Raw genomic sequence first — 72,089 nt, forward strand, 5'->3', positions numbered from 1 at the left:
GAACACCTGCAGACAATCGGCTGATTGCTGGGCCTGCAGGTATTTAAGAAGCTGGCTTGCTGCTGGGACACAGTTAGTCTACATCCTGAATCCAGCCCAGCAGCACCTGCAGTTGGTTTGTTACTTTGTTGCCCATTTCGGTCCTTTATTAGGTCCTGGCACAATAGGTGCCAGGCTTTATTGTTTTAGTTTAACCTGGCAGTTTTGGTAGTTGTTTTTCGTTCTTAGTTTTAGTTTAGTTATTCTAAATTATTCTTTGAACGTTTTTCAATTGTTAGTTTAAGGAGAGGGGCTGGCTTCGACGGCCCTATATGGGCCAGCCCAGACCCCTCTCCCTTTTGTTTATTTCGGCCAAACTGTCAGGTTATTTTGTTTTATGGTTTTGGGCCTTTTCTTAAATACTTTGGGGGAAAGGAAAATAAAAACCCTATTATTTTGATTCTTGTGTGGTGTCCTTTATGTTATGGTTTCCACTTGAGCCTTATTTTCTGTTATATGTGTGGAGGCCGTAACATAATGGGGGCTCGTCCGGGATTCTCCTGGTGCAGACTGGGGCTGACCTCCTGCTGCTCAGACAAAACCTCTTCTTTACTGACATACAGCTTCTTGAGGTTTAGGACTTGCACAGTGATAAGAGTGAATGGGAACTCGGTGAGATCAGCCTCCTGCGGCCCTTGAAGCTGCTCTCCCTCCTGACTGGTACCGACTTCCTCCTGTTCCTCTTTAATATGTGGGGGCTCTGGGTCCTCCTGTTCCTCTTTAATATGTGGGGGCTCTGGGTCCTCCTGTTCCTCTTTAATATGTGGGGGCTCTGGGTCCTCCTGTTCCTCTTTAATATGTGGGGTCTCTGGGTCCTCCTGTTCCTCTTTAATATCATATGTGGGGGCTCTGGGTCCTCCTGTTCCTCTTTAATATGTGGGGGCTCTGGGTCCTCCTGTTCCTCTTTAATATGTGGGGGCTCTGGGTCCTCCTGTTCCTCTTGAATGTGTGGGGGCTCTGGGTCCTCCTGGTGCAGACTGGAGCTCCAATCCTGCTGCTCAGAGGGAACCTCTTCTTTATAGACCAACAGCTGCTGGACATCTGGATGCTTTCGCTTTCGTCCGTCTTGCGCCGGTCCAAGAATTTCACCTCTAGCGGCACAATACGAATGCCCCCGGCCGTCCCTCTTAATCATCGCCCCAGTTCAGAGAAGAAAACCCACAAAATAGAACCGGAGTCGTAAGTCTGCTCTGTGTAAGGGCACTTTAGGATTTAAAAGAGCATCCAGCAGCTTTCGTTGTCGGTCGTTCTCCTTTTTTAAAGCAGAAGCCTCCTCCTCGTACTCTGCTATTGTTCTTTCAATCAGTCCAGATATCTCTTCAGCAGCTGCAGTTAGTCGCTGCTTCACCGCTGCTCTCAGCTTCTGGACTTTAGACATGTTCACACAAGTGACAGGAAGTGAGTCCATAAGATCCAGCCTCTTCTTCTTCTTCCTCGTCTCCATCTTTAGCAAACGCTTGTTGTCGGACGAGATGTTGCATTTGGTTCCGGTTAACTTCGGTTGACGTTCGGAGTGGGACTTTTCCACATGATGGGTTAACAGTGGTTAACATTGAAAGAAGGTTAGCAGTAGTTAACATTCGGAGTGGGACTTTTCCACATGATGGGTTAAAATGTCTTAAATTTACGCTTACAGTCAACAAGCACTTGACAGTGTGGCAGATTCAGTGTGGCATATTCAGTGTGGCAGATTCAGTGTGGCATATTCACAGTGTGGCATATTCACGGCTGGACACAGTGTGGCATATTCACGACTGGACACAGTGTGGCATATTGACGGCTGGCTGTTACTCATTCAAACAGCCCATGTGTTTTATTGATGATAGGAGTGTGGTAGCCTTTGTTTCACCAAGCTGTCCATGTTAAAGATCACCTTTTCCTTCAGGCCTTCAATTTGGAAGTGAGACATGTCCGTGGAAAAGATAATGTCCTGGCCGACACTTTGTCGCACTCTTTTTCTGATGGCTGAATGACCTCACGTTGCACTCCCGGTATTCACCATCATAGGGTGGGGGTGTTGCGTGTGGCCATGGATGGTGCATGATCAGCTTCACACACGGTATGTATCATGCTATACATTCATGCGTTTAACATACTGTGTGTGAAGCTGCTTAATTGATCTCCTCTGCTCCCCGTACCTCAGGCTGAACACCTGCAGACAATCGGCTGATTGCTGGGCCTGCAGGTATTTAAGAAGCTGGTTTGCTGCTGGGACACAGTTAGTCTACATCCTGAATCCAGCCCAGCAGCACCTGCAGTTGGTTTGTTACTTTGTTGCCCATTTCGTTCCTTTATTAGGTCCTGGCACAATAGGTGCCAGGCTTTATTGTTTTAGTTTAACCTGGCAGTTTTGGTAGTTGTTTTTCGTTCTTAGTTTTAGTTTAGTTATTCTAAATTATTCTTTGAACGTTTTTCAATTGTTAGTTTAAGGAGAGGGGCTGGCTTCGACGGCCCTATATGGGCCAGCCCAGACCCCTCTCCCTTTTGTTTATTTCGGCCAAACTGTCAGGTTATTTTGTTTTATGGTTTTGGGCCTTTTCTTAAATACTTTGGGGGGAAAGGAAAATAAAAACCCTTATTATTTTGATTCTTGTGTGGTGTCCTTTATGTTGTAGTTTCCACTTGAGCCTTATTTTCTGTTATGTGTGGAGGCCGTAACAGCAATAAAATGAAAGGAATATACATATTTATTTTATTTTACCATAACTTGAACCAGAACCCCCTTTGAGAGGACGGCCTCTTTTTCTTTCACCCTGATTGCTTTGAAGGCAGCACAGACCATGAAGGCAGTGAGGATCCCACTACTAACGTTACTGTACTTCCTGACACAAAGCCAACGCTGCTGCCTCTGATTGCCTTGCCCTGATATTCTTACCCTAACCTTAACCAACCCAGTCATGTCTTTACTACTGTTTATTTGTCTGATAAAACAAAACCCAGAAGAACCCAGATTTGTTCACAGCAAAAGTATAACATTGAATGTATTGGGTGTCAATAAACTCAATTGAAAGGCATATTTTTGCTGGCATGTTTTTTTTGTAGGCTATTTGATTTAATATATCACACATGTACATTGTCAATTGAACATTTTTTTTTTTACAAAGTAGTTTGAACTACTTTTTCTGCGTAGCTTGTAGTAGTTCCCTAAACTACATTTCTCCCAGGGTAGCTTTGCTGTAGTTTCAACTATACTTCCATGGTGAAGTAGTCGGTAGCTTCCCAAGCTATGCTTTCAAAGTCGTTTCCCCAACACTGCCTCATAAGGGGCCGCCGGTGTCCCGCAGGGCCTCCTCCTAGGCTGCCTTCCGCGTCTCGCGCTTCACACATTTCCAGTAGCCGGAGATGCCGTGCCAAGGCTGCACCTTCAGACCTCGCCATACTCTGTCTTCCATCACGCCCAGGAACTCCTTGTGGCTCAGGCAGCCGTCTCCATCCAGGTCAAAGATCTTAAACACAGTGTCCAGCACGTTCTCCGACAGGTCGTGGCCCGTGGCGATCCTCGCGGCTCGCTTAAACTGGGCCATTCCGATGGGACGGTTGGATTCAATGATCATTTTCACTGAAAGGGCAAAGTCCTCCAGATTGTTGGTGAAGAGGCAGAAGGCTTTGAACTCGTCAAACGAGATGTTCTGGCCAGCGGGGATCCTCTTCCTGATGTTCTCCCAGTAGGCCTCGTTGTCTGCCTGGTTGGTGTAGTGCAGCAGCCACTCGGCGAAGTGTTCCCTGCGCATGGTGTACATCCCCTTGGAGAACTGCAGGAACTCCACCTCCTGGACCTCCGCCTGCAGGTCCTCCATGAACTTGCGGAAGTCATTAAACTGCAACTTGTCTTCTCCATTCTCGCCGAAAAAGAAGGCTTGCAGCGTGGTGTTAACACCGTCCCCCTCCTCGGCCGGCCTCTCCGTGTTGTCCTTAGGAACTTTGTCTTTTCTTGTTCCTATTATTTTCTTGAGCTTGAGGAACTCCTTCTTGTCGACATGCTCATTGCCATCAACGTCAAGCATTTTGAAAGCGATATGAAATCCTGTGCGTGGTTTGGTCAGGATAGACAGCAGGAACAGATACTCTGTGTAGGATATCAAACCACTGTCTCCAAAGTTCCGGAACATCTCATTGCCAGCCTGTGCTTTTGAGGCGGCGGTCAGCATCTTATTAACCTCCTCTTCGGTTAAAACCTTCTTCTGCAGCTTTCGGTCAACACTCTGCAGCATCACGGAGAACAGGAAGTTGCTGGGGGTCATGTAACGCTCGCCTTTGTAGACCATGGAGGAAAACTGGTTGAAGCGACTCCTCCTGGCAGACAGGTGAGGTGCTGCAGGCTCTTCCTGCTCCTCAGCATGGATGGCGAAGGGCAGCTGTGGGCTGTTCGCATGATACTGGTAAAAACAAATACCCCCGGTTCCGACCAGAGAGCCCAAAACACCCAGACCGACGACACGCCGCAGTCCCGCACCTCGCAGAGCCCGACGAGGCCTTCTCAAAAAGCTCCTCAACACAGCAGCAACCCTTCCCCAGCTGACAGCCATTTTCAGGAAGCGATAACCACGATACTATACTACGATACAATACTATTTTATTTGGATTTTGTTTATATTATATAGATTTAGCACGCACAATTCTAGTATAGAATTGCACTTGGTGGATGGACCATGTTGTTGCCACAGGTTCTTGATTGGCTGGGTTGTGAGCAAGAGTCATCCAATTTATAACATCAGCAGGGAAGGATTTATGACATCACTGATGATGTCACTGATGATGTCACAATGTCTATGCATAAGTGACACCATGTCAACTTGCGGCTCTCGTCCTGCAGCAAGAGTTTCCGCATCACTTCCATTTCCATTGTGGCTATGCCGTTAAGGTGAAACACTATAGGTCAATAGGGTACATTTTTTAACTAATAGATATCACCATGAAACTTCCCCCAGTTGATTACTTACATTAAGACAAGATTTGTTTTTGTATTACAAGTTTCCTGACATTTTATATTTAAATATGCAAATATGTGCTAATTTGCATACATTTCCAGAACAGAAATCTGAACTTTGTATGAAGCCAGGTTCAAAATTATTGTTTCATTTTGTTGACATATTAGAGTCAACGGTTTTTACAGGGGGAATTTTTTGATCACTCCATAAATCAGAAAATACAGTCAACAGTCATAAAAAATAACATTTTTGCCATATTTTTAGGAATAGAATGTTATATAGCTCAAGCTATGACTGATATATGGAGTAAAAAAAAACGTCATAATATAGAGAAGAATAAAATTGGAAAGTTTGGTGTAAGTGCTACTGAAGTGGAGATTTCTGGCTCAGAGTATGAGAAGGAGAAAAAGACCTTAATTTACTATTTTCACTTGCCATCTTGCCATCTTGAAGCTCTTTAGTAAAGTGAAAGGAAACTAATCAAACAACAGAACAACATGAAGGTCCAGGCCCGACACACTAGAGAGGCAGGGAAGCTTCACCAGTTTCGACAAGAGGAAGAAAACAGGATTGAATGAGGAAGAGGAGCAGGAGTCAGAGTCAGATGAAGGAGAAGATTGAGGGTCTGAGCAGAGATAGTAGCAGCTCTTTCTGACAGTCAGAGCCACAGAGAAGGAGCTGAGAGCGGATGATGTCTCGTCATACAGAACTACAAGGCTAGTTAGTGGTGGAAAGACAAAAGATTCCAGCGCCCCCTGCTGGATAATCCACAGCTGGTCTCAGGAGCTCTGATAGACGAGGCCAAACACCTGGGCAACCGAGAAGGGGGCAACCTGAGCTTGAGTCTGGGACAACATGAAGCCGATGGTCTCCTACACTCCTGTGATTCTGGACCCCAACACTTCCCCATCCAAAACGGATCCTTTGTGATCAACTAAAGCAGTGGTTCTCAAATATTTTCACATGAAGGAAGCCTAAACTGAGAAAAATGAGACCATGGACCCCCAAGTGATAGGATTTTGTCCCACGGCCCCCCATATGATAATAAGATTGATGCTTTTACAGTAGATGTTTTATTACAGAAAGTGTATAAAATCCATGACCAAAATAGTCATTGTGTTACTTATGAATGGAATTACAGCAAAAATAAATCACCCCCCTTTTGGCTGGGGACCCCCTGGAACCCCCTCAAGGACCCCTGTGGGTCCCCAGACCCCCACTTGAGAACCACTGAACTAAAGATTGCACAGGTGGCCACGCCGTTATTAAAACTGTCCTGTTGTATTATATATCAAATAGAAGTTCTGCCTTCTTATAGACATTGTGACATCACCAGTGATGTCATAAATGCTTCCCTGCAAAGGCTGTAAGTAAGACTGCCAGCAACTGTGGGTCGCGGCACCACCAGGCCACCGGAACGCTGTGGCGTGGCCCCCAAGATCTATTCTGATTACTGCCTTGCCTGAGTGAGTGAGTGAAATTGAAACGTTGCTTGCTAATTGCAAAGCTGTTCCAGCTATACACCGCCTCCCTCATCAACACCACCATTCATGCGCTTCCATGGTTCTCAGCACGCCGCTGCTCGCCCACCTGACGCCGGTGACATCATGACTTCTGATGCTCAAGGGACTCAACCTGTAGCAATAGCTCACGTACACTTCAGTGGGCCAGGTTGTATCCACCCCTGTGCCCTCCGAGCCAGCAACTGCTATGCCTGTTACTAGCAACAGCAGGATTCAGTGCACAGAGCAGTCAACTCAGATTGCTCAGCCAACCCTTCACCTCCTACTACACCCCCCTCATGTTTCTCCTGTTGTTGCACCTCACACAGCCGTTACAGCAGTGCCCTCTACTTTCAGCTCTCTCTCTCTCTCTCTCTCTCTCTCTCTCTCTCTCTCTCTATCTCCCCTCTTTCTCTCTCTCTCTCTCTCTCTCTCTATCTCCCCTCTTTCTCTCTCTCTCCCTCCATTTTATTGTACAACTACCAGGCATTGTCAATGTTTGAACACACAAAGTACAACATTATGTCAACAATCTGTGAACATTCCCATAGGCCTACACAAAAGTAAAGAAACAACCAATAATAATAACTACTACTAGTCCTATTACTACCACTAGTTACTACTCTACTGCTATACTCTACTACTACTAGTACTACTACTAATATATTATTAGTATTATATTGTTGTAGCAAGTTGTAGCAAAATAAAGAGATGACACCACATGAAATACATCTTTGCAACAACTCAGTGATTCACTTCTACAGTTATGTAGCTTTAGTAATTCTAGCCAAGAAGAAAATTCATGACTTACTACATTTACATTACATTACATTTGTTATCGGGTGTCAAATAAATAAATAAATAAATAAATAAATAAATAAACAGATACAAGTGCACTTCTCTTGTCTTATTTGGAATAGGATCTACAAGTTAACAGTCATGCATTTATCCGATTTATAGTTTGTTTATGTTTTTCCCCCTTTTTTTTCTTTCTTCTAATTAAAAGTTCTTCTTGGAGAGGGCACATTATCTCATGCCTTCTGGTTCTGCCCTTCACTAAACAGGATTCTGGGCCAAGTCGCACTTAAGTCTCACTCACAGTGACTTGAGACTTGACTTGAGACTTGTCCTCAAAGACTTGAGACTTGACTTGGACTTGAGTTTTGGGACTTGTGAACAATCTTTATTTTTTTTTATTTTTTTTTTGGTGCATTAACATCTATAAATCTAATTCTATACTGACAAATCTATACTAATGTCATCCAATCAATGCTGATACTGTATGCTAATAGATAAGGAGGAGTGAGGATAATACAGTACATGTTTTGAATTCCTTAGTTTGAGCTATGCAGTGTTCTAAGCAGACCAGATGGCATCCAGCAGATGATAGAACGCTCATCCATAAAAGACTTAAGACACTTATAACAAGTGGCTTATTTTACAATACGTGAAGGACTGCATGGCGTTAAAATGCATAGAGCTTGTTCCGTCGACTTAACGGCCTCTTTCGATTTTGCTATATTGTATATAATTGTGTATTGTATATTATATATATATATTATATATTATTGTATATATATATTGTGTATTGTATAGTACTAGTCATGGTTTTCATTTGAGTCTGATTATTTCTCATCTCAAAGCTATGCTGATTTGTGTTCTCTGTCTGAGCTACTTCCCATTTAAATGTGTCATTATTATACTGTACCATCTACGGACTTAATACGACCACCTCTTTTTCTCTCATGGTACTGTCTTTTTCAACCATGAATAAAAAAAACACTTATCTTGAAAACCATTTGTGTCTGAATTGTGTCTGATTGTAGCTCACTCAGGTAGATGGTGTGTTTACATTTACAGACCATGTTGAATATAGGCTGCTTTATTCCAGGGCCCATTTCATCATTGACTAGCAGGGCTAAGCAGGCCTGTCACCATCACATCATCTGCCCACAGATGGCAGTGAGCCTACAAAAGAACCCTACAGCCGGAGGCAGAACTCGCCATCTTCTCAAGACTCATTCTGAAGGAATGGAAGTCCTCCTCTTCACCTTCTTTTCAGGTGTGGCGGATGGACATGATCTCTGTTGTACAGATGGAGAAACTTAGGTCCCTGAGAACCAACACGCTTGGGAGGTTCTCAACTATCTGGGACCTGTTTCTGGCCTACTTCGACGAGGTTAAGATTATGACCAGTAACTGAGGTTAGGGGTGACGGTTGGCTCGCCCAGCTGGTATCTTATGGACCCTTTGCGCGGGACCCCATGCACTTTTTATATATATAAGCACATATAAACACGATTTCACGATAAACACGATTTCAGACGGACAAGCCCGTCTTTATTGTCACACGATTACACATCAACACATGCACGGACGGCCACAAACACACACATGCTGACGGTGGCCGGTGAAATTTGTCCTCTGCATTTAACCCATCCTGGCTTGTCCTTTCCTCCGGGGGGCAGGCCAGGAGCAGTGGTCGCTTTTCTCGTACAGCGCCCGGGGACCAACTTTGGATGTTGTCGTCACTGGTCGGATGACGATGATGATCTGATCTTCTGCATGTTTTTAATGGGGGGGGGGGGGGGGGTTATATACGGAGGAACCCCCCTGGGGGAGCACGGGGAGAACATGCAAACTCCACACAGACAGAAAGGCCCTTACGACGAGATACCCCACCTGGGCAGTAGGCACTGAAGATATGGGGGGGAACACAACCACAGCGCTCACAGTGTCCCAGGCGAGAATCGAACTCAGGACCTTCTGACTGCGAGGCGACAGCTCTACCACTGAGCACCTTATGCGGCTGATAGCGCCATGTTGCAATGTTGATGTGTGATAGTAAATTATTGATTGAGTGCTTATTGATAAGCACTCAATCAATAATTTACTATCACAGATGTATGATTTTTTTCCCCTTTCCTGTGTCTGAGCCTGTTTGTCTTGTTTGTATATTGTTCTAAAAAAAAAAAAAAAAAAAAAAAAAAAAAAATTGTTGTTGGAATTGTTGCTACTATGAAACATCTCTTATTTGCTTTACATGACGCACTGGAATACAATCCCTCCCAGACTCCCACAACTAATTTATAATCCAATTTGAATATGGAAAAGTGTGTTTTATCACGAAGCTTTTGGAAATCAATATACATTATCATGGGCATGTCAGTGCAAGAAGTTAAGAAATTCTGCTTCCTGGTTTTTCCAACACATTCTTGAATGAAATGCCACAATGAATGAATCAGGTGAAAGGGTGAAACGACGGATACGTGAGTTTACGTCACGTGCGTGCGTCATGACGTCATGACGCAGTGTGCGTGACGTGACAGATGGAGACAGTCAGTAAACTAGAGGAAAACAACTGAACTGAAGTTTGAGAATCACCCCCCACACGGGTAGCTATATCACGTATTAACCTGAACATGTGCAGATCACGAAAATGAGCAGTTTAGTTAAAGACAGTGAGCTTCTGAAATAAATGCTGTACAATAAGATCGGAGTCGGCGGTCTGGTATGCGGTTAGCCAGCCTGGCACATCGAGCAAAAACAAATCTGACTGGTGGTAGCGAGGACATGACTAACGTTAACTAACATAATTGTTTACTCGCCGGGTCAGAAGGCTGGTTTTGGAGCTTCTGTGGTGCCTTCAATGGTAAGTGTTTATTTTCAGCTATTTTCCTTGTAGCCCATTTGCATTAAGCTAATCGTAAACCTCTCAAAGTTAGGAGTGTGTAATAACGGGGGAGTTGGCCAAGGGTGAACGTGAACGTCACTGGTGGCTAAATAACTGTTAGCTTGCGCTGCAAAAGTGGATAGACAGACAGCACATCACGGTAGGAATGTGATGATCCATTTGCCACCTTGGTAGGCTGGCATGTTGTTTTCAGCATTACTAGCTCAAAGGTGGCCATCGATTCCCCCTGCTAAAGCTAATGTTGACGTTTCAGCAGTGTCTGGATAGCTGCTGGGCTTAACGTTGATCACCATGGACCATGGAACTTCACACAGAAAACAACACAACATTGACTTTAAGAGGAAATCGCTTAAATGTGCGCAGGTAAACCTAATCGTTTTTTATAAGTGCACTGTGCAAATGGTTTCTGCTTTGTAATACAGAGATTATAATGCTGATTTGGCACTAAATCTGGCCTGTTAAATCTGAAATTAATTGAATCGACATCTAACAATTTTTTTTATCACAAGTTAGACAGTCTTTGATTCTTACTTTGGTCTATTCAGGTGAGCTACATTACAGTTGTAGTGTCATTCAGAGCCAACCCTTCTGCTTCATTGGATTTATACAGTGATAATAAATAGCTTCTAAATATTTATTGAGCGAACAATGGCGTTTTTATTAGAAGATGTCTACCAAAGGTTGTCTCTACAGCAAAGTGAAGTTTGTCTTTGTTTTCTGTTTGAGTTCTGTTTTGAGTGTATTCAGTGTGTACCATTTTTCTGGCCTTGTTGTTGGTAATTGTAAATGTGACTTCTATCTGCTTTGTTGTCTTGTTCTTGCCCTCTTGAGCTACAGTAAAGATCCATTGGGTGTTGACTGACAGCTGTCAGTCTTGGTGAGTGTGAGCAGACTGAATTGACCAAATCAAACATGTTGGGGGGGGAAATCTGTCTTTATGAGCCCTGACTGGTCCAGAGTTACCGCTCATCCAAAGTGTTGAACAGTTGTTCACACTAGAGGGTATTCTGACTGACTGGTGTTGGTTCTGACCAGCCCAGACTCACCTTAGGCCTAGATCACAGATCCCCAATGTGTGTGTTTGGACACACATTGGTCTTTTTTTGTTGGTGGGCTCGCCCGTCCAGCAGCTCGCCAAGCTGGCCCTGCAGCTCGCATTTGCAGCTCGGCCGCTGCGCGGCCTTTCCCGTAGCTCGCCCGCTGCGCGGGTTTGCCCGAAGCTCAGCTGCTGTGTGGTCTTGCCTGCCCTATTGGGGCGCGTCTCCCTCAGTCTCTCTCCCTCTCGCTCTCTCCCTCTCCTCCTCTCCCTCTCCCCTCTCTCCCTCTCCCTCAGTCTCTCTCCCCCTCTCTCTCCCTCTCCCTCAGTCTCTCTCGTGAGCCTCCTCAGTTGCCACTTTCACACACAGATCGCGCATTATTGCCGTTCAGAAGGCCCACAACGCCAGCAGCCTTGCCACAGAAATTGCTTTCACACAGGACCATGCAGCCCTGCCATATTTCCACCTCGGAGTGCGTTTTCCAGATAGCATCCATCCACCCCTCCCAGATTGAAATGAGGGTGAACCATGGGCGCTGAGTTTCATTATTATAATTAATCAAAGTCCGACAAATTAAAATGATGCTGGTCACCAAGTCCGGTGAAAATATATTTATATATTATATTATAATGTAATTATATTATTATTATTATTATTATTATTATTATTATTATTATTATTATTATTATTATTATTATTATTATTATTATATAATTATATTATATCTAAATATTTTCATGTACAGGTTATAGTGTAGGCTACTGTATGAGGAACGAAAACAACCAAAACATCGCCATGTAGCCTACATGCAGCAGCTCTCAACAGCTCGTTAAGATCAAAGAGAAAAGACACAGCTCACCCAAATATGCGACAATTATTCACCACCCCGCTTTCGATACTTTCACACCGGAGGCGTGGCTTACTCTTCCACAACATTTACGCTTTCAGAGGCTTAAGCCTGGACTATGCTTGACGCTTTGGCCAGCCGCACGGAAATGAGAGACACGGAATCCTGACGAGGAAACGTGTGGAGCTTTTATACTCTGTGTGGGTTTCTGCTCGCGGAATTGAGCGCGAATCTCGAAAACTCCACTTTGTCCGCCCAGCCGCGTCCGCGTAGTTACAAAATTCGGGGTGCGCACGGCCAGGCGAAAACCGTCCGCACGGAGCCTTGCGGAGGGGCGTGTCTGCTGATTTGACATCACTTTTCCGCGCTGACACTCGCGTTCCTCGCTGATGCGGAAAGCATAATGAGCCCTTTACACAGCCTCTGAAAGCGCCTCTGAAAGCGGCTAGTCTCTCCTGTGAGCCTCAGACTGATGACATCACTGATGACATCATCACTGATGACATCGAATGTATGACGTCACCATCACTGAACTATAGCCTTGTGTGTGTGAGTGAATTGATGACATCACTGATGATGTCATCAGTGTGTGAGTGAATTTATGACATCACTGATGATGTCATCAGTGGGACAGAGAAACAGACAGACAGAGCTCTAGCTCCCATTTATATATTGATGATGATGATGATGATAGATAGATAGGTAGATGACTTATTGATCATTGTAGCTAGTATAAGTCTAACCTCGCCCTCTTTTTGAATCAGCTTACTTGCAGGCAAACAAAGTATACCGGTATCCCTGATAGATTAATCCAATCGCTCAACCCCAGCCTAAACTGGATGCCCCAGTTAGACTGCTTTTTGTTGTGGGACAGGGCTATTGTCCCTCTATTCTCTGATGGTACTGCTTGGAGCCTTGTGGACAACAATGTCTTGATGTGGATATAGGCTAGTAGGCACAGACATGAAGTAACCAATAAGCTGCTGTAGTTCATTTCACTAATTAGGGTAAATTAATGTCTGAAGTTGATCAGGACAAAATGTCTTGACATTTGCCGTTTGGGTAATGTGGGCCTGCCAATAGACTAAGTGGCCGTTCACACCACACGCCGAAGCAACGCTCAACCTAAGCTCAACCTAAGCTCAACCGACGCTGAACCCACGAGTTTCATTTAGGCGTCCTGGTTAACAGGTGAGGCCGTTTGCACCACCCGCGTGCGTGTCACGCTGAAGCCACGCTGAAGCCACGCTCACGCCTTGCTCAAGAGATCGTTCAGGATTCAGTCCTATTTTCCAAGCGTGACACGTGAAGCTTGAAGCTGCCATGCATGAAGTGAATAGAGGGAGGAGGGGGCCGGCGGAGCAGCTCTAAACCTGGCGGCTGATGAGGAAAGGAGAGTGTCTGGTGTGAACGGTTAGGCCTGAGCTCACGTTCAGCGTGAGTCAAGCATCAGTTCTGCCTCTGTTGTGAGCAAAGGCTAAAGGTGTGCCACCAAACATGTTTGGACTGGTCTAACCAAACTCTGTTCATTTGGTTGGTTTGTCAGGTGAGAACACTCACCTTAGAACTTGGGTGCGCACCAACATGGCAGAGAGACTGCATGAGAAAGCCCGTCTTGATGCTCTTCAAGCGGCCTGTGGTGTGCTTCATTAGAAGTGAGAACTTGAGTGGGAACAGTGATAGATGGGCAGAAGGTACTCATGCATGGCAAACTGCCATATTCATTCAGCTCTTCCTTTGTGTGCTTTATCTGTTGTGAAGACTCGACATGGTAACAACTCCTGGCAAAGAGCCCACGTCCAAAGTTACAGGAACTGCATTTGGATTTGTTTTGAGTACTACTGCTGCATGGCCTCCAAAGTATTTGATTTTGTGGTATTACAGGTGACCAAAACCTGGCCAGTGTGAACCCAAATAAACGAACCAAAAACCAATATAGCTGCATAGCGGCAATGCACCAGGGTTCACTAGGTGAGGACAAAAGATGGGAATGACGTGGTTGCTAATCCTCTCTGCTGACCAGATGATGCTGGTCCTCTCTGCTGACCAGATGATGCTGGTCCTCTCTGCTGACCAGATGATACTGGTCCTCTCTGGTCCTCTCTGCTGACCAGATGATGCTGGTCCTCTCTGCTGACCAGATGATGCTGGTCCTCTCTGGTCCTCTCTGCTGACCAGATGATGCTGGTCCTCTCTGCTGACCAGATGATGCTGGTCCTCTCTGCTGACCAGATGATGCTGGTCCTCTCTGCTGACCAGATGATGCTGGTCCTCTCTGCTGACCAGATGATGCTGGTCCTCTCTGGTCCTCTCTGCTGACCAGATGATACTGGTCCTCTCTGCTGACCAGATGATGCTGGTCCTCTCTGGTCCTCTCTGCTGACCAGATGATGCTGGTCCTCTCTGGTCCTCTCTGCTGACCAGATGATGCTGGTCCTCTCTGGTCCTCTCTAGTGTTGGCCCACGCTTTGTCAATAGACGGATAGACCTCGATGCTACCATGGCTAAAAATTGAAGCTAAAACTGTGTTCATGTGACCTTGGTAAACCAGGTCTGAGGGGGGAGGGAAGAATAACACTGTGCTCTTTGAACACACTAGCATATTATTGTTTGTCTGTTGAGTTTCAGTGGGGAATTATTGGGTTAACAACCTCTTGCTATTGAGCTGTTTGTATTTCAGCTCAGCTCTTCACCCAAAGATAGAGTTTACTGCTGTATGCAGTGGCAGATGTCAGTGGGGTGAAGGGCACAAAGCCACTGTCATCTAGTTGTTGCTTCTTCTTACTTTATTACCTACAATTTTCTTTCCCTTTTTTACCATACAAATCTATAACTGTATGTTATATATAGATATACCCTCTCCACACCAAAATGAGCACGCATACAGGGTTTTTACTGCATAGAGCAATTTTTGGCACCGCAGAAAAAAAAGGTTTTAGCCACGCCCCCAAAGGGCGAAGGCCAAAATATATATACATTATATTGATATTGGCTGATATATTTGAGTTGAGTTTAGGACAACTGACTGCATATTGCCTCAAAATCAAGCATGTTCGTTCATGTTTACTGTATCATTTTAGAGAATTTCAGAATGAAAGTCCCACGTTTGTCCCTTCAAATGGCCTCCTTTCTAAAACTTGAGGTGCTGTAAAAACACATTGCTCCTTGAGTTCTGACTATACTAGCTGTGTTTCCATTACAGTTTTTCGCAAAATAATTGCGATATTTCTACAACTTCGACAATGTACAATTGCGACTTGTAGGCGTTTCCATTGAAGTTGAGTTTGGTCTGATGGCGCGCACACCTGAACGCAATTCCCCATTACCAGCAGCTGCCACAGTGATTACGCACGGGGATCTGCCCATATCCCGTCCCCTGCATGCTCAAATCTAACCAATGGTCAATGCAAATCACAACATGAAGTTACAACGCATATAAACGAGCCTGATTATCAATTCAAAAGAAAAGGAGTCGCAAAATGTTGCTGGCTGCGGTGAATGCGAGCGCGACAGACAGAGGAAAAAAGGTAGCCTAATAGCCTACAACTGGTCCGATTTAGAGATGGAGGGGGGAAAAGGCTGATTTGGTTCAATAATCAGAATGTTGTGTATTATAACATTGCACCTGAAACGTGTGTAATGTATTACTCACAGTCACTGTATTCACTTCAGTCAGCAGCACCGCACCGGTGTGTGCTTTTCATCAGCTCTCGCCGCTGTGCCAAATGTGCGCACACAGGCAGCCTGCCGTCACCATGGACCCATTTCTGCCATTAAACATGATCTATTTACCCCGGCTCTGCTTTTGCACAACACTCGTCTTTCTGCTAGGTAGCGTTGCTTCAAAGTTTTCCACTTGCTGCGCAGGTTTTGCCACGGCGTATCGAACCGTTTCTCCCTCATTTTCCGCTGCTTTTCCAAAGGAGAAGACGGGTCACATGACATGCAAATGCGGAAAAAGTGTTTCCATTACACTTTTGCGATAAACTGCTATATCGACACTAGGGCTGTGAATCTTCACTGGCCTCACGATTCGATTCGATTACGATTCATCTGTCAACGATTCGATTCGATTCGATTAAACGATGCATCACGATGCATCGCGATGCATCTTAAATCGATGCATCACTTTTTCCGCAATACATGATTTATTTTTTCTCACTTTCTTTTTTCTCACTGTGTGGCTACTTTTAAAATAAAAGTGCATTTGGAATTGCATTGTATTATGATCCATAATTAAAATAAACAACTGCATGTACTTACATTCTATTTTATTTGATTATAATTTTTTTTTTTTTTTTTTTTTTTTTCTTTTTAATAATCGATTTTTGATATTTGTTAATCGATGCAGAATCGTGCACGTCTGCATCGCGATGCATCTTATACCGTAAATTTCGGACTATAAGCCGCGGCTTTTTCCCCGTTTTTTGGCCCTGCGGCTTATATAACGGTGCGGCTTATCTATGGATTTTTTCTGGGAAAAAAAAAAAAAAACGGAATTCTCTCTTCTTTAGCACTCTTTCTAACTATAAATCCACTTCTGTTTTAATTTCCTCTCTTGCCCTCTTTTCACCACACCGCGGACACTGTGTGCACTGTAAAAAAAAACACAGGTGGTGTTGTGTTATGTTGTTTTGTTGAAATGTTAATAAATGGGAGCTTCCTCAAACAGCCATCTCTTTCCCGACAATCCCCTCTGTGCATGAACCCTTACATATGGTAATTAAAAAAAAAAAAAAAAAAAAAAAACATTAAAACACCTGCGGCTTATAGTCCGGTGCGGCTTATATATGTAACAAACAGGCAATTTTGCTGCTGCGGCTTATACTCCAGTGCGGCTTATAGTGCGGAAATTACGGTAATCGATTATTTTTGACACCCCTAATCGACACGTCTGAAAAACCACCTCATGAGAGCGCAAAAACTTTTTGCGATATTTGGGAGGTTTTTCTAAATTTACGTGTTTCCATTACCCAATTTCTATTGCGATATTTAGATTTTGCGCATTTCTGAGGGTAATGGAAACACGACTACTGATAGTTCTATTTGAGATAAGCATGAATGGATACAGATACTGTATATTTGAGACAGTCAGCATGATCAGTCCAATCAGCAACTTACTCTCATGCTTAGTAGTCAACCCCCCCAAAGGCCTATTCTGAGCCAGGAAAAAACAGGAAAACAAAGAGAGAGCTGCGGGCAGGGCGGCGAGGCCGCGCAGCGGGCGAGCCTAGGAATCAGTAGTAGCGCTCAGAGGCGCAGCTTGTGAACAAGCAATGCAGGCAATTGCTTGGGGCCCCAGGCCATTAGGGGGCCCCCGATGGCTGAGAGACTTTACTCCACAGCAGTGACCGCAAGTCCCTCCCCACAAACAATCAATGGACAATTTGCAATGACATTGAAACGTCCCTAAAGAGGCCCCTTGTCATTCCCGTCATACTGTATGATTCATGTACATTCTCTTGAATTGAAAGTGAAACACACATTCAAGAGAATGTACAGTATGTGAATCATGCACGTTTGACAGGAATGATTCACAGTCATTCACTTTCAATTCAAGAGAACGTGAATCATTCCTATTTAACTTGCATGATTTCATGTACTTTCTCTTGAATTGAAAGTGAAAGAACGCTGGTTGGAAGGGGCCCCTTGGAATTTTTGCCTAGGGCCCCAACACACTCTTGAATCACCACTGGCTAGCGCTCGAGATGCCTCGTTGAAGATAATAGCCTCCTAGCAGCAATGTGCCCCCAAGATTTTGAGGGAACCAATCACTGGCCAGGATTCCGACACCAGTTTGGAGCTAGAAGTGTACTGTACCAAACCCAGAGAGAGAGATCTGCAGCATGCAGTCATGTAAGTCAGTTAGTGTGTCAGCGTAAGAACTCTCATGTGTCTGGCGCTGAGACGAGGTGCCCATGCCCCTCAGGAATAATAAAGAGAACCTTGAACCTTGGTCTTAATGTCTTCTACCAGCTGTGTGTTGGTATTCTAAGATCCCTTCTGGAACACAAGACAGCCAGAGATCATGTGTTACCCAGGGTCACTGACTGACACATGTTGCTACTCTTCATGACATGTGGGCCAGTAGAAGTGAACATGTGAACCGTTTGAGGTTGTGATATGTTTAGTGATATGATCTCCTCCTTAGAACTGTTAATTCGCCTATTCTGTAACAAGTCTTCATCGCGGCGAGTATAACGTGATGTTAGAACGTCTACCTCCTTTATTCTCCACGAGGAAAGAAATGGGCCAAGTCAACATTGTTCTTGTTGCCAGCCCTGCACAGTGTGATTGGTTTGTGTTGGCTATGGGCCTATAGAGCATCACTTTCAGGGTCAGGTGGTTAGGCTCCATGAGTGGGCTTATGGACACTCACTCAAGCTACTTTAGCAGCCATGGGTGAAAGGTCATACTGAATGGACTTTTTGATGGTCGCACAGCGAGTAGCACACACACACACACACACACACACACACACACACACACACACACACACACACACACACACACACACACACACACCAAAACCACACACACACACACACACACACACACACCAAAACCACAGGCACGCGCACACACACACACACACAGAAAACAGGACAGAATGCATCGGATCACTCCTTGTTTTGAGAGAAACTCATTTTTCCCACAACTGTTACATTGTACTGAAGGTTCAAAGGTTAACCTGAACTGTTACATTGTACTGAAGGTTCAAAGGTTAACCTGAACTGTTACATTGTACTGAAGGTTCAAAGGTTAACCTGAACTGTTACATTGTACTGAAGGTTCAAAGGTTAACCTGAACTGTTACATTGTACTGAAGGTTCAAAGGTTGACCTGAACTGTTATATTGTAGTGAAGGTTCAAAGGTTAACCTGAACTGTTACATTGTACTGAAGGTTCAAAGGTTGACCTGAAGTGTTACATTGTACTGAAGGTTCAAAGGTTAACCTGAACTGTTACATTGTACTGAAGGTTCAAAGGTTGACCTGAAGTGTTACATTGTACTGAAGGTTCAAAGGTTAACCTGAAGTGTTACATTGTACTGAAGGTTCAAAGGTTAACCTGAACTGTTACATTGTACTGAAGGTTCAAAGGTTGACCTGAAGTGTTACATTGTACTGAAGGTTCAAAGGTTAACCTGAAGTGTTACATTGTACTGAAGGTTCAAAGGTTAACCTGAACTGTTACATTGTACTGAAGGTTCAAAGGTTAACCTGAACTGTTACATTGTACTGAAGGTTCAAAGGTTGACCTGAACTGTTACATTGTACTGAAGGTTCAAAGGTTGAGGCAAAGCAAGGAAGCAAGGAGCTTGTTTATTTGAATTAGGACCTTGTTTATTTGAATTGAATGCTTCTTGCCATATTCAAAGTCACTGAAGATTCTCAAGAGATAGCAGTGCTTACAGCTCCAGGTAGCCAGGTGTGCTCTTGTAACCTGTGTGTGCTTCACAGTCCGCACTGGGAATCAAACTCGAGCACTGTTAGTCGCTGGGAGGGAAGTTTCCTCACTGCACAGCACGCCCGCTGGCTACCGTTACACTGGAGTCATTGAATTAACACACGAGAGCTTGTTTGGACCGTGGAAAGTTGAGATGGCTGCTGTGGCAATAAACAAGAAAATGCATCAGTTCAAAAAACATCTAAATGAGCAATGTCAAAATGTTATTTTAGTCAGTGAGCATTATGATAGCTCAATGTTTTTCCACAAGTACGGCTGCGGGCCAGATAGCTAACTGACTCCTCTCCAGTCAGATAGCTAACTGACTCCTCTCCAGTCAGATAGCTAGCTGACTCCTCTCCAGTCAGATAGCTATACTGACTCCTCTCCAGTCAGATAGCTTACTGACTCCTCTCCAGTCAGATAGCTAACTGACTCCTCTCCAGTCAGATAGCTATACTGACTCCTCTCCAGTCAGATAGCTAACTGACTCCTCTCCAGTCAGATAGCTATACTGACTCCTCTCCAGTCAGATAGCTATACTGACTCCTCTCCAGTCAGATAGCTAACTGACTCCTCTCCAGTCAGATAGCTATACTGACTCCTCTCCAGTCAGATAGCTAACTGACTCCTCTCCAGTCAGATAGCTAACTGACTCCTCTCCAGTCAGATAGCTAACTGACTCCTCTCCAGTCAGATAGCTAACTGACTCCTCTCCAGTCAGCTACTTAAGGGTCATTTTTGTTTTAATGCCTGCTGAATCTGATGGCTGTATTTAAAGCCCCCCTAAAGTCATGTTTCAAGATGTATATAAGATACTCTACTTTGAATAATAATTTGTGTCCGATTGTTTTTCCCCACAAAAAAAGTTAAATTATCTTTTCTAATCTAATCTAATAATCCTTAAAATGACTTCCCCCTCCTGCCTCACTAAAAATTCTAGATTCTAGATAACCCTGATTGGTTGCTATGGAATTTTTGGATGGTTCCCAAACTGTGGTCCACCTGGTGGTCCACCAGATAATTTTTTTATTACACACAAGTTTTTACATATACACATTTACCCTGAGGAGTCGCTGGATTGGGCCGATTTTTCAGAAATATCGCGATATTTAGGAAATATCACAATTTTGAACATTTAATTTCAGAGGCTGCAGCAGGCTCAGTTTTAAAGCCAGAGTGAAGTTTCTGGTACCATATGAAACTAGAAGACCCAAGGAATCAATTTCTACCAACCACGTCATGCTGGCTTGTCAGCAAGGTAGCTGAATAACACTCCAAAGTTAGGCTAAATTTTGACGAGGGGAAAAAAAACATTTTCAAAGGGATCCTCTTTTTCACAGCCTAATGTTGGCAGGTGTGTGTGTGTCCGTTTTGAACCACCTAGTAGCCTTATATTGTCATTTAGCCTTTCTGCTGCTATTTCATGGTTAAATCAGAAATCAGGGAAAGGGGGTATACGCAGTGGAAGTGGTCCCGGGGAAATGTGGTTTGGTACGTAGTGGTACTACTTGGGCAGAAAAGTTTGGGAACCCCTGGTCTACTGTATGTGCCACACAAGGCTGAAGGCTATGATTCCACAATATGGATAGCAGAATAATCTTAAGAGAGCACTTCATGTAGTGAACGGGTTTTCTCAAGGATATTATATTAATAAATACAAGTTACATGTTAAATCATGTGATTATGTAATTGTGGCAGTTGAAAGTGCGATACACAGCCACCCTCAAATGCACACACACATACAAGAGGACAAGGCCAGTGGGGGAAAGGGTAAGATGATCAGCAGGAAGTGTGGAATGTGGGAAAAGGTCAGTGGTGTCAGTCAGCTGATCTGTAGCAGAGTCTGGCTGGGCCTACAGACAAAACCAAGACATCCCAGCAACATCAACACGCATGAGCCAGCCACCAAGAACCAGTTCTCAAGCGTCTGCCACCCACCAAGACCAAGCTGTCTCTTCTCAAGCATCTGCCACCCACCAAGACCAAGCTGTCTCTTCTCAAGCTTCTGCCACCCACCAAGACCAAGCTGTCTCTTCTCAAGCGTCTGCCAGCCACCAATACCAAGCTGTCTCTTCTCAAGCGTCTGCCAGCCACCAAGACCAAGCTGTCTCTTCTCAAGCGTCTGCCACCCACCAGGACCAAGCTGTCTCTTCTCAAGCGTCTGCCAGCCACCAAGACAAAGCTGTCTCTTCTCAAGCGTCTGCCACCCACCAGGACCAAGCTGTCTCTTCTCAAGCTTCTGCCAGCCTTTAAAGCTGCGTACAGTAGCTGCTTGCTGCTTGTATAGTCTTAGGGCCTGTGTCCATCTAGCGTCTTTTCATCAGCTCCGGCGTCTTTCTTCAGTTGTTTCCAATGAGGAGCGAGCGTATGCGGGCGCACACGGACATCTAGAGAAAGTGTGCTCCGCCCAGCGCCTATTTTCACAGCGCTCTGGTGTTTTTGTGCGGTGGTTCCCAGCGCTCCCAGCTGAAAATATTTTAACTTTTCAGAAAGACGCTGGGGTCGGGTGCTACTTTTCAGGCAACTAATCATATGGAGAAACTATCACAACCGAGACAGAAAGGCTCAATTGTGGGAGCAGATTGGCCAGACACTTAATATTTCTGGTGAGTGTTGAGCTAAATCACTGTATGTGTGTTGTTAGCAATGTTAGCTCTCAGCTATCAAGCTACTACCGCACTGAACTAACGTTAGTTTCAGACTGCTTCCAAGTATATCGTGCGCTGAGATCAGCGCTTCCCAGCGTACTTCCAGTGATATTGTTTAAGAGCTGGTTCTCATTTCTAGTGAGATAACTAAAAAGCGAGCTTGTGACCGGAAGGTCGTTGGTTCAATCCCCGGGACCGGCAGGATAAATCTGGGTGGGGAAAGTGAAAAGGCAGCGCTTTGCCCATCCCTCATTACCACCACCGAGGTGCCCTTGAGCAAGGCCCTTAACCCCGACTGCTCCAGTGGAGCTGATCAGTGGCCAGCAGATCAGGCTGTGGTTGTACTGGTCAGCTTCCAGGTATGAATGTGTGTGTGAATGTGAACAGGGCGCTCCTGAAAAGAGAGCGTTGCTCTCAGTGAGACTCCCCCTGTATAAATAAAGGTAAAAAAAAAAAAAAAAAAAAAAATCAGATATCTCAGACTTTAACCAGGGCCATATGGAGTTCATTTGGAAGGGATGGACATGGCTCTCTCTAAAAGACATGGCTCTCTCTAAAAGACATGGCTCTCTCTAAAAGACATGGCTCTCTCTAAAAGACATGGCTGTCTGTGCTCATTATTGAAAGAGACGTGTCAGTCAGATCCACTTCTTATGTCTTTACCCAACTCAGAGCCTTTCATCTTTTTGAAAGGTGCAACAAAAGGCATGTGGGATGAATGTATTTCTTTTTACTTGTCATGTTTCTCCTGCATTATGTCAACAATAGTTGTTTGTTTGGATGAAGTAACTTTCCAGTTTGTGATGACAGAGGTCTAGATGTGTGAACTGTGAATTCGTAGCATCAGCTATGATGCCGACACTCTCACCAAGAGGAAACCGGATCGGATTGTTGTCACTAAAGCCTCCGACATTATCGCGTGTGACGTTCCCCCCCAGTCAACTCGCTGTTCATAAAACGCGCCGTCAACCGGGCAGCTAAAATAACCAGAGTCTTTCTTTCTTTCTTTGTACTGGAACTGAGCTACAGCACCATGCTGTACCAAAACAATCACCACCAACTTTGTTGCATGGCAATAATATAGTATCTTGTATCTGAGTTGGAGAAGCAGGAGAGGAGACTCTATTCTGTGACTTCCATAACTTAAGAAGTACCTTTCCTGTAAGTCATTTTTTCCCACAGGAATGTTCTCATCTTGACGTGTTTTGTTTTGTTTTTGACTGAACTGAAATGAACTGAAGTGCTCTGAAGTGGAAAATGACTAGTGTCGTCGAGCAGTAGAGCTAACCTGCTCCTCTCTCTTCCTGATCCAGGCTGGAATGTGGTGGCCATGACTGGAGGCGGCTAAGCGGCGGGGCTGGAGAAGCAAGAGACGCAGTGGCATGGAGGCCCAGAGGCAGCATCCAGTACGGGGCAGAGGGGTCCGGAAGAAAGGAGGCACATCCCCCGTGGGGAAGGTCGATGGTGAACGCCGGCGGCGACAGGGGTCTCCTCCCGTGAAGGGGCCGATGCAAGGAGAGCCAGAGGGAGATGGGGAAGAGGAGGCGTCCCTTGATGGAGAGGGGTGTGCTCCCGCCGGGGACATGGAGTCACACGGCGAGGAGGAGGAGCCTGCCATGCCGCAGTCAGAGGAGGAGTCGAAGGGCACGAGCAGTACGTCCAATAAAGATAGCCCCGCCCCCTCCAGCAGCTATACAGGTGAGACTACTCTGATGGCGTTCAGATTGATTGGGAGAGATTGGTATTCTTTTATGACCAAATTTTTATTTTTATTTTTTCTATTTAATTTTTTTTAATTTTTAATTTTGTTTTCCCCATGAAGGGCAGAAAACAACAGTGGAAAGCAGTTGATACAGAACATTTTCATTCCATACAGTTGACACACTCCACAGTACACAAATGTTACTTCAAGATATAAGAGCATGCACATACGCCAGTCCCACTCCTGTTCCACCCTCCACCCACCCGCCTCCACCCACATGTGGCTGCAACCGATCCCCTCCCCTCCCTACATCCTTTCCTGTCTCATACAAAACACATGTTTCTAGTGCTCTCTCTGCAAATCCTGCCCACCCCCCCAGCATCTATGGAGCGTCATAAAACAAACAAAACACAAAGATCATAAGGAGGAATCTCCATACTCAAACAGAACGGTCTATAAAAGAGATCGTGCCTTTTCAACTGCCTTAGCTAAGGCCTCTACACTTTCACTTGTTGCACCACGTGAACGACGTGCGACAATTCTAAAGAGAGTACATCCAAAAACAAGCAATGCCAATGACGTATATTTAAAATGTGGAGGTTTCCATCTCATACAGTAACATCTTAGTTACTGTATGATTACTTCTTTGCTACTGTTAGTCCACAGAATAAAAATATTTTTTTCATGTCTATTTAAAGAGATTGAGGAATCATCGATTCGTTTATCAATATAATGTTTGGAAGAAGGGGTATAGAGAGACCATCTATCTCAGATATAATATTCATGACTTGCCTCCAAAAGGAGTGAACACCTGTGCATTCCCACATCATATGCATATAGGTACCAATCTTGTTAAGGGGACAGAGAGCAGACCGGACTTGTGGTTATTCTAAGTTGACAACATTTTCTGGGTGATAAATAAAACCTATGAATAAGTTTGTAAGGTATCAATTGATGATTATAAGGACTAGCTTGGTATTTGACTGGTTTGTATGACAAAAACAAGAAGGTAGATACTGAGGAAGAAATATAGTCGGACATACTGTCTATCCCATGCATACTTTAATGCAACTTTTCGGTCAATAAGACCTTCATTAGGCATGAAATGACCACAAAAGATCCCGAATAAATAGAACGAGGTAAAGAGGTACAGACCAACGAGGAGAGGTTCTGAAGGGGACTCCTCGTTTAGGCTACATGGCCCAACAGGTGCACCTAAGGAGCTAACTTCCTACTAATAGACCAAATCAGCGGGATGTTTACATTTACTTCCGGGTACCCCTGGGTCCACACATTATAATGGCGGTGAACGGCACAAACTGACGTGTTGAAGACAAAAACAGACAAAGAAGACAAAAATGGTTCGTCCGTGTTGTGTTGTTGTTTAATATCATTCATAACAACACTTTCACTAACGTTAGTGGAGACCAGACTAGCTTATTTACCTGTTGGACCAGACCAGAGTAGACTTGACGCTAAATTAAATTAACGTGGCGTCGGTAGCTCTGTCTGTAACGTTAACGAGTCTGCTCTCGCCGAGAAGAGCCTGGTGACGCGAGGTTACAAGTCTGCAAAAAAACAGCGAGTTTGACAGACAAACAAACATTATTAGCTAGCTAACACTACATAAAACAAACACAGAAGAAAGGCTAGATACGTCGGACAAGCATGTTTACCAACCGTTTAACCATTTAAATTGAAAGTAGTCGGCCGAAAACAACGAGAGGGTTTGACAGCATTTATTTGACAACACGCACATTTAAACCTGCCGCCTTCCCCAAGTGGTACCCGGAAGTAAATTTGTTTACATGGTGACGTCACGGTGATTTGGTCTATAGATCTAAAAAGGCATACGGCTTAGCTTATCAGTAGCCATCGCAGTACAGTGCTACAGAGATTAGGCTACTAGCATAAATGCACAATAGATCCTAAATGACTTTCAATATTAGGCATAAGAAAAATTGACCTATTGCAGAATAATAACACAATAAATGTACTAGAGTCAGATGAATTACAAAATCCTTCAAAGATAGAAATGTATAAACATAAATTATATTTGAGAAAATATAGAATATAAAATTAGAGCAAGTTGGGGGTATAATATGGAACTGATAATGTACACGCGGCCCACTTTGAAATCTGAAAATCTTCCCAACAAATCCTTTCATCACAACTCTGCTCAACACACAGAACTAAAATGATGTATTTCCCTGTATGTTTTGTTATATTATATATTTTTTATTTCATTAACAGAGCATGTGAACTGGGGCATAAGGGAAATTAATGATCCATCCACATACAAAAACATTTCGGCAAAATACCCCAAAGCAGATTGCCAACATTTTCTCCCCCCCCTTACTCATCAGAAGTATTTGCATGCAGAACACATTTGTTGAGACAAAATGTGATGAGCAACAACAAGAAGAAATCAAGCTATTAATGCCAGGCTGTGAAAAATGCTACCTTATCTGTAAAGGGGAGACTCATGGGTACAATCAGATAAATTGAGCTGAGAGGTCACGGGACCCCTTTGAAATAGTTTTCCCTCGCCAAAATGTAACCTATGTTTGGAGCGTTATTTACTCCCCTTCCTGACAAGCTAGCATTATTATGCTTGGTACATGTACCAGTGGATGCCTTAAAGTAGATCTTCTAGTTTCTTCTGATAACAGGATCTCCACTGTAGCTTTAAGACCCTGCTACAGCCATTTGATTGCCCGCGAAAATCAGGAGTGTTGGCAGACCACTCGCGGCCCACCTGCAGTACCTCCACGAGCCACCGTTTGGGAATCACTGCTGTACATGATTCCCCTGTGTTGGCCACTGTCCCCTATGGCAAAAGGAAACAACCAAGGAGCGCCAAAACATGGCTCATTTTCATGGCCCATCATGTGGGATTGGTCACATGATGTGAATGCCTCTGATTCGCCACTGCACTCGGCAAGCTCAATGCGCATGTCTGTGATTGGTTAGAATTTCCATTTGCTGTTTTGAGCAGTGATTTAGAGCAGTTTGTAACTAAGTTAGAAAAACTGTATTTTGACAGTGGGAGGAGTAGCCTTGGACTGCAGTATTTGTGACTTTTCATGATTACCATATCTCAAGATAGCTCTCATCTCCACAAAACCTTTTCAGAAAACTTAGCCATCAATCCATAGTCCATTTTCTTTGCCACCAAATTAATATTTATGTGAAGAGTACTTCAATTTTGAAGTAAAGAAAGGTGCTCAAATAATAACACAATGCCAAAGTAAATTCATGCCTATTTAACGTCTATTTAACGCTCATGTAAATTCAATGTAAATTCATATTTATCATCCACAGAACACTTCACCACTCATGTACATATTGTATATATTTACTCAATTTGATTGCACTTGCAACATTGTGATTGTCTTTAGTTATCTTCCTACTTCTTATCTCTGTATATTGATGTGACCGCTACGCTGCATACAGACACTAAGACAAATTCCTCGTATGTAACTTGCATACTGTGGCAATAAAAGTGATTCTGATTCTGATTCTGATGTGGTCTCTCACCTCTAACAGTACTTGTACAGTACACAGAGAATCCATGGCATTTGCAGGCATACTACTGAGTAGAATTAATCAATACATATATGTATTATCAACTGCTAAAACGATATTATCCTATCACTAGTTTCACTACTAGTCTCACTAATACTAGCCTTGCCAAGCTGCACACGCAATGGGCCCTGCTCTCGAAACAGAGCAGACAGAAGAGACTGGTTACTGTATGCTTAAGACTGAAATCGGATTGTCCTTTCTCAGCCTAAGTCTAAGTCTGCGGGGTCTCCAACCTCTGGCATTCTCAGCATACCTCTTATGCTGTGCTGGGAAGGCGGAGTACCCTGCAGTGGTAGCAGGGCCAGAACCTAGCAGGCCCTGCACTTTGTGGCCCTGACAGACATACACACTGATAGACGCACACACATGCTACATCACAACTCGACTGCTTTCAGTGTACACTCAGTAAACCTGTGTTAAGCACATTTCGTATCCCTGTCAGTTGCCCTGTGTATGCACTAATTTTTCTATTTCTTCTTCTTTTTAAACTTTTTGTACCTTACCCTCTACCTGTCGAGGGACTACGGATGGAAATGAGCTAAGGCTATAATCCGTTACATTTACATGCAAATGTTCATTAATGTTGCACTGTCCCTGAAATAAATAAATAAATACATTTTATACTTCAATGAAAATAAAGTCTCTGCACCTAAACGGACAGTATTTGGTCTGTATTAGGGGTTGAAAAGGCTCTCTGGGTAGGTGTTAGGTACCCGCCCAACAATCTCAAACTTTACGTTGAGCCTACCCAGATTTGCGCGCTCTGATTGGTTGATCATAATGGCCGATCATAACGGCATCCAACACTTCAAGCTCAAACTGTTCCAACACACCCCGCCCATTCCTCCTGCTGCATTGCTACCGTCGTGTTCGTTCGTTCGGCATTTCAACAACATACTACGAGCAAATCAACGCAGGAGTATAAAAACTTGTTTACATTTGTGTTTTACATTGCGGCTACCTTATGTTCGACGATAAAATGTACTTTACATGTTTTTACCTGTACATACAAAACAGCCCATTTCCTTAGTGGTGGCAGTTTACAGCGCACGTACGCATCCTCATCCTACTTTTTGCGTTGTCTTCCAGAGGGATCCCAGACATCACCCCTGTCCCTGTCGGACCAGCTGCTATTGGTGAAGGACGATGGGATGGGCGGAGCCGGGATCAACGTAGAGTGCAGGATCTGTGGTGACAAGGCCTCCGGATTTCACTACGGTGTCCACGCCTGCGAGGGCTGCAAGGTACCACCGCACCACATCTCTGGATCAGTTCATCTGAGGTTCTCTCACATCACCAGGGTCATGTCACCTTCCATAGACTACAACAGGTGGTGACATCAACCAGCACATAGACCAGGTCATGTCACCTTCCATAGACTACAACAGGTGGTGACATCACCAGGCACATACTGTAGACCATACTGTAGACTATCAAAGCTTTGAACAAAGGATTTGTGGAAAGGTGGAAAACTGTTCCGAGTGGAGAGGAGGACTTTGAAGAGTTTCTGAAGGAGAGCAGAACATGTGTGAAGGATGCAGAGGCAGGGCGAAGGTTCTTCAAACGCTGAATGTCCGAGTTAACTCAAACTATATCGTGCTAGAAAGATGTTTGTGCTTGATCTCATTCAAATGCCCTCACATCTTCCACTCAACAAAGTAACGCTATAACACCATTAATGCTATTATTATTATTATTATTATGAAAGTTATCACAATGATAAGATATTTAGCAACAGGCAAAGTGAAACTGTGGTAATTCAGGTCAATGCAACCGCATAGAATAAACATACAAACAATGACTCTCTTTGACAGTGACAGCCTCACATTTTGTGACACAATTGATTGAATTCCCGCCGGACGTGTGAACCTTGTGCGCCAACAAAACAGCATTGATGGATACAGTGACAGTGGGTGTTCCCGGTGTTGTTGGGTTCACTGATGGGACAGACATCCGCATCATCCACAATGTACTCTTGTTCAACAGCTCTATTCATATAGGCGTACCTATAAAGTCCACGTATCATTCTAATACTACTCAATCTTGAGCCATTTTCATCAAATCTTCTTAACATCAAATTGATAAAGCCATAACATGACTGTATATCCACCCAAATAAAGGCATCGTATGTCAGCCTGTCAGGACTGTACATTTTCAAAGACTTTTTGATAGTACAATTGCCTCCTGGATGAGTAAAAGAGGCGCGTGGAGATTTTTCTTGATCAGCCAATGACAGCGTCCAAAACGGAGCATCTTACCTAGCAACAGGCTCAACCACACCTCGTTACTGAGACAAAAGTTCATGTCCATTTGCCTTTTTCCCACTTCGCACCCAATTCACCCATTTTGTCCCTAAAAGGCAGAAAGAAGGTAACACAGGTGCAAGCATGACATTAACGAGGGTTTCCAACTTCCAATCCATTTAGGTGATCCAGTGTCCTCGTCCTCGCTAATGTCTTGCTTGCGCCTGTGTTGATGGGTGAATTGGGTGGGAAGTGAAAAAGGCTAATTCCTTGCTCATAGTTGTTAGTCTTGAGAACTTTCCTAAACCACTCCTTTTGAGGTTTGAGGCTAAGTTCAGAGCTCTCACAGTCTCCTCTGAATGTGTGCGGTTATGAATATGAGCCCACATGTCAGGCTTCAGCACACATTTGGGTTTGGGGCTCTTTACATAACCAAGGTCAGTGCTGCTGCTATCTGGAGCCAGTTAGAGTGATTCCAGTAACAATGAGGCTGGTTACTGACTTCAGCGTGACTGACCTGCTTGAACTCATATTTGAGACGGTTGACGACATGACTGGCCAAGAACAATATTTTGGTTTTTGTTGTTTTCGTGCCCAGGGCTTTTTCCGGAGGACCATCCGTATGAAGCTGGAGTACGAGCGCTGTGAGCGCAGCTGTAAGATCCAGAAGAAGAGCAGGAATAAGTGCCAGTACTGCCGCTTCCAGAAGTGCCTCCTGCTGGGCATGTCCCATGATGGTGAAACACGCACGCACGCACACACACACACGCACGCACGCGCGCACACATACACACACATACATGTTTGCACGCTAGGTTTGTCAAAAGTAGGTGCCTGGATAATAGATAACAATGAAAGAGGAGAGCCGGCACTCACGGTAGGCTAATTTGAAAAAAGCCTTTTATTGGGCAGAGGAAAATAGGACGTTTCGGCGTAAAGCCTTTGTCAACCTATCTGTAGCTTCAACAAGCTAAACGTGTTCTGATGGCTATAGAGCAGGGATAATCTGCTGTCTAAATTCAAAGTTTGATCAGACCTAGATTATGGAGAAGTGCGCGTCTGTCCGTCCATCTGTCTAACTTTATTTTTTATGCTTCTTGATGTGTTGTCATCCCCCCCCATCCCGTCATATTGAAAATAGTATTGAGTATCGATATTTTCCTGGGTATCGGTATCGAAGTAGAGATTATAGTATCGTGACATCCCTAGTGCACGCACACACACGTACTAGGGATGTTCATTTTGAACAATTTCCATAATCGAAATTCGGGAAAATTAATGATCAATTATCGATTATTGATAGCGTAATAATAATAATAATAATAATAATAATAATATATATATATTTTTTTTTACTCTGGTCTGGTAATAACGTTGCGCGTTCTTGGCCAGCTATAATGGAGATGCCGCTGTGTAGTAAGAATATCAGACACTAGCGCTGTGGCCAGGTAAACAAACATGTTACATGTCAGGTTACATGATGTAAGGCAATCAGCATCTTCCAGCTTAGCTGACAGCAGAGTCAAACCAGCCAGAAAACTAGAGACTATATGAAGCTCCACCTCACGTTAGTCGGCTGTGCAATGGAGTGGGGCGAGGAGGAACGAATTCCACCCAAACCTAGTCCGCAAAAAAAAACAAAAAAACGACGTGATCGAATTCATTCCTCAACGATCAATTACCGATTATCGATAATTGATGAACATCCCTAACACGTACGCACACACGCACACACATACACGCACGCACGCACACAATTGCGCGCGCACACGCACACAGAAATACACACACACATGCATTCTCTTACTCTGGCTTATTGGCAGGCATAAAATGTTTCCTCACCCTAACTCTTGTTCAGTGTTTGTAGAAATGATCCCAGGTTCTGCATCCCTATCCAGTGTTCTCCTCATATCTGCATCTCTATCCAGTGTTCTCCTCATATCTGCATCTCTATCCAGTGTTCTCCTCATATCTGCATCTCTACCCAGTGTTCTCCTCATATCTTCATCCCTATCCAGTGTTCTCCTCATATCTTCATCCCTATCCAGTGTTCTCCTCATATCTTCATCTCTATCCAGTGTTCTCCTCATATCTGCATCTCTATCCAGTGTTCTCCTCATATCTGCATCCCTATCCAGTGTTCTCCTCATATCTGCATCTCTATCCAGTGTTCTCCTCATATCTGCATCTCTATCCAGTGTTCTACTCATATCTGCATCCCTGTCCAGTGTTCTCCTCATATCTGCATCTCTATCCAGTGTTCTACTCATATCTGCATCCCTGTCCAGTGTTCTACTCATATCTTCATCCCTATCCAGTGTTCTCCTCATATCTGCATCTCTATCCAGTGTTCTACTCATATCTGCATCTCTATCCAGTGTTCCCCTCATATCTTCATCCCTATCCAGTGTTCTACTCATATCTGCATCCCTATCCAGTGTTCTACTCATATCTTCATCCCTATCCAGTGTTCTACTCATATCTTCATCCCTATCCAGTGTTCTCCTCATATCTGCATCCCTATCCAGTGTTCTACTCATATCTTCATCTCTATCCAGTGTTCTCCTCATATCTTCATCCCTATCCAGTGTTCTCCTCATATCTGCATCCCTATCCAGTGTTCCCCTCATATCTTCATCCCTATCCAGTGTTCCCCTCATATCTGCATCTCTATCCAGTGTTCTCCTCATATCTTCATCCCTATCCAGTGTTCTACTCATATCCATCCCTATCCAGTGTTCTCCTCATATCTGCATCCCTATCCAGTGTTCTCCTCATATCTTCATCCCTATCCAGTGTTCTCCTCATATCTTCATCCCTATCCAGTGTTCTACTCATATATTCATCCCTATCCAGTGTTCTCCTCATATCTTCATCCCTATCCAGTGTTCTACTCATATCTTCTCATGAAACATGAAGCTCATGTTCCTTCTGGCCCCTTCCTTCCCCAGCTATCCGCTATGGGCGGATGCCGGAGGCGGAGAAGAGGAAGCTGGTGGCGGGCCTGTTGGCTGGAGAGATCGGCCAACTGACTCATCCCAACGGCCCAGACCTCAAGAGCTTGGCCAAGCGGGTCAACAACGCCTACCTGAAGAACCTCAACATGACCAAGAAGAAAGCCCGCAGCATCCTCACTGGAAAGACCAGCTCCACCCCAGTAAGGATGCATTATTACACAAACTTTACATTACAGTACATGTATTCCAAAGCATGACACTAAAGGTTGTGTTTACTCATAAGCGCTACCGTTCACAAACACTTTACCAGCACATCTGTCTCCAGTTTAATAACTCATTCAGTTTTAGACCATTTAATACAAATCAAGTCAGTCATAATTAATTTTCCAATTACAATACTTGAGGCACAACCGTCGTCTGCCACACTGCAGCATTGCCGTCAAAACAACAGACTCCCCCGCTCCACTTGCCACCATTGGCTGGAATGAGCCATGTGACCCAGGAGAGAAAGGGTTGCCAGACGTTTGATTCATGCGGGTATGGCATGAGCTGGCCATGTGACCCATAACGTGGTCAAGAGAACAACTGACCAACTACTGACTGACCTACAATACCATCCATAGAGCTAAAACAACAAAATAGGCCCCAAAATGCCGGTCTTAAGTGTGTTAGGGTGGATTTTTTCCCCCTTTATAGTAAAATGATACCTGTGACCAAACCAAGGCAAGCGGTAGGAATCGCCAGATGCCCCACAATACGATATTACCATGACACTTGAGTCAAGATACGATAGTATTGCGATATTACAATATGCTAGCATTGCGATATATTGTTGAGCATTGCGATATTGTGATATAATACGATTTATTCACTTTTTTCAATTGCAAATGTATTGCAGCAAGATGGGGTTTGTCAAGCAGACAGACTGACCAACACTGTCATACAAACCTGTCATCAATGATATGTCATTCGCGATACTTGGCATTTGTGCGATACTACTGTATATATTGCCACACAAAATATCGTGATACTATGGTGTATCGATCCCCCCCCCCCCCCCCCCCCCACCACCTCTACTCCAGGCAACACAATATGAAGTGTACTTTCTCCACTGAAATAGACATATCAAGAAGTGCAGGCAGGAACAGATAAGGCCAGCTGAAGTGAAACATGGCCTCCTGTGAACAGCTGTCTGTAGGCCGGTGCAGCAGCATGGCTGCATGCAGCCCCATAATAAAGGCCTCAGACTATCTGTGTTTTGTCTGAGATGAAGAGAGGACAAGTCAGAGCAACCTCACAACCACCAGTGTCTGCTTTGTCAGCCAGCAGTATCTTTGTGTTTGGGTTGTTTAGTGCCATGACTCTCAGACGTTTTTCATATCATGGAGCCCTCATTTAGTCCACATTAGTCCAGATTGATGAGATTTTGTCTCTCGGACCCAAATCTGAGAATATTTTTGTTTATAGGATTTTGTCCAGAACTCCATGACTATCTGTATCCTAGGTACAGAGATAACAGAGAAACTATCATCTAAACAGTCAATCTTTTACATTCTCTAATGGTGTTAACTTCATTTAAATGAAATAGTGCTGAAGTTTAACAATTTATCAGTTTGCTGGGGACCCCCTGGTGGTCCCCAGACGCCACATTGAGGACTACTGGCTTAGTGGATCCTGGTGGTCCCCAGACGCCACATTGAGGACTACTGGCTTAGTGGATCCTGGTGGTCCCCAGACGCCACATTGAGGACTACTGGCTTAGTGGATCCTGGTTCAAGCCATGGCTGATTGGCTTGAAACATCAGACACTAGAGTTAGACTCTCCCACTGAGGCAGTGAAAAAGCAGAAGTCCAGAAATGGCAAAACTTAATTCTCTTTGACTGCTTTTCTAGTCATTCTTGATACAGTAGCTTCTCCTCACTGCTATTGCTGCTGGCCTCATCTATCTTTGTGTTTTATTCTTTAATGCTGTGCATCGTTCACACACACGCACACACACACACACACACACACACACACACACACACACACACACACACACACACACACACACACACACACACACACTCACACACACACACACACACACGCACGGTTTCACTTTCTGCCACTCTGCCTCAACTCAGCTGTCGTCCTTTCCTCACAGCCATTTGTAGTCCATGACATGGACTCGCTGTGGCAGGCAGAGAATGGCCTGGTGTGGAACCAGCCTATCAATGGCAGCACGCCAGCCAACAAGGAGATCGGAGTCCATGTCTTCTATCGATGTCAGTGCACCACAGTTGAGACTGTGCGGGAGCTCACAGAGTTCGCCAAGAGCATCCCCGGTTTTGTTGACCTCTTCCTCAACGACCAGGTAAGGTCACGCTGACTCGCCAATAGTGACTCAATCCAATGAGAAAGCTTATTAGGTGCAGGGCCAAAAGGGACTGATTAAAAAAGACAACAGGCCATGCTGAAACATGACTCTTTTTTTTAAGACCCTGGCAACCAAAATCCACAAAAACCTTGGTGGCGTTCCTTGCTGGTTGCTCGACTGTCATTCGCTGGTTCGATGCTAGACTCAGCTCTCAGTCTTAATCCGTTTCACTACTGTAAGACTGAGAATATTACTATTTAAATTTTTTCCTAACGTTAGGTGGTGCTGTTGGAAGCCTTGCATCGGAGAACCAATCATAAGTGTTGTGGGTGGGCCTGCTTTCTGGGGGGGGTGACGCTCATGCAGAACCGGTGTCTCGCAAAACATCGCCGCGTTTGCGGAGCAAAATATTAATCACTTAGAAACAAACATAACCTGTTAATAGGACGTGTTTCATCCGGCCCCGGCGGCTAGAGGTCTTTCCCCCAACGATAAGCCCGACTCCCGAGGCTAACGTTACAGAGCCTGCTGATGACTTCACAGTAGCAAGCGAACCACTTCCGGGTAGGAAGAATTATTGTAAAATAAACAACAGGTATAAACTCTCTTTGCAGCACATCAGTGTCTTGCTCTATATTGGAACTATGAAACATTGCATTGCCGCTACCAAATACAATTCTAATAATAAATGTAGGCGTGTCTGCTGCCGGCCGTTCTCGCCGGGCTCTGAACCAGATTTGGAACAGTAAATTCCCAGACGTTTGATGGTTAGGTGGCACTGTTGGCGCCGCTCACCAAACGTCTGGAAACCGAGACTAGTTCGATGCAGACATGCCCAGACAATCCCAGAGGGAGCCAGAGCACAGCAGAGCGGAGAATTCTGCTGAGTTTCTTCATGACTTTCAAACCTAAATTTATATACTTTGCGACGTTCATCATCATTCAAATTTGGCTGGTGGCTTATTGGTGTGATGAACTCAAAATGCATAGTTATGTTTGGTTTCTTTATTTGTGGAAGAGGTATTTACAACGCACATTGTCCCACATTGTTGCCATCACAATTTTCTTTGTTTCATAGGCCCATCATGCAACACTGAACCCCATAAAACACAAACCAAACAAAAGCATATGTAGCTAAAGATTAAATTCTGAGGTTAGGAAAAAATACCTGGTTAATTGTAGCACAAGAACCAGTTACATGGAGCAGCCCAGGCTGTCACAGGACTTATTCGGCGGGAGACTATATAAAAATGTGACATTTGAAATGTGAAATAGCTCTGACACCTCCACTCTGCTCCCCTCAGGTAACCCTGCTGAAGTATGGTGTGCATGAGGCCATCTTCGCCATGCTGCCGTCTCTGATGAACAAAGACGGGCTGCTGGTGGCGAACGGTCGGGGCTTCGTGACGCGGGAGTTCCTGCGCAGCCTTCGCCGGCCCTTCAGCGAGATCATGGAGCCCAAGTTTGAGTTTGCGGTCAAGTTCAACGCTCTGGAACTAGACGACAGTGACTTGGCCCTATTCGTGGCCGCCATCATCCTCTGTGGAGGTAAGGGAAGCTGTTGTAAGGCATGTACCGTATTCATAGCTTTCAAGGGGCGTTACGTGCTGCCGGGAACGCCCACCTGGCGGTCAAAAAAAAACTTGTTCATTCCACTGCCGCCGAGTCACTAGTTTCTCACGCTGTGTTTGTTCAGCCAAAATGCCGGATACCTGTTGTGCTATCGGTTGCACTAACCGACGAGGAGACACGCCTGGCTTGTGCTTTTACAGAATGCCGTCGGAGAAAGAAAACTCAGACAGGAGGAGGTTGTGGATTTGTGCGATTAGACGTGGTTCAGTCGCTGGGGAGGGCAAATGGCTACCATCAAAGTACACACGTCTTTGCGGCCAACATTTAATCAAAGGTAAGCTCAAGTAACGTTAACGGGGTATTTTAATCATTATTGTAACGTTACTTGAGCTTACCTTTGAGGAAATGTTGGCCGCAAAGACGTGTGTACAAACGGCTGAACAAACACTGCGTGAGAAACTAGTCGACGCGGCTGGCAGCGAATGAACAAGTTTGTTTTTTGACCGCCAGGTGGGCGTTCCCGGCAGCACGTAACACCCCTTGAAAGCTATGAATTGGTCCGAAAATAAGCCTTTTTTCTTCTTCCTCCTGGAAATACGTCTGGAAAAGGGGCGTCGTCTTATATTCGGGGTCTAGACTTTTAACATAATGTTTTCCATTCACAACAACAGTTGCAGCAGTCTCTTAGCATCGCTGCAACACAGACACGTGCACGGCTGCACACACACACTGACACAACACAGACACTCGGAGTCGCTCCTCAGTGAACAAGACAGGCAGACAAGGGCTGAGTTCAGCTCCGACAAAACGTAGCAAAACGTTTATTGAAACGGGAAACGGTGGCGCGTTGAACACCCTGTTGTGTTATGCAAGCGTTGCAACTTTCTGTTGGAGCCAGTCCACTGAGGCACTCCGCAAGTAAACGCCAGCTACTCTATATGCGTGGTAACCATGGAAACATTAGCATATACATTTTTCACTTTTAAATGTGATAATTTCATCTAAAAGACATATAAATAAGTAAATATGATTGTATTTATTAAGAGAGTTAAAAACAGCTTACCTTGTTCTTCAATTTGTTTTATTATAATTTTCAAATGAAATGATTTTCGTTATAAAACAAGATTTGGCCTTCAAAAGGTTTTTTTCTTTCTTTTCAAAAATGAGTCTTGGAAAAAGGGTTAAAAGGGGGGCGTCTTATAATCAGGGTAGTCTTCTATTCGGATCAATGCGGTACCAGTCCTGCCAAAGAGATATCTGTCTGAAATGAGGCTGGTAGTAGCTCCCTTTCCTCATTGTCTCCTCGGTGTCCCCCAGACCGTCCAGGGCTGATGAACATCAAGCAGGTGGAGGAGATCCAGGATGGAATTCTGCAGGCTCTGGACCAGCACCTGCAAGCCAACCACACAGACTCCACGTACCTCTTTCCCAAGCTGCTGCAGAAAATGGCCGACCTACGTCAACTGGTGACGGAGAACGCCCAGCTGGTGCAGAAGATCAAGAAGACCGAGTCGGAGACCTCGCTGCACCCACTGCTGCAAGAGATCTACAAGGACATGTACTGACTAGGCTGAGGCCACGTCGTTCACAGAATGACGTGAAACCAATGGAGGATATTCATGAAGAATAGAAACCCCATCACGACTCTGATACATCTCGCAATGAGTTGTGAGGCTTGCTTTTTTTTTTCTTATACAAATCAAACTGAAATCTTCACTTGTGTATATGAACGAGTTGTGGTAAGAGAAGCAATATGGCGAGCTGTTCAGCTCTTCATTCAGCCCGTACCAATTTGCCACACTCTGATCAACCACATTTTCTGGGGTCCGTTTGGAATCCTGAAACAGTTGAGGCGGATATCCTTACTGCACCCCCCTTTTTTAGCCAACTGATATACATCTCTTGGTGTGTGCTCACAATCAGTGGAAGCTCTTCAAATACTGAATAGATGTTTGTACCAGGAATTGCACTACCTGGACAGGACTAGTCTACCTATACGATGCCTTTCTGCAGTTCAAAACTGATGGAGTTGTTGTCACTACAAAGGTATTCCAGGAGAACATACAGCACACCTAAGAAGACATTATGCTGACGCTCTTTGTTTTTTTTTTCTCCCCTTCTAGTTTACATTGAATGATCAGCGTTGCTATTTTTATAATATATTTTTGCGTAGCCTCTTTCCACTGAGGTGGGAGTTTTTTTTTTTATACAAATGGTCAAATAAATTCTCAACCCTGGAAAGCCAGGGTCTTATGTCACACTAAAGTTTGTATGACATCATCACTGATGGTTACGTGGGGGATACTGTTACGTTGAAAGATGCTGGTATCTTGTAAAAGAGGACTGTCTCGTCGTCGTGATCTCTGTTCCGATTCATCGCCTTCAGCATATACAACTAGAAAATGTGCTCGGTTAGAGCGCAGACCTCTGCCATTGTCTGACAACCACCTTTTGGCGATATGCCATGCTCAAAACCATGCCACATTTCAACATGAAAAGTTGATCCGTTCTTCCTTGGCCCGTAACCAAGACGTTTTCCGCAAATCCGTGCTCAACTTCTTTGAGATATCCTGCTAGCAGATAAACACGGCTGAAAACATGACCTCCTTGGTGGTGGTAATAAACGTTTGTTAGCACAGACACAGACTAGCCTATCACACTACTGTGTTCTATACTGCCCAGCCAATCACGGAGCTCATCAACACCGTCTGCAAATCACCATCTGCCATCAATCACATTGTTCATGTGTACCAATCAAGTGTCCGAGCCCTCCTAACGATCACATGTCGTCGTTTCTTAGCACTTATAATTAACCCTTAGATGCCTTGACCCAACTAGCATCAGACGCGCTTCCTGACCAGAAAGTATCTATCATTACAGTTTCATTCTACTTCTCAACGGACATATTTATTGGCTCATACAACTCCCTAACCTCAGTACCTTTTTACTAGTGTTTTCTCTGATGTATTCTTGTATTCCTTTTGGGTTCTTGAGTTCCAATACTGTGAAGGTATGCCTGATCTCACCGGTCATGTGTGTGACGTCTCATTGCTTAATGTTACATAAACGTCGACTCATTTCTTTCGTGGTGAATGAGCGAGGCGTTGTATTGTCTTTCATTTGTGAAACGTTTCATCTCCTGCAGACTTGATGCAGTCTGTGTCTCTCGTCGGCACAATTGACTACACCAAACTCTGAATGTTAATTGTCAAATTCCCTGCTTTGTCGGTGCTAACTCCTTCAAACTGCTAATTGACATCTTATTAGGGCTTTTATTCGTGATTTGATCATTGCGCTCTCCTATGGACGACAAGAGCCACCACCAGTGTGCTGCTCATTTGGACTTTATTAACTCCCGTCAGCCTCCTCCAGACCTCCACCCTGTACCCCTTTTATATATGGTCACAATGATATGAACTCATTGAAAAAAGGAAGTTGGCAGTATGTTTAATGACTGATAGATCATAAATAATGATTGAATAATTGCCAGTTTGTGTGATTTCTTAGTGTATTGCAGCAATGTCATCTCACCAAAATGAATGCATAGTGATTATAAATCAATGCATAGATTGATTGTAAATCAATGCATAGATTGATTGTAAATGAGAGTGATTGTAAATGAATGCATAAGAGTGATTGTAAAGGCGCTGCCTTGATTTCTCCCTGTCCAAACGTCCATGGGGAGCTGGCATTGTACGTGTGGAGAGACAGCTACTTCCAGCACCAGTAGCTGAGTAACAGTCACAGGATGCTATGTAGACATCGGCTGTAACTGCTGATCAATTTGTGTTGACATCACACAGGTAATGGCACCAAAACATACTCTTGTATGTATAAGCAGTCACTGTTGATTTCTCCAATCTGTATAACATTTTGGATTAGAGGAAGCATTTTTTTTTATTTGAGAGTATGGAATGGTCACTTGATGGAGCAGTTAACTTGTAATGCTGCCACCACTTCATCTACAGGACTAGGGATTCAGTTAACTTGTAATGCTGCCACCACTTCATCTATAGGACTAGGGATTCAGTTAACTTGTATTGCTGCCACCACTTCATCTACAGGACTAGGGATTCAGTGAACTTGTATTGCTGCCCCCACTTCATCTACAGGACTAGGGATTCAGTGAACTTGTATTGCTGCCACCACTTCATCTACAGGACTAGGGATTCAGTGAACTTGTATTGCTGCCACCACTTCGTAACAGGACTAGGGATTCAGTGAACTTGTATTGCTGCCACCACTTCATACAGGATGAGGGATTCTGGGATGCAGGACGGCGGACAGTATGATGAATGATGGGTCTATCACCCAAGCAGCTTATGACATCATTAGGCACTTCCTACATGGCAAATATGCCAGTGATGATATGCAAAGTATTACCTCATTTTAATTATAGTCTATGCATCAACAAAAAGTGGCACATGAATTGAGAGGTATTGTCGTAATGGATAAAAGATGGGTTTGCCAAACTGTTGGGCTTTGATTTAGGCTAAAGGTTGACCTAAATAAGAAATATTGCTTGTCTTTAGTCAACTCATTTACTCTGTAAAAGATTACTAATGCCTCCAGTTATTTCTAACACCCCCCCCATTTTTAGTGTCCACGGTCAAGTGGTTATTTATTGGCTGCTTCAGATGTTAAACATAGGTGGGATTTGGTGCTGTACTCTGTTTACGGTCCTACGCCTTACCTTCAGTCACTATGGTCCTCCCCACGCCTTACTGCTCACCTTCAGTCACTATGCCCCCCCCCACACCTTACTGCTCACCTTCAGTCACTATGGTCCCCCCCCCACCTTACTGCTCACCTTCAGTCACTATGGTCCCCCCCCACGCCTTACTGCTCACCTTCAGTCACTATGCCCCCCCCCACACCTTACTGCTCACCTTCAGTCACTATGGTCCCCCCCACACCTTACTGCTCACCTTCAGTCACTATGGTCCCCCCCCACCTTACTGCTCACCTTCAGTCACTATGGTCCTCCCCACCTTACTGCTCACCTTCAGTCACTATGGTCCCCCCCACACCTTACTGCTCACCTTCAGTCACTATGGTCCCCCCCACCTTACTGCTCACCTTCAGTCACTATGGTCCCCCCCACGCCTTACTGCTCACCTTCAGTCACTATGGTCCCCCCCCACGCCTTACTGCTCACCTTCAGTCACTATGGTCCCCCCCACGCCTTACTGCTCACCTTCAGTCACTATGGTCCCCCCCCACGCCTTACTGCTCACCTTCAGTCACTATGCCCCCCCCCACGCCTTACTGCTCACCTTCAGTCACTATGCCCCCCCCCACGCCTTACTGCTCACCTTCAGTCACTATGCCCCCCCCCCCCACCTTACTGCTCACCTTCAGTCACTATGCCCCCCCCCCCCCACCTTACTGCTCACCTTCAGTCACTATGCCCCCCCCCCACGCCTTACTGCTCACCTTCAGTCACTATGCCCCCCCCCCCCCACCTTACTGCTCACCTTCAGTCACTATGGTCCCCCCCCCACGCCTTACTGCTCACCTTCAGTCACTATGGTCCCCCCCCCCACCTTACTGCTCACCTTCAGTCACTATGGTCCTCCCCCACCTTACTGCTCACCTTCAGTCACTATGGTCCCCCCCCCACACCTTACTGCTCACCTTCAGTCACTATGGTCCCCCCCACACCTTACTGCTCACCTTCAGTCACTATGGTCCCCCCCCACGCCTTACTGCTCACCTTCAGTCACTATGCCCCCCCCCACACCTTACTGCTCACCTTCAGTCACTATGGTCCCCCCCCCACCTTACTGCTCACCTTCAGTCACTATGGTCCCCCCCCACGCCTTACTGCTCACCTTCAGTCACTATGCCCCCCCCCACGCCTTACTGCTCACCTTCAGTCACTATGCCCCCCCCCCCCACCTTACTGCTCACCTTCAGTCACTATGCCCCCCCCCCCCCACCTTACTGCTCACCTTCAGTCACTATGCCCCCCCCCCCCACCTTACTGCTCACCTTCAGTCACTATGCCCCCCCCCCACGCCTTACTGCTCACCTTCAGTCACTATGCCCCCCCCCCCCACCTTACTGCTCACCTTCAGTCACTATGGTCCCCCCCCCACGCCTTACTGCTCACCTTCAGTCACTATGGTCCCCCCCCCCACCTTACTGCTCACCTTCAGTCACTATGGTCCTCCCCCACCTTACTGCTCACCTTCAGTCACTATGGTCCTCCCCCACCTTACTGCTCACCTTCAGTCACTATGCCCCCCCCCCCCACCTTACTGCTCACCTTCAGTCACTATGCCCCCCCCCCCCCACCTTACTGCTCACCTTCAGTCACTATGCCCCCCCCCCCCCACCTTACTGCTCACCTTCAGTCACTATGCCCCCCCCACACCTTACTGCTCACCTTCAGTCACTATGGTCCTCCCCCACCTTACTGCTCACCTTCAGTCACTATGCCCCCCCCCCACCTTACTGCTCACCTTCAGTCACTATGGTCCCCCCCACGCCTTACTGCTCACCTTCAGTCACTATGGTCCTCCCCCACCTTACTGCTCACCTTCAGTCACTATGGTCCCCCCCCCCCCACCTTACTGCTCACCTTCAGTCACTATGCCCCCCCCCCCCCACCTTACTGCTCACCTTCAGTCACTATGCCCCCCCCCCCCCACCTTACTGCTCACCTTCAGTCACTATGCCCCCCCCCCACGCCTTACTGCTCACCTTCAGTCACTATGGTCCCCCCCACACCTTACTGCTCACCTTCAGTCACTATGGTCCTCCCCACCTTACTGCTCACCTTCAGTCACTATGGTCCCCCCCACACCTTACTGCTCACCTTCAGTCACTATGGTCCCCCCCACACCTTACTGCTCACCTTCAGTCACTATGGTCCCCCCCCCACCTTACTGCTCACCTTCAGTCACTATGGTCCCCCCCACACCTTACTGCTCACCTTCAGTCACTATGGTCCCCCCCACACCTTACTGCTCACCTTCAGTCACTATGGTCCTCCCCACCTTACTGCTCACCTTCAGTCACTATGGTCCCCCCCACACCTTACTGCTCACCTTCAGTCACTATGGTCCCCCCCCACCTTACTGCTCACCTTCAGTCACTATGCCCCCCCCCACACCTTACTGCTCACCTTCAGTCACTATGGCCCCCCCCCCACGCCTTACTGCTCACCTTCAGTCACTATGCCCCCCCCCCCCCACCTTACTGCTCACCTTCAGTCACTATGGTCCCCCCCCCCACACCTTACTGCTCACCTTCAGTCACTATGGTCCCCCCCCCCCACACCTTACTGCTCACCTTCAGTCACTATGGTCCCCCCCCCCACACCTTACTGCTCACCTTCAGTCACTATGGTCCCCCCCCCCACCTTACTGCTCACCTTCAGTCACTATGGTCCCCCCCCCCACCTTACTGCTCACCTTCAGTCACTATGCCCCCCCCCACCTTACTGCTCACCTTCAGTCACTATGGTCCCCCCCCCCCACACCTTACTGCTCACCTTCAGTCACTATGGTCCCCCCCCCCCACGCCTTACTGCTCACCTTCAGTCACTATGGTCCCCCCCCCCACGCCTTACTGCTCACCTTCAGTCACTATGGTCCTCCCCACCTTACTGCTCACCTTCAGTCACTATGGTCCCCCCCCCCCACACCTTACTGCTCACCTTCAGTCACTATGGTCCCCCCCCCCCACACCTTACTGCTCACCTTCAGTCACTATGGTCCTCCCCACCTTACTGCTCACCTTCAGTCACTATGGTCCCCCCCCCCCACACCTTACTGCTCACCTTCAGTCACTATGGTCCCCCCCCCCACACCTTACTGCTCACCTTCAGTCACTATGGTCCCCCCCCCACGCCTTACTGCTCACCTTCAGTCACTATGGTCCCCCCCCCCACACCTTACTGCTCACCTTCAGTCACTATGGTCCCCCCCCCACACCTTACTGCTCACCTTCAGTCACTATGGTCCCCCCCCCACGCCTTACTGCTCACCTTCAGTCACTATGGTCCCCCCCCACCTTACTGCTCACCTTCAGTCACTATGGTCCTCCCCACCTTACTGCTCACCTTCAGTCACTATGGTCGTCCCCACCTTACTGCTCACCTTCAGTCACTATGGTCCTCCCCACCTTACTGCTCACCTTCAGTCACTATGGTCCCCCCACACCTTACTGCTCACCTTCAGTCACTATGGTCCTCCCCACCTTACTGCTCACCTTCAGTCACTATGGTCCTCCCCACCTTACTGCTCACCTTCAGTCACTATGGTCCCCCCCACCTTACTGCTCACCTTCAGTCACTATGGTCCTCCCCACCTTACTGCTCACCTTCAGTCACTATGGTCCCCCCCCACCTTACTGCTCACCTTCAGTCACTATGGTCCCCCCACACCTTACTGCTCACCTTCAGTCACTATGGTCCCCCCACACCTTACTGCTCACCTTCAGTCACTATGGTCCCCCCACACCTTACTGCTCACCTTCAGTCACTATGGTCCCCCCACACCTTACTGCTCACCTTCAGTCACTATGGTCCCCCCCCCCCCCACCTTACTGCTCACCTTCAGTCACTATGCCCCCCCCCCCCACCTTACTGCTCACCTTCAGTCACTATGGTCCCCCCACACCTTACTGCTCACCTTCAGTCACTATGCCCCCCCCCCCCACCTTACTGCTCACCTTCAGTCACTATGGTCCCCCCACACCTTACTGCTCACCTTCAGTCACTATGGTCCCCCCCCACCACGCCTTACTGCTCACCTTCAGTCACTATGCCCCCCCCCCCCACCTTACTGCTCACCTTCAGTCACTATGGTCCCCCCACACCTTACTGCTCACCTTCAGTCACTATGGTCCCCCCCCACCACGCCTTACTGCTCACCTTCAGTCACTATGCCCCCCCCCCTAACTAAAATGATCAACTCTGTTTACTTGAAAAGGTTGCCAATAATTACAAATGTAACTTTTCTTCTTTCACTGAACTGTAGCCTACCCTGGTATAATTACGTTACCATCAATGGAAACAAGTATTTCATGATTCACTGCAGCAATACACTTTATTTCATTGCATTTAATAACGGTTTAAAAACAATGGTATCAGCTTTCATGTGGAACATTTCTACCTAGGGATTTCTACCTTGTGTCTAGAATTTCCTATAAATGGTTGAATAAAGAATATTTGTTAATTCCTTATCCTTTCCAGCTGTCATGAATTTTGAACTTTAAAACAGTCTCATTGCTTCCTCTACCTAACCCAATGTGCTGCTGTTATTGGTGCAAAAATACCAAGCAAATCATTTGCTTTATGATTGATGTGTTTACATATTGTGGACCCCCTCATAAACAACCTGTTGTGTACTGTTGTGTATGTGTGTCGGACATCATGGTTGGCCTCTCACTTCCTTCCTGATATTTCCTTTGTTGTTGTTCTTCGCATCACTGATAACATCACAATTGCTCTTATGACATCACTGATGATGTCACAATGCCTATGGCATCATCAGTGGGACATCAATTGAAATAGACAGACAAACATTGCCCACTTGCTCCCTTTTATATAGATAGATAGATAGATAGACACATTAGTTAACTGTTAATTAATAATTAGTTCATGCTAACCCTTCATTTAGTGACCCTTATTGTACAGTAGTGTTACCCATTTGAGGTTTTCTGCACCATCACACTTCATTCACAGACTTGTTGTGCCATCTAGTGGTAGCAAAAGCACAATACACTAATCAGTGTAACAAATAAGATGGCATGCAAGTCAATGGAAACAGCGAGTAGATTTTGCCCCGGTGGCACCCCTTCCTGTCTCTATGGTCTCTACCCACGTGTCTCTATGGTCTCTACCCATCTGTCTCTATGGTCTCTACCCACCTGTCTCTATGGTCTCTACCCACGTGTCTCTATGGTCTCTACCCACCTGTCTCTATGGTCTCTACCCACGTGTCTCTATTGTCTCTACCCACCTGTCTCTATGGTCTCTACCCACACGTTATTTTGTTGTTCTCATTTTGTCTGTTTCTGCTTTTAAAGATGTGCAAATGAACAAATTACATTATATATATATATATATATGTATATATATACATACATATATCATATATATATTATATATATGTATATATATACATACATATATATATACATACATATATCATATATATATATATATGTGTGTATATATTAGGGGTGTCACGATATTTCGTCGCACGATATATCGCGATATCGATATCGTCAGAAAAAAATGATATCGTAAAAAAAAAAAAATTGCTCCTGAATAATAATAGAACAAATTTAGCAGAATCAACACGCATGAGTGAGGGGGTAGACTACTACTGGCATGGCAAAACAGCTCAAGGGGTACATAAGATTACATAAGTTTAGGGACCATTGAGCATGAGTTATTTAAGAAATAGATTGTATACTTTATTTTTTCTTTCACCATGCAATAAACATTTAAGTTTGTGATAGTGTGACACATTCTATTGCAAGAGAAGCATTATCTTCCATGTTGTTTTCTAGTTATTATCAATTTATCAATTTCCAAAAACAGCATTTGTTTTGTATTTTGTGTATTTCAAATGAAAGACTATTTTTCCAGTATTTTCCCAGGGCTCCCTTGAAAAGAGGTTTCGATTTCAACGGGACTCACATGGTTAAATAAATGATAAATAAATACATAAAAATTATTTACTTTTGTTAAAAAAAATATTGTTAAAATATTGTATCGTTATCGTGAACCCAATATCGTGTATCGTATCGTGAAATTAGTGTATCGTGACACCCCTAGTATATACATATATATGCATATATATGTGTATATATATATATAATGTGTGTGTGTGTGTGTGTGTGTGTGTGTGTGTGTGTGTGTGTGTGTGTCGCTCTTGCACTTTGTTGTTCTAGGAGGTGACCTCTCTGCTTTGACGGTGACAGGAGGCCACCATGACACTTAATGAGCTTATCTCTGGTGACTTGCTACAGCGAGACCAGGAGACAGCAAGCCAAGCTACAATCACACAGTCTGTAACAGTCTCTCAACCGCTCTACTGGCTTCATGTCTGCTGCTGCTATGGACACGACAGGCAATGAATCAGCTACAGTGACTGAAGAGACGGCCATGTGCTGGGAGGAGGTAGGTGGTCGAGGGTTTGGCAGAGCTCATTTATTGTCCAGTAATCACATAAAATAAAATGACAAGACAAGAACAACTTGAATGATCCCTGAGGGCAAATTTAGATAAAAATGCAACAAATAGAACACCAATTGAAGATGAAAGATACAGCAGAATATGTGTCGTGCTATAGAACCACTAATGGTGTGATTTCGAGATTAAAAGAGTTAATTGCAGTGTACACATTCATAGTCCAGTGCAACATTAAGGGGTCCAAAAGTGCATTATTTGTACCATAATGCATTCTCTTTTTTTGTTGAGCAATTCATTTCCTGTATTTGCAACTGTAGTGGCGCTAGAGCGGTGTGTGTGTGTGTGTGTGTGTGTGTGTGTGTGTGTGTGTGTGTGTGTGTGTGTGTGTGTGTGTGTGTGTGTGAAAAACCACAGCTGGCGTGGGAATTGAAACAGCTGTAAGCGGAAGGTTTAGAATGGTGACTGAGAAACCGCTATCATCCAAGGACCCACCATGGCGGGTAAGGAAAGGGTGTTACCATGATGTAGTATATTTGTATATTGTATTGTGTACAGTATATTGTAGTATATTTGTATATTGTATTGTGTACAGTATATTGTAGTATATTTGTATATTGCATGATGTACAGTATATTGCAATATATTGATGCCTCATAGTTTTGCTTCAGGGTTTGAATTGAAACATGGTGCCAACACATAGCATGAGATAGAGAAGAGTGTACACACTACTGCGCTCTCATTGTGGTGCAGGGAATTAACTGCTTATATTGATCAAAAAACTTGGTCCCAAATCATTCCTATACACATGCTGTTTAAATAATTCGCTTATAGTGATCAATACTCCGGTGTGATCATTATAGTGATCATTTTGGCCTGGACAAAGCCAGATATAGGGCCCGCGCCTTGTGCTGGCCAAAAAGTACAGACTCTGAAATGTACCCAATAGTATAAAAGTAAAAAGCATTTCTACCGGCTGTTTCTGTGCAAAGCTAATAGAAATTCACGTCATATTAATATAATTCAAAGACTATTAAACTTAAAAGAGCCCCTCCAAGATGTATAAAGACTATACTTTGAATGATAAATTGTGCGATATGGTTTTTCCACGAAAAAGGTGCACATAATGCGTAAAAGCTGGGGGAGCGCGAGACGAGAGACAAACAAACGTTACATCATATTTGTCTGTCATGCATTAAAACTAAAGTAACTAGCCTGTTTTGAAAATGTAAGGAGTAGAAAGTACAGATATTTGTGTTACATTGTATGGAGTAAAAGTAAAAAGTTGACAGAAAAAGAAATACTCAGTAGGAAGTACAGATACCTGAAAATCCTACTCAAGTACAGTAACAAAGTATTTGTACTTAGTTACTTCCCATCTCTGCTTACATAAGTGATTTATTTTTATTTTATTTTTGATGATGACCTAATGATGACCTGATCATAATGTTAGTGCTTATTGCTTTATGATGACAGAATCAACTGCCTCTGCTGGCATACCAGGAGACAGCCAGGACAGTGATGATGGTATGCCATTATTAGCACGAGCTATACATTCTGGTTCTGCTCCAGCCATGTATCATCTGTCATATTTTCTCACTGTTATTTCTTTCTTTCTACGTAATTCTCTCTCCTCTCCTCTCCTCTCCTCTCCTCTCCTCTCCTCTCCTCTCCTCTCCTCTCCTCTCCTCTCCTCTCCTCTCCTCTCCTCTCCTCTCCTCTCCTCAGAGTCCAGTCCAGAGGATCAGACTCCAGTGTGTTGGGATGATCTTCCTATAATGGAGAGGCTAGGACTCACCAGGTGAGATTACAAGCATGTTTATACAGTATACTGTGTGGTGATTGGTCAGTTTGGTCAGTTGGTTGATCTTTTGATGGTATACTGTACATCCTGTGGATGGAGGCAAAAGTCAAATTCACACAAACCTACAATAATATGGCATAGCGACATCATTCATAAAAACTGAACATTGTTACCAGACAACCCTGTCTTCTCTTTCTTGTTCTCATCTTCCTCTTTCTAGGGCTGTGGACATGACTGAAGAAGAGGTTGAGGTAAGCGAACATCTCTCAAGTGGTGCAATCCATCAACTGTCAACGTCTGTTTATCACGTTTGATTTGGATAATTTATTGAACTAATAACGTAGTAACGTACGAACATAATCAATGCTGCAAGGGGAGGATAATTGGCGAAGTATAATTGGGGAGAAAATGGGAGAAAATCGGGGGGGGGGGGGGGGGGGCAGTCACCAGTGAAATGGAGTTTCCCCAGCATACTGTGTGTAGAGCTGTAGAGGGTATGTATGTTGTGTCCTCCTGGCAGAGTGCGTTCACCCAGCTGGCGCTGGCCTTCAGCTGTAACCAGTACACCCTGAGCCAGAGACGACTCGCCGAGGAGCACGACCGCTCAGTGGCCCAGAACAACCTGACGCTAGAGGTTCAACACAGCAGGGACGCGCTGCAGGTGTGTGTGTGTGTGTGTGTGTGTTTGTGTGCAACCGTCGCCAGAATGAAATGCCAGCAGCATTGTACGTTTCTCCACCATAGTGGTGTTTTCAGTCCATGAAGGTAAGACCTCACCACTGGTTTTGGGAAGGTAAGACCTCACCACTGGTTTTGGGAAGGTGAGACCTCACCACTGGTTTTGGGAAGGTGAGACCTCACCACTGGTTTTGAAGGTAAGACCTCACCACTGGTTTTGAAGGTAAGACCTCACCACTGGTTTTGAAGGTAAGACCTCACCACTGGTTTTGAAGGTAAGACCTCACCACTGGTTTTGAAGGTAAGACCTCACCACTGGTTTTGAAGGTAAGACCTCACCACTGGTTTTGAAGGTAAGACCTCACCACTGGTTTTGAAGGTGAAACCTCACCACTGGTTTTGAAGGTAAGACCTCACCACTGGTTTTGAAGGTAAGACCTCACCACTGGTTTTGAAGGTAAGACCTCACCACTGGTTTTGAAGGTAAGACCTCACCACTGGTTTTGAAGGTAAGACCTCACCACTGGTTTTGGGAAGGTAAGACCTCAGCACTGGTTTTGAAGGTAAGACCTCACCACTGGTTTTGAAGGTAAGACCTCACCACTGGTTTTGGGAAGGTAAGACCTCAGCACTGGTTTTGAAGGTAAGACCTCACCACTGGTTTTGAAGGTAATACCTCACCACTGGTTTTGGGATGGTAAGACCTCACCACTGGTTTTGGGAAGGTAAGACCTCACCACTGGTTTTGAAGGTAAGACCTCACCACTGGTTTTGGGAAGATGAGACCTCACCACTGATTTTGAAGGTAAGACCTCACCACTGGTTTTGGGAAGGTAAGACCTCACCACTGGTTTTGAAGGTAAGACCTCACCACTGGTTTTGGGAAGATGAGACCTCACCACTGATTTTGAAGGTAAGACCTCACCACTGGTTTTGAAGGTAAGACCTCACCACTGCTTTTGGGAAGGTGAGACCTCACCACTGGTTTTGAAGGTAAGACCTCACCACTGGTTTTGAAGGTAAGACCTCACCACTGGTTTTGGGAAGGTAAGACCTCACCACTGGTTTTGAAGGTAAGACCTCACCACTGGTTTTGAAGGTAAGACCTCACCACTGGTTTTGAAGGTAAGACCTCACCACTGGTTTTGAAGGTAAGACCTCACCACTGGTTTTGAACGCAAGACCTCACCACTGGTTTGGGGAGTTGAGGAAAATAAGCTCTTGAAACACCTTACTATGTTTTAGAGGTGCAGGTGTTACAGACCTCAAAGCACCGTGCAGTCTTTCTTTCAAATCTCTATCATCTCTATCAGGGGTGTCTCCAACCATTGAAAAAAATTAAATGTCTGGAATGTGTTGAACCAGTAACCACGCATCTCATTGGTGTATCAATGCTCCGAACCAGGTTTGAAAACTGACCTATAAGTGCCTGAAAACTGACCTATAAGTGCCTGAAAGCACCACAAGATCTCAAAACAGTCATGTGAGGGTGTTTGGTAACACTCTGTTGTCTTGAAATCCCAGTGTAAACAAGCTTTTAACTCCACTATAATTGTGGCCACCATTTTGGGGGTTTCAGAACACTTTCTTGTAACAGTGTAGGATAAGCAAACTAGAAATGTAGTGCAATGTCCCTTTAGTTCATTTAACAAGTTCTTCTCTACCACAAAAGCCTTAATAAGAGAATAGAAATATGAATGCATACTTTTTATATGCAATTATTTAGTACAATGAACTTACTGGTTGGAAAGCTGGATTGAAGTGTATTTACATTGTACCCAGGCCATAGTTCATTCAGTTAAGACAAAAATAAGACTGCTTTGTACAGAACAGAAGTAAATACAATAAAATACTGTAGACTATGATAACACTATCTCTACTGGCATTGTTTGTTCTTTTTGTGTGCTCTCTCCTCTCAGACTCTGAAAGGGAGGTGTGTGGACAGTGACTGGTCAGACATACTGGAGCAGATGGAGGCCAGGCTGACCACGGTGCTAACAGGGATGGAGGAGGTCGTCAGCACTGCCGAGACACTGGGGGCTGTGCACCAGGTCAGCATCAATCTCCTGATACCTCCTCCAAGCTATACGGATCACTTGACTCATACATGGAAGGGGCTTTGACTCTATTTACTCATGTAAATGATATTCATATTGTTCATCATGACCATGGTGAGAAAGGTCTTGAATCTTGGGTGGTGATGACCCGAATACGCAGAGATGGGAAAAGTACACACTTTCTTTACTTAAGTACAAGTACAAGTACAGTTAATTGTGTACAAAAAGACTCTGGTAAAAGTAGAAGCAGTGATTCAACTTAATTACTCAAGTAAAAGTAAAAAGTACAGGCTCTGAAATGTACTCAAGTATAAAAGTAAAACTGTGCCAGGCGAATAGAAACTCACGTCATATTAATATAATTCAAATACTATTGAACTTAAAAGATCCCTTCAAAACATCTTTTAAGATGCATAAAGACTATACTTTGATTAATAATGCACATAATGCGTGAAATGCGTTTTGAATGGTGACAGAGGAAAGAGTGATTTAAAGCCCTGAGAAAACCTTCCTTAAGAAGTCTGGCCTGGTGGTACAGAGAGTTGGTTGATGCACTGCATTGGGTTCGAGCCTTGGTCAGTTTTGAATGGTGACAATCGGAGGAAAGAGTGATTTAAAGCCCTGAGAAAACCTTTCTTAAGATGTCTGGCCTCGTGGTACATAGAGTTCGCTTGCAACCGATCAGTATTGAGGCTTTGGTCACTTTTGAGGTCGTGGGTTCGAGTCTCAGTCAGTTTTGAACAGCAACAGCCAGAGGAAAGAATGAAATGCTCTGAGAAAGCCCCTCTTAAGAAGTGTGACCCAGTGGCTCAGAGAGTTTGATTGCTGCCCAGCAGTATTTAGCTTGTGGTCTCACCCAGAGGACACCCACGTTGCATTCAGGTACAGTCAGTTAGATTCTGTCATTCTACCACTTTCCTTGCAATGAGAAAGAGAAGAGGAAATGGCTGCAGTTAATAAAGTACGTTACAATTCTGGGAAAGTACATAGAAAAACAAAGTTTGGAGCTAAGTCTAAACAGATTATCTATAAAACGTTAGGTTAAGTTAATTTTTTTTAATAAAAAGATATCTAAAAAGATTCACGGGATCCGCCCTAGTTGTTTTGAATGAGGCGAATGAGGAGTGGTGCCGCTTGACCCCGGAGGTGACGCGGGGTGAACGTCTGTCGTCAGTCTTAACAACCGAATAGTCCACTTCCACTTATGTTTTCATATTGTAGCTTTAAACTTTGATCTGTGACTGTTGAAGTAGGTCTGACATGAAGGAGATAAGAGAGGAATATGAGTGTGTGATTTGAAAAAGAAAGTTGCGCTTCACAATTAGGAAGTTCTTTACCAGACTTAAGAGCCTGAAAATCTTCAGTAAATATCCTGCAGTCTTTTTTTTTTTTTATTATTTTTTAGGGGGCATTTCTGCCTTTATTTAGAGAGGACAGTAGGCAGACAGGAAAGGTGAGCAGTCAAATCACCAGCAGTCAAATCACCTGGCCTAATGGACAAGGTGTATGATTTTGGATCAGATTGTAAACTTTTTAGTTCAGCAATTCCAGACTTTTCTTTTAGAACTTGATTGATAACTGATTGGTAGTAGTTGTCAGTTTGTGACATGGTTTTTCCACGAAAAAATTGCACATAATGCGTAAAAGCTGGGAGAGCGCGAGACGAGAGACAAACAAACAACGTTACATCATATTTGTCTGTCATGCATTAAAATTAAAGTAACTAGCCTGTTTTGAAAATGTAAGGAGTAGAAAGTACAGATATTTGTCTTAAATTGAAGGGAGTAAAAGTAAAAAGTTGTCTCAAAAATAAATACTCAGTAAAGTACAGATACCTGAAAATCCTACTCAAGTAACAAAGTATTTGTACTTAGTTACTTCCCATCTCTGCACCTATGAATGGAGGGTGGTTTAGGACGGTGAAGTTCCTGTAACAGTTTTAAGGCATTATTTAGGCCTAGCTGATTCAAGTTTTTGGTTTCGCTCTAAAAAAAAAAAATCCTCATGTACTGGCCGCCATATCGCTGTTAGTATTTTTCATCTATATTATTTTTCCTTTTGCCCGCTGAAAAATGTTACTTTTGCTGCTGGAACAACCTAATTAAGCCACTGCGATCAATAGGCACATTTATTTCTATAGCACATTTCATACACAGAGGCAATTTAAAGTGCGTTACATAAAATGGATCAAAAGAAAATAGCATAGCTGACCAATTCGCGGCCCGCGGGCCAAGTTTGTCAGGAGAAAGACAGCCTGACTGTGTTGAACTGAACTAGTTATCGATGTACCTCCCTTCTCTCAGGAGGCCCGTGCCATTTGTTCAGTGGAGCTGATGCAGATCCATAAGGAGCACCTTAAGCGGCGCCACATCGCAGAGAGCGCTGAACTGCTGGCGAAAAGGAAGCTTTTTCACCGCAGCAGAGGCAGGATACACAGTGACTCAGGCAAGTGCTGCTCCCTTTCTGTTTGAAGGAGAAGTGATCCTGTGTCAAGGGCAGCAGTTGAGCCTTGGGTCAGGAGGAGGTTGCCTCAACATGAGACTCAGCAGAAGCACCCACTTTAAAGAAGGTCCCTACTTTTTCATACAGGTAGCAATCACAAAAAAGTTAAACGTACTTGCCTTAAAGTCACGGTTGTTGTCCGTCAAAACGGGCTATTCGTGCAGAAATACCGGCATGCAACATTCCAAAACGCGAATAGCCCATTTTGACGCACAACAACCGTGGCTTTAAGGCAAGTATTGTTTCTTTTGCTACATGTATGAAAAAGTAGGGCCGTTTTAAAGGGAGCCCGCAGTGGACTTTGAGACTCAGCATTGTTGTCTCTAGGTCAGGAGGCAGAGAGGAGCGGTTCAGCCAGGTGCACCTGAGTCTACTGTGGACTCTTTTAAACAGCAGCTGAAGACTCACTTTTATAGACAGGCTTTCTATGATGTTTTCCATGCTGTTTTACTTGTGTTGTTACTGTACTAGCGCGCTCGACTCCTCGGCTCGCCTGCCCTGCAGCTCACTTCACAGACTGTTGGACTTGACTCAAGCCTGGAGGGGCGGACAGCCTTGTGTTATCTAGAAATAGGACTAGCTACAGGCTAATGTTACATCACTAATATGTGTTGTTCTGTTTCACGTCATTACAGAAGACATTGATGTGAGAAACCTGTTTGTCAGACAAGGCTCCCAACAGGTAAATGATGATGGTGTAACTCTGGGAACTGTTGTATGGACTGAATGATTCAGTGGACCCCCGGTGTAGGGGCCCTGCAACATGCCAGCGATTATAGATATTTATTGTGTCCGTTTTAAATCGAACTATGCTGTAGTTTCTTCTCTTCTTCTTCTTTTTCTTTGCGCTTTTGTCAAATAAAGTGTCATTTCTCTCCCTAAATGACATCCCCTCCCCATTGGTTGACACTTTAGAATGATCCCTCCCTGTGTTTATGTCCCACCCAAAAACAATATTTCTGTTTGAACAAGAAATACACGATGGAAGCTAGATTATCTGGAAATGCCATTTCATTTATGGCCTTGTTGGTTATGTTTCATTGGAAAATGAGTGAATGCTCTTGACTCAATGTGTCTTTTCCCCCATCAGCATCTGACAAGGAGAAGAGTCAGCGTCACTCTTCTCCCAACACAGACGCAGGTCAGCTGCTTTTCCCAAAAGTCACACATTTGATTGAGCCTTGCTTTTGTGCTGATTTGCACAATTTGATTTATAAGGTTTTTAAATGCATTAAAGGAATAGTTCACCCAATAATGAAAATGATTTCGTTATCGACTCCCCCTCGTGCCATACGACACACAGGGAGGGTGCACTGCCAGCACAACTCTGTAGCAGCCTTCTCCAGAACAACTGAAGTCATACACGCGTTTTGCCCATGGCTTTCCACGGACACGCCCACTTAGGAGGTTTTCGGCAGGTCCGAGTCTATTGGAGTCAATGGGGAAAAGTTAATGTGATCTCAGATTATGACAGATTCTTTTGCCCCCATATTCATTAAAGTAAATATTCTGCCCATTCTCCAAAGCCACATATCTTCAGAATATTCTGACATTAAAATGGCATTTTTCAGATCAGGAGAAAATTTTACTTGTTCAAGACCTGTCTCTTATCTCAGCAACACACTCTCGTGAGATTTGGCAACAGGAACTCATGTTAGCAGGGAGCGATTAGCTAAAGCTAAAGCTGAAGTTCGTTGATGTAGTAGCTAAATCTGTGCCTAGAAAAAATATTTGTTATTGAAATATCTTAGTTTCAACTGTATTGAGCTAAGAACGGGCAGCTTTGTGTTTATATGTGTGGTTTGTTTGGAAACTCAGTCTATATTTCAAGTTAGCTTGCTAGGTCAGCACTAACCCTGCATCACCATGGCACAGTCCTCTCCCAACACTTCAGGAGAGAGGTCAGGTGACCACGTGACCATTTGTTAGAATTGGCAGAGCCTGCGGTGACCCATCTACAGTAATATAATATGTATGAAGTTCCTCCGTACAGCTCATACAGCATTAACCCAAGTCTTCTCAAGCCAAACAATGGCACAGTGAGTGCAAAAGACTGATACTTACACCATTATGTACGAACACAAATCTTCACTACATTTTCCTCACATCCAGACCTCGCTCATTCATGTGAATCTACCCCACTACCACGTTTACACTTGCTATGAAATAGCAAATAGCTGTTAATGAAATAAAAAATATCGAATATAAAAAAACATAATGGGGAAATACATAATTTTAGTCTCGTGTGTTGATCAGAGTTGTGTGATTAAAGGGTTGGGTGGGCCCCGGAAGATTTTCAGATTTTAAAGTGGCCCGCGGCATTCTTAAGTTTGGGAACCCCTAATGTAGGTGTTTTGCTTGGTAACAGCAGGCTACTTCCCCGAGGACTCAGTTGTTCTGGAGATGGTACGAGGGTGAGTAGATCATTGACAGGGGTGGAGGTAACAATATTTGAAAAGGAAATTAAACTGGTTTCAGTCACTACATTTTATGAGTAATATTAGAGCTCTTTTTCTTGATGCAGACCCATAAAGATAAAGCCCGCCCAAATGTTTATGACCAATCTAGTCTTTCCCATACAGCCCAGTGACTTGGAGGCCAAGTTTCAAGAGGACTATCAGACAAACAATGACTCTGACAGTCAGGGACCAGAGGAGGGCGCTGTCACACAGGACATCAGGTGAACATCACACGCTATAGATCCAGATCCGATTCATTTGAGTGCGTGTTGTTCTCATCCTAGAGGCAGTTGGAGGTACTGATATTGTACACGATATTGCTTGTATTGACTGCTCACTTTATACAGTATACTGGATATAATTGGCACGATATTGATTGTATTGACTGCTGAATTAATTTCAACATCCCCATAAATCCTGTTGTGCGAGTGGTTCGCATGCTCTCTATATTTTGTGTGTATTTATGAGAAGTTTCCTCACAGTAGTCACATCGTTCAGACATATTTTAACTGTACTGATAACTTACACACACACAAAATTGTGTGTGTGTGGGGGGGGGGGGATTCACTGCATGATCAATCTTTATGGTAATCAGGCAAGTGGCAACGATATTTCTGTCTTTTTCCTTATTTTATTATTGTTTCAGTTTGCTAAATACTTTGAAAGAAAATGTTCAGACACACACAGATTTGTTGCTAGTAGACGTCACTCATGTTATCAGTTTAAAAAAATAATTTATCGGAATTGTAAGGCCAGGCCAGCATAGTATTTAAATGGTGGTTGTTATCCATCGGTTATCAGCCTAAATCGGGAAGTGGAACAGAGCAGCACATCCCCACTAATTCAGACACCAAAAGAACATAGCAATATATATTCTGCACTTTTCTCCTATTTGTCTGAATTCAGTTCAGTCAGTGTGGTCACCGCTGGGAAAGCTCTAAACAGGAAGTGACGTCAGTTTGTGCAATAGCAATTAAACTGTTAGCACAACATCCTACTTATGATGTGGATTATTTTAAAGCCATTTAAGATATGTTTAAGCATCTTTTAATCATTCCTTAATGATTTATCAATTGCATGACGTCAAGCATACAGCCCATCTCAAACTATAAAGAGGCTCTGTTCTTCAGTCCATCTCAAATTGTATCGAGTTCTCTAGAGAGGTTTCTTCTCTTCAAGACATCTTGGGAAGAAAGTTCTCCAAAAGGGACTACAAAAAATTGACTTGGGTTTGATCATCCCGATGTGTGTTCCAGTTCTCCACAAACTGGGTTGCGCCACAGATGCCGGTCGGCCATTCTGGAACAAGAAGGATGTAGAGAGGAAGCCGAGGCCCGGGGGCCGTCAGGGTCTGAGATCACTGCCGAGTCCAGTGAACAAAGTATAGCAGACTGCCATAGCTCTGAACCGTGAGTCCTCACACTTTTTACACTGGTGTCTGGTGTGAACGCAGCCTTTCAATATGTTTATGGTCGATATAATCATCTGAAATCCAGCTGTGCATTTGAATTACATGTACTTCCAACAATAATTCCCAATGGCTCTACTGATTTTAATTGTAACAAACAGTGTCTGTGGTTCCGCCCTCAGTCCAGCAGTATTAACAGAACAGCGCCCCCTGTCTTCCTGGCTGCCCTGTCTCGGCGGTGCCCTGGTGCTGGCCATCTTGCTCCTATGGTTCCTGCTGCTGCCTGGGTTCCTACTCGCTGGAACAAAATCCCCTCGCCACTACTGGACTGGCACCCCAGCCACCTGAACACTACATAATTGACTTCTAAATGCAATTCTACAGATAAGATCATTACAAACATCATCAGACTCAGACCAAAGACCTGCAGGACAGTTAGCTTTAGATCATTACAAACATCATCACACTCAGACCAAAGACCTGCAGGACAGTTAGCTTTAGATGTGTGTCGGGGGAATCAGGGTGCGGCTGCAAAACTGTGCAAAATCAGTTGTCAAATCGGTTGTTTGTTACTCTTGCCTTGTAAACTCATTTACTTGCAGCTTACAAAACTTGTTGGGAGTATATGTAATCCAATCTAGAAATAACAGAATGACATGCAGTATGAAATGTATTAATAATAAAAATAAATTAAATCAAATTAAAAAACAATCCTTCCAAAGTAGTTTTGTTGTTTACCATACTCGTTTCCATTCCCATTTTCCAGTAGCTAAGAAAAGGACCTGTTTCATACATTTTCAGCGGCAAACTGACCGGAGCCGAGGGCTTGAACGATTGACGCACGCCAGGCAGGGTCATTTGGGTTTGGGTTGCCAGATTTGGGTTGCCAAGTACCATGAAATGTGGCAGGTATGACTCCTTCATGTGGCAGAGAATCTGTCTGGATTTGTTGTCTTCAGCAGGTTTTGTTTGTTTGGTCCAGGGGCCGGACCTGGCCCCTGGACCATCTCAATCCGGCCCCCAAGGTCCTCAAAGAAAAAACAACAACCCCCAAAAACTCAATAAAAGGCAGAATTATGTTAATAAATCTCATGTGCTACAGCCATTGGATTTGGATCACTATTATATTGAGATCGGGAGATTAATAAGAAATCACAACGGGAGAGAGGGTTAAAAATAGGGTGACTCCCGCGAAAATCAGGAGTGTTGGCAGGTATGATGTCCTCAGTCAGTATGGCCCTCAGGAAGAAAAGTGTTGCCCACCCCTGCTTTAGCTCATTGAAAAGTTGACTCCTATTAAAGTCCGTGTCATGTCATCTACATTTGTCCATGAGTCAAACACACCACCGAACAAACAAAAAGGACCCAAGAACAATGCAAGGTGCATCACCAATAGCTGTTTTTTAAACACTGTTTTTTAGTGTGGATTTTTTTTCCTCTTTAACTTGATCCTTAAAAGAGTGAGTCCAACAATAAAAGCATCGTTTGAAGATGAGAGCTGGTCAGAGCACTGAGATATCAGTCCATTCATCTCTCCTCTACCTCTCCACTCCCTCTGGAGCTTTGGTCGTCTCCTCCTGCTCTCTCTCCAGCTCCTGCTGCTCCTTAGCGTCGGCCTCCTTCAGCTTCTCCTGCACATCCTGGGGGATCTGCACCTGCATCAGGTTCTCCATGCCTCGCTCTGGCTCGTCTCCAATCAGCACCTGGAAGCAGAGAGGAACAAAGATCAGAGTGTAGGTTCATGTTTCGGTACCACGCAATGGTCGCTAAAACCAGCAGAGTGGCCAAGGTCACGCCCTTTTCGGCATACGCACCAAGGATTTCATCCGCCATTCATTTTTTCCTTATAATTTAATAAAATGCTTACTTGGTCAAACCAAGCGATTCAGCTATATTTAGAATCAGGAGAGACCATAGAACATTTCCCTGGGACCAAAGCAACAACAAAAACACACACACACACACACACACACACACACACACACACACACACACACACAAGGTGCTACATTGAGTGAGCGGTACCTTTTGCTATTTAAATTAACTCCTTCCTACCTGGATCAGTTTTTCACAGGCTGCTCCAACAGGTGCCTCCTTCTCCCAGCGGTGGAGCTCTCTCATGAGTGGATAGACGTTCTTCTGTTTTAATGTCTGACGGCCTGGTTTGGTCGCTGTCAACTAGAAAGACAAACATATAGAGAGCCAAAGTGAATGTCACTTCCTGCTTCAGCAGCACTGTACCAGAGATTTTCATCCGCCATTTATTTTCCCATAGACATTTCATAGAATGCTTAAAAAAAATTGTTTTACTTGGTCAAACCAAACGGTACAGCGGTATTTAGAATCGGGAGAGAGCGTAGAACATTTCACTCGGACCAAAACTTTAAAAACTTTTTTTATGTTTTGGTCCGAGTGAAATGTTCTATGAACCTGTGAGTTCGTGCAGTGGAAAAATAAGAAAACTGTGCACTGTCTAATATGGTGGTTTATTAAGACCTTATATGGATTGAACACTGCATTTGGAGCTTAAAATGACTGAGAAGAACAGCATTATTTTGGAATGCAGTGCTGGAATATTTTCTATTTGCTTGGCGATTGGCTACATTTGTAAAAAGGGGGGAGCTGGCGTGCTCTGTCGTGTGTGTGTCTGTTTGTTTGTTTGTTTGTTTGAGGTGCTCTTGGTAAGGGATGTATTTAGTTTTTGGCATGTGTTGACACAATGGAATATCTTACGATAAGCCAATTTCAAGCCATGGGATGATGTTCATGATCATGAGAGTATGTATATTTAAGACTGTCTTTCATTTTTATTGACACTGTTTTCATATTCATTATTTTAGATGCATGTGAGATGCAGTGCAGTTCCACAGCAAAGACAGTACTTACCTGCTGCACTTTTGTGATGCGGGTTTCATCAAAGCAACACAGCAGGATAGACATTTCAATCATGCAGTCATCCATGAAGGCAATGTCATTTGTTTTTGGGCCACGTTCAGGGGCACCGAGCTGTAAAGGCAAGTTGGGCTCATGGGTCTTTCAGAGGACTAACCTTGAGCACAGTCTTGCAGGTCTTCACGTGGCGGGTCAGGTTGCTCAGGATGGTACAGATCCGATCGGAGAACAAGTACTCTCCATCCAAAAGGTTCTTAAAGAACACTGGAAGACAGTTGGCCTCTGTCACCAATACCTGGGAGAGACGAGAAACACACCAAATCACATTATGCAGGGATATTTATATACACTTGTGAAAACAATGTTACATGTCACAACTTACCTGCTATAACATCACGTCACCTTTAAATGCTCATATACATCATCATATTCTCAGTCATTTTTAGGTTTAAGATGATTACGGTAAATTGCTAAAGACAGAATTATGGTGTCATTATTGAGTGTGCGAGACTTTGAGGCCATTTACACCTGGCATTAACATGTGTTTTCTGCCATCAGATTGCAATCAGATTGTACTTGACCACATTAACCTGGTTCCATTTACACCTGGCGTTAACATGTGTTTTCATTGCAATCTGATGGCAGAAATGGGTGTCCTCTCAATCTGCATAAAGTTGCTGTATCCAGATTGAGAGGACACATTGCATTTATACTTGTGTTCAATGTGTACACAATGCATCCCTGACCACCTCGGGAGGTGGTTTGGCCGATCAGATTGCAATCCTTCTTCAATGCGTTTTGGGGGTGTTTACACCTGTAGCCTACTTTCAAATGATAAAACACAATCTGATTGCAATGTGATGACAGAGAAAACACATGTTAATGTCAGGTGTGGCCTCAGTGTAGCTGTCTACTATGATGCAATGCGACAGTGGCTAATCCTCAATCAAACCATGAGACAGATTACCTGGTGCAGTGTCTCATCAGCTGACAGATTAATGAGCGCGTGGTAACAGTCCTTCACTATGGCAATAGAGGGGTCAGCGGTCAGATTAACCAACGCCACCAGGAAGTCAGCTTTAGACCGGAGGGAGCAGCGGCCATCCCTGGAGAACAGACACGGATTAGCAATAGCTAGTTAGTTAACAAAAGAACTAGGGATGACAAAATTGGTAGAGCAGCAAATCCTCAAAGTAGTAGTAGAAAGCAAAATCATTTGGTGAGTCAAATCTTTTAATTGATAGATACACTACATTGCCAAAGGTATGTGGACACCCTGTCTAATTGGATCTGGCCATTTCAGCCACACAAATTGCCGACAGGTTATATAAAATAAATCAAGGATACAGCTATGCAATCTAGTCAAGTTTATTTTTTATTTTTGTTTATTTGTTTATTTTATAATCTCCACAGGCAATAATTGGCACTTGGCAGTATAATGGGCCATACTGAAGATCTCAGTGACTTTCAATGTGGAATCATTTCCAACAGTTTGTCAAACTTCCTCCCTGCTAGACCCAGTCAATTGGAAGTGCATTGTGCATGATATTGTTATTCTGTATAATATTAATATAGTTTTAATATCTGTTGTGTTGCAATTTTAGGTGTGGGTCACTGTCTTGGCCCACTGTGACTTGTGTGTACCTGTTGTAAACCTACAGCACTGTTGCACATAGAACACTTATGTTCAGCTTGCCTCTCTTTATATAATTGATCATATTGATTGTGATTAAAGATTATTTTTGTGTAAACTCTTTAGTGTGTAGTGTTTGGCTGCTTGCCTTTTAGAGGTCCAACACCTGCTCTGCATTTCTTCTAAGGTCACAGTAATAATACAGTAATATACTTTTTTAACATAAAAGTAATCTGATAAAAATGTGACTATCATACCTGTTTCCAGATAGGCCCAGGATGTACTCCGTGGCTTGACCTTTGACATCAGGTCGTGTGTCAAGGGTCAGGAAGGAAAGCAACTCCAAAGCCTCAGAGTCACTAAGCATCCTGTAACGTTATCTGACAATTATTTTCGCATTACAGCGGTTATAGCGTTAGTTAGGTTATAACGTAGCAAATGTCTCTGTGTGGTAGTCATTTTCTGCTGTTTCAGCAGCATAGATGTAGCTATAGCTACATCCATACTATAGCGTTACACATGTTCCACACTGATTTCCGTGCATGTCGATCTTTTCAATAGCTGCACATGGTTTCCTCATACAAAATGAAATCATTAAACTCTTTCGTGATAGCTGGGTGACATGTTGGTTTTCAAAAAAGTTACCACACAGGACAAATTCTTACCTTTATAGACCTATGACCATGTTCTTTTCCACTGTTACTTGTTAGCAGCATGGACCATAGGGGCGTGATTTCTAACCCCACATAGGATAAGCAATAACCACGCCCTGTGGCACCGGGATTGGCCAGGAGCATTGAAGCTTGGGACTAAAGCACCTGGGGTTTTTCATCTTTTAAAATAAAGATGTTTAAAAAACTATTGCTTGTTACATTTTCAGTGCTGTACCTTTTCTCTGGGTAAGAATTGAGCTTGAAATTAACGATATGATACATTATATTATATGAGCTATGAACGTGAACACAACACCGTTTATATTATTGCATGTTTTTGTAGATTGTGTACATTGTGTAGATTACAATTATTATGTTTATTATTATTATTACTATGCTAAGGAAGGTAGGTGACCATAATTCATTTCAATGTCCGCTCTCGAAATCGCTGTCCGTTCTCAAGAGCTATTCAGTTGGTTCATGAAATCGCTGGGCTGCGTGCCCTCCAGTGGTGCTCCTGGCCAATCCCGGCGCCACAGGGCGTGGTTATTGCTTATCCTATGTGGGGTTAGAAATCATGCACCATAGGGCCACTGGTCCGCCGATAATAACAACCCGACTGGAAACACTAGACGGAATCGTTTCCGTAATCCTTCTTCTTTGCTTTTTTTGTTTTCATTAATTTTTTTATTGCGGATCACAATGCCAACTTACTTGCGCAGGAACCTCCTGTTCCGGAGCGTGACCCTGCCACAGCCGTCGACCTTTCTCCGCTCGGCAGTTGCTGTGAGGGAAGGCCACCGACGAGCTTGCTTAGGGCCCCTGGGAGGTAAGGGCGTAGCGGGGGCGGGCAGAGGCCTATGCCGGGGAGGGCTCGCTGACGCCTGCGTCAGGGACGGGGGCTCAAGGTCCGGTGGCCGCGGCGCCGGCATGGTGACGCGAACCGAGCTGAACTTGCGCAGGAACCTCCTGATCCGGAGCGTGACCCTGCCTGAGCCCTCGACCTTTCTCCGCTCTGCAGTTGCTGTGAGGGAAGGCCACCGACGAGCTTGCTTAGGGCCCCTGGGAGGTAAGGGCCGGCACTGGCCCTGGTCACAAACTTCTGTAATGGTCAACAGTCTTTTTGCTTCCTTCACATTCACCTTGTCATTGTTAATTGTGGATCTACATTGCTGTTGCTCAAGGGTGCAGTTAGCTTCTATGAGGGCTTCGCCTGTTTGGAAGCCCAGAACGTGCGACGAACTTCCTCGGATCTCCTTATCTCCAGTCATCACCGAAAACTCTACTCGTCTTCGTGGACCGGAAGCGTGCACCTCCAGCCTGATGATATGAGGGTTCTTGGCTGGTAGCTCTGGCAAAGCCAGTGTCTCGACTGCCAGCGCCAAATAGTCTCTTGCTTCCTGCTCATATAGTCTTCTTTCAACTCGGCTTGACCTGTGAGCTCTGTTCAACTGCACTAGCTTTCTTGTCCCCTTGTCAAGGCTGTGACCAGGAGACCCGGTGGGCTTGGTCTTAACTTCACTAAGCCCAAGGGGCTTGCTGTACAGTAATGTCAACAGGAAGATGAACATCACATATCCACTTAGCAGGGGGAAGGTGGGCGACCACCATCTGAAAGGCATAGTAGGGTGTGGCATGGGGGAATGTCTGTCTGGATGGATGGATGATGATTTGCTGAGATGTCCGTTTATTCCACTTGGGTCCAGACGCACGACTGAAGATATGCAGCTTTCTGTCAGCTCTGTGTTCTGTCTGTGAGCCGAGTGTAAGTGCGGGTCAGAACCATCAGTGAGCCGAGTGTTGCAGGCCTGGCCCCTTTAAGAACTATACTGTAGGTAAAAACGATTTCCTCGTACTGGTGTGATATTTATTCCCCACTCACTGTATCATCAATGTTGCATTGCATGCATGCCATTCCAAATAAATCCAGGCAGAGTCCAGGTGTAACATCAGTGACAGGACAGATAGGCTACAGAATGATGTTGGTTTGATTGACGATTAACATGGTTTCTGAAAAACAATGGAAAATGAACAACATGATTAAGAAGCAGTAAAGCAGATCTAATGGCACAGGTAAGTTGCATAGGCATTAATGGGCGTGATTGGCTAATAGGTTGACAAGGTGTGATGAATAGGTGTGAATTGGCAGTGATAATTGCCGCTATTAATTGTACACATATTCATGACCAAAACAAAGATTCAGATCCCCACATCTCAAATTGACTATAATTCACCGCGGGTAGTGAGAGACAATCAACAGAGGATAATATGAATTATAACATAAGTGTTCTGTGCAACAAACAAACACCAATCCGTGAATGAAATGCCGACGTGCAATTGAAAATACCAGATGGCAGGATATAGTGTCAGTGTTAGACGTTTAGCGGGACTTCGTTAAGGTGACTTGATGAATAAATAAACAAACTTACGTTTACAAGAATGCATGAACATTCAAATCAAACAACGGGATTTGAGGGGGCGCGCAAACACAGCGTCAGCCTCCTCCTCTCCATTCAGGGTGTGTTAGCGTCTGGCATAAGGGCGTGTCGGGTGCCGAGGCCTGAGCGCGGCGCGTCCATGGAGATTTTTCTATCAGCGCGTCGGGTTTTGCTGCCTGTGCCTGTGAGATCTCCGTGGTAGGCTATCAGCGGATATCTGCTGTGATTGAGTCCTCACCGTCCTCATCGTCGTAAAGTCTCCTTCGAAGCATGACGTTCGATTATAACGAACTAGTTGTGTGGCTTAGCCTTCCCAAATGTTGAGGGTCGTTTTTTTAGAATTTAATACATAGAATTGGGAACGTTACATTCAATTTAATTCAGACTGCCTGGCACTAATCGCCGCGATGAAAGTAATAAGTTACTTTACAATATTACTTTCTATGTAGAGTATCTTGTTACTTATTACACTACTTTTGCATTACTTTTACCAAAACAACAGCAGCAGCAGAATGACATTGCCGCCCTGGAAAAATTATTTCAACCGCAATTTCAAAATCAGTGTAAAGAATCAAAAATTCTAAATGTTATTCTTTTCCTTTGTTATTGTCATCTATAGGCTAGTGGTTATTTGCATAAAAACACAGCTTGATTAGGAAATGATTGTATCTTTTTTAAATATGTGCTTTGATTTAATCAAATGTAACTCAATTTGTAACTTGAGTTACTTGACAAAGTAACTGGTATAATATTACTGAAATCCTATAAGTAATAGTCAAGTCAAGTCAAGTCAAGTCAAGTTTATTTGTATAGCACATTTCATACACAGAGGCAATTCAAAGTGCTTCACATAAAATGGTTGACAGGAAAAGAAAAGAAAAGAAGAGAATAAAATGGACATTTATAAGCATCACAACAAAACTTAAAAAAAAGAGTATAAAAAGTGCATTAAGCAACAGGCGCAGTAAGTTATATTACTGAGTTACTGCTAAAAAAAGTAATATATTACATGTAATATGTAAGTTTTGTAATGAGTTGCCCCCAACACTGCTGGTCACAGAACACATGCACATGCTTTGCAGTCTAATAAACCCCGCGTCAACAATGTGTACTCACCTCAGTCCAGCCTCCCCTCACTCCTGTCTCGGTCCGGTTTTTTGCGTTGGATCATGAATGAATGAATGAATGAATGAAAACTTTATTTAACAGATTGCAGATTGGGTAGCCTACAATACAGTACGGCTCAAGTATGGATGCTGTACTGACGTAGGCTACTGACTCATGGGATAAGCAATAACCACGCCCTGTGCCCGCCTTCGCAGCAGTCAAGCGCCGGGATTGGCCAGGAGCAAGTATTTTGTCTTCTTCTTTTGACAGCTGGAATCTCCAACTGAATAGCTCTTGAGAGAGCGGACATTTAAATGAATTATGGTCACCTACCTTCCTTAGCATAGTAATAATAATAAGCATAATAATTGTAATCTACACAATGTACACAATCTACGAAAACATGCATGTGTTCACGTTCATAGCTCATATAATATAATGTATCATATTGTTAATTTCCTCATATAATATAATGTATCATATCGTTAATTTCAAGCTCAATTCTTACCCAGAGAAAACAACAAGCAGACATTTTATCTAAAAAATCAAATAGCCTACAATAAAAAAATACAGTCCAGTTTTTTCTACATTTTTCCCAAGTCCAGTCAGCTGGGAATCCCTGTTCCAGTCCCAACAAAAAACTACAAAAACACGCAATATAAAACCATAGATAAAGTTGAACACACCACAACCAATACAATCAAAAGTAAAATAAATTATAAATAGCAATAAAGTTAAACACCAATAGCCGCTTGACTGCTGCGTAGGCACAGGGCGTGGTTATTGCTTATCCTATGTGGGGTTAGAAATCACTCGGAGGGAGACACTATGACGCAAAAAACCACACCCTGTGCCTGCCGACGCCGTATGAAGTCTCAGACTCAAACTGTGTCCCAATTCAATTTCAGACACAGCTTTTGTTTACATCCTCGCTAGCGGGAGTGAAGTGGAGGCGGAAGCAGAGACGTGTGTGGCGGCATCATGCTTGGACGGAAAAAGTTCAAGACGGAAAAGTTTCAAAGACAAGAGAAGAAATACTCCGAGCACTGCAGCTTTGTACGGTGTCAGCAAAGTATAACGGGGTTTCCATAAGGTGACAAGATTTCTCAAATGAACACCGGGGACATTTTCAGGTCCGCTATGGGGCTTTTAGAAAATTGTGTACATTTTACAGCAAAATGCATCAATCTGGTGCACTTTGAGAGCAAAAGTAAGAGGCTAGATCTATGAAGAACTTTGTGATTTTTAAACAATTGAAAAAAAAAGCAGTTTACAATGGTTACTAGTTATCTGGCACATTTTACCACAAATTAGACGGCCTAGGTAATTGATGGGAAATAGGCTACTGGCAGGGCCGTAGCCAGAGTTCCGAAATAGGGGAGGTCCAGCAAGGGGAGGCGGATTCGGCGGCGCCCGTTAGGGTGCCGCCGAAAAAAAATTGAGCTTTTTTCCCCCCCTTTTTAAGCCATATTTAGAGTAATATATCATTTTAAATCAACATTAGGATTATACTGTTGTGATGTCATTATTCAGTATATTCTCTTTCATGTCACCACCTGCTCAGCTCTCCTGTCAACATAATTGTAACTAACAAACACAAACTGTTTTAGCCAAATTCATATCAAAATGACACCTACAAACACAGGTACACAACCCAAGCCGTACACAACACACAAAGTCATCATCGATAATAAAAAAAACATACAGAGGGACATTTATTTATTCCTGATAGGAACGATTGAAAAATAAAATAAAATATATTATGTTGTTTTTACCTTTACACCACCTCTTTTTGTTACTTATTGGGTCATGAAACTGAAACCATGCATATAGCCACCTGCATACCTGACTTCGGGAGCTTGGCAATTGGCATCATGCATGATTAGCCAGTAGCATCCCAACGTGTCACACAGGTAACATTACTTAAGAGACAGACTAGACACTTACTTTCTTGGTTGTTGCTAAAAAATCTGTCAGTGTCACTCACTGTCTGTCGTTCACTCGCTCACTGTCTCGCAGCTCGCTCACCTTCAATTATCTCGCCAGGCAGACAGACAGTCATCACTCACCACCAGGGGCGGACTGGGATCATAATTCAGGCCGGGCATTAGATACCAAGCAGGCCAGGCCGATACGGGCCGACGCGCGCGAAAACATTTGGGGCGTTTGAAGCTCAATTTGGGCCGTTTGAAGCCCAATTTGGGCCGTTTGAAGCCAGATTTGGGCCGTTTGAAGCCCTATTTGGGTCGTTTAAAGACAGATTTGGGCCGTTTGAAGCCTGATTTGGGCCATTTGAAGCCCAATTTGGGCCAAGTCCAATTTTACAATGAGATGCACCCACTTTAAACCTGAATAAAGTAATAAAACCACTAGTAAACCAGTAGGCGGCGCCTGGCCTGCTGTTCAGTGAGTGGCCTGGCCTGGCCTGCAAAAAAAAAAAAAAAAAAAAAATTTTTTTTTTTTTTGGCAGGCTGAAATATTAGGGGAGGTCCGGACCTCCCCGTCCTCATAGCTAGCTACGGCCCTGGCTACTGGTGTATTGTGTAGAGTGGCAGGAACATAGAGAGGACAACTTCTCTCTTTGACCTCACCAACTGGTGGATAATTTATTTCCACAAAACAAAAACATTACAGTAGTTATTACCTCGGTAAACACTTTCCTTAAGTTTAGGGTGTCGGGCTTTAAATTCCTAACCTGACGCTGCCAGATGGACGGTAGGCCTATAGCTCCACATAAATCAAACCAGTCGTCATGGAGACCAAATGAAATGTGAGTTCACGTGACGGGCGGTTTACCAGGCTATTAAATTCCAAGCAGGCACTAACAACAGCCTCCAAATATGACCGACTAAACTATCTCAGCAGGATATTTATATCTAGAGGAGGTGGAAGAAATATGCGTTTACTTCATCAGGACATACTTTCAGTTAACAAGCACTTAAAGGAGAACTTCACAGAAAAACAATGCTGAGTGCTGACCTATTCTGCACAGGATCTCACACATATCCAAAAACTGTAAACATCTTTTGCAGACATTAATTTAGTTTGAGAGTTGATTTAGTTGTAGAGCAGACATCACTGGTCCACAACTAAACTCGAATCAACTCAATAACTGTCAAACTAAATGAATGACTGCAAAACTGTTTAGTTTTCAGATTTGTGTGCGAGATCATGTGCAAAATAAACCAGCTTTGTTTTTCAGTGAAGTAATATGCTATCTTCATAACCATGTCTGTGGAAATCATTTAACATTTTTAATACAGGAGTAAAATAGGCTAGCCTATATCAAAAGCAAAGTTATACATTCATGAATACTTTCTAAGTATGAAAGCAACTCATAAAGGTCCTTGTCTCGTTTCCATTGTTAATTTTTCAAAGACAGGTATTTTGGCATGTATATGTAGAAAAAGAAATGGTCAGCTCTTTCTCTGATCGCTTTTTGCACTTCTGGATCTGTGTATATTCGTTCCACATGGTAGTCCTCCTGCGCCCACACTACGAAGTCACACCACTGCATCCCAGTCACAAGCAGTTGTCCTTGCACTTGCCAGTAATAGGCATGGCTCTTCTTAAGTTTAAGGGAACCACACTCCATTTTTACATAACTACAATCAACATAGTTTTGCACATTAGGGCATTTGAATTCGACAAGCTTAAAGTGGGGGTATTCAGTGGGGTCAAAAACAACTCCATCGGGGGAGGCACCAAGCCAGGGATTATGGGGGTGAATGACAAGACCACTGGGTGAGTAGTTTACATTCAATAGCCTACTGTACTCAGCTGCTACTACAGGCTCCATCTCAGCACCTCTCCTCATATCTGCTGTCTGCCTTGTACCCTTTATTATGCGCTCTGCAAGTGACTCCGCAGAGCTCTGGCCTCGAACATGACACACCTCTCGAAACCTAGAGGCGGTCACGGTCACCCTGTGTTTGCGGAGCAGATGCCACTCTGAGCTAGAACTTTGCTCACGTGTAGCCTCTTCTATTCTGTTAGTCATTTCTATTGTTACAGCCAAGCTGTTGAGATGTAGCGGCTCCTCTTCTGAGCACACAAAAGGCAACAATCAGATGGCGACATAATGGTGTATTGTGATGTACCGGGATGTCAAAACTGGCTGCTGATAGGAGAGAACACTGCCCTCCGGGGTCATCCCTATGTTCCCCGCTTTTCCCAAATAGGGTCCTATGTTCCCCGCTATGTTCCCTGGGAGAGGTTAGGTTTTGGGTTAGGGTCTGGGGGAGGTTAGGTTTAGGCGTGGGGGGTGGGAGAGGTTAGGTTTTGGGTTAGGGTTAGGGTCTGGGGGAGGTTAGGTTTAGGGTTAGTGAAAAACGGGGAATATAGAACCCGGGGAACATAGAACCCGGGGAACATAGACATGATCCCCTGCCCTCCTGCACCAACCCGATGGCACTCTCCACCAGGGGCTTGTCAGGTCCCATGTTCATAGTGGTCACAAGCGGCCTGTCCTCGATGCTGAATTTCGCATACGCCTCAGTGATTCTGAACATGCAGGGATCTGGTAGCGGCCCCACCATGCCTCTGTAGAATCCACTCCTGCAAAGAATTAAGGCAATACAGCAAATTAGTAACGGGTAATAGATACAGCAAATTAACAAATAGCAAGATCCATTTTTAAGTTAACAGATGGGTGGAAGGGCACCGTGCAAATTACCTTACTCCAGTCTGGACCATCCTGTTTGGTACTGGAGGTCGCCTCAACATGAGACTCAGCAG

General features: G+C 44.3%; 2 protein-coding genes and 1 pseudogene across 3 annotated transcripts; 1 reads left to right on the top strand and 2 right to left on the bottom strand.

The window, feature by feature from the left end:
- Nucleotides 1-3,332: 3,332 nt before the first annotated feature.
- On the bottom strand, nucleotides 3,333-4,565 carry LOC310799424 (calcium uptake protein 2, mitochondrial pseudogene; annotated as a pseudogene). The gene has a single exon. The product of its transcript is annotated as a calcium uptake protein 2, mitochondrial pseudogene (transcript).
- A 5,271-nt stretch (nucleotides 4,566-9,836) lies between these two features.
- Nucleotides 9,837-38,223, top strand: LOC310799216 (peroxisome proliferator-activated receptor delta-like). Its single transcript, XM_083661784.1, has 8 exons — nucleotides 9,837-10,121; nucleotides 23,461-23,845; nucleotides 28,527-28,681; nucleotides 30,279-30,417; nucleotides 32,632-32,837; nucleotides 34,785-34,994; nucleotides 36,302-36,545; nucleotides 37,887-38,223. The coding sequence occupies exons 2-8, from the start codon at nucleotides 23,530-23,532 to the stop codon at nucleotides 38,132-38,134; spliced, it is 1,518 nt and encodes a 505-aa protein (XP_083517910.1). The 5' UTR covers nucleotides 9,837-10,121; nucleotides 23,461-23,529; the 3' UTR covers nucleotides 38,135-38,223.
- A 21,512-nt stretch (nucleotides 38,224-59,735) lies between these two features.
- On the bottom strand, nucleotides 59,736-63,521 carry LOC310799425 (protein HGH1 homolog; the record flags this gene model as incomplete). The annotated part of the gene is made up of 5 exons (XM_083662008.1): nucleotides 59,736-60,332; nucleotides 60,685-60,807; nucleotides 61,679-61,816; nucleotides 62,489-62,627; nucleotides 63,412-63,521. The coding sequence occupies 5 exons, from the start codon at nucleotides 63,519-63,521 to the stop codon at nucleotides 60,168-60,170; spliced, it is 675 nt and encodes a 224-aa protein (XP_083518134.1). The 3' UTR covers nucleotides 59,736-60,167.
- Nucleotides 63,522-72,089: the final 8,568 nt, after the last annotated feature.

Source organism: Poromitra crassiceps (genome assembly GCF_964638095.1).
Source record: "Poromitra crassiceps genome assembly, chromosome: 27".
NCBI lineage: Eukaryota > Metazoa > Chordata > Actinopteri > Beryciformes > Melamphaidae > Poromitra > Poromitra crassiceps.

What these genes read in the sequence shown, in the direction of transcription:
- LOC310799216 (XM_083661784.1), top strand. Translation starts at nt 23,530, where the DNA reads ATGGAGGCCCAGAGGCAGCATCCAGTACGGGGCAGAGGGGTCCGGAAG. An exon ending in ACGCCTGCGAGGGCTGCAAG is followed by an intron (nt 28,682 to 30,278) that starts GTACCACCGCAC and finishes TTTCGTGCCCAG; the next exon opens with GGCTTTTTCCGGAGGACCAT. An exon ending in CGCCATCATCCTCTGTGGAG is followed by an intron (nt 36,546 to 37,886) that starts GTAAGGGAAGCT and finishes GGTGTCCCCCAG; the next exon opens with ACCGTCCAGGGCTGATGAAC.